General features: G+C 40.3%; 6 protein-coding genes across 6 annotated transcripts; all 6 read right to left on the bottom strand.

Moving 5' to 3' along the window:
* Positions 1-2,069: 2,069 nt before the first annotated feature.
* Positions 2,070-3,002, bottom strand: LOC105899832 (olfactory receptor 51I2-like). The gene has a single exon (XM_012827050.1). The coding sequence runs from the start codon at positions 3,000-3,002 to the stop codon at positions 2,070-2,072; it is 933 nt and encodes a 310-aa protein (XP_012682504.1).
* A 13,424-nt stretch (positions 3,003-16,426) lies between these two features.
* LOC116221812 (olfactory receptor 51I2-like) lies at positions 16,427-17,418 on the bottom strand. Its single transcript, XM_031573286.1, has one exon. It carries the CDS (start codon positions 17,416-17,418, stop codon positions 16,486-16,488), a length of 933 nt encoding a protein of 310 aa, XP_031429146.1. The 3' UTR covers positions 16,427-16,485.
* A 9,186-nt stretch (positions 17,419-26,604) lies between these two features.
* Positions 26,605-27,596, bottom strand: LOC105899830 (olfactory receptor 51I2-like). Its single transcript, XM_012827048.2, has one exon. It carries the CDS (start codon positions 27,594-27,596, stop codon positions 26,664-26,666), a length of 933 nt encoding a protein of 310 aa, XP_012682502.2. The 3' UTR covers positions 26,605-26,663.
* A 4,995-nt stretch (positions 27,597-32,591) lies between these two features.
* LOC105899829 (olfactory receptor 51I2-like) lies at positions 32,592-33,524 on the bottom strand. The gene has a single exon (XM_012827047.2). The coding sequence runs from the start codon at positions 33,522-33,524 to the stop codon at positions 32,592-32,594; it is 933 nt and encodes a 310-aa protein (XP_012682501.2).
* A 13,936-nt stretch (positions 33,525-47,460) lies between these two features.
* On the bottom strand, positions 47,461-48,441 carry LOC105899828 (olfactory receptor 52E8-like). Its single transcript, XM_012827046.2, has one exon. The coding sequence runs from the start codon at positions 48,391-48,393 to the stop codon at positions 47,461-47,463; it is 933 nt and encodes a 310-aa protein (XP_012682500.2). The 5' UTR covers positions 48,394-48,441.
* A 9,930-nt stretch (positions 48,442-58,371) lies between these two features.
* LOC105899827 (olfactory receptor 10J1-like) lies at positions 58,372-59,314 on the bottom strand. The gene has a single exon (XM_012827045.2). It carries the CDS (start codon positions 59,312-59,314, stop codon positions 58,397-58,399), a length of 918 nt encoding a protein of 305 aa, XP_012682499.1. The 3' UTR covers positions 58,372-58,396.
* Positions 59,315-72,089: the final 12,775 nt, after the last annotated feature.

The following is a 72,089-nucleotide window of genomic DNA, read 5'->3' as shown; positions in this document are numbered from 1 at the left end:
AGGCTCCTACTAGACACTGGTTACAGCCTGACCCTCCAACAATGGAGGAGTGGCAAGAGATAGTCAACAATATATATCTGATAGAAAAAAATCACATTCACACACAGGATACAGACATTTCTTAAGCTATGGTCTGAATGGATCATCCTTGACATAACCACTGGAGGGGTCACTACATTAGCCCAATAGGCTATATTCCATAAGGCAGAGTCTGTGCGTTTGGTCTATGCATTTCATTTTGCTTTTATTTATTTTTCTAACTGATTGGATCCCACATAAGAAACTGTCTGGTCTGGAGTTTGTTTGGTTTCTCACTTATTTATTTTTCCTTTTTCTTTTTTTCTTTCTTTTGAGTAATTGAGATGTGGTAAACATGTTTGGTCAATTGTAACCCTACATCCCTTATTCTTGTCAATAGTTTAGAAGTGTATGAATGATATAAAAAGGGAAAAAAGAGACAATGAGAGGAGAATCAAACATTCATGTAATGCTTTTACTTATGCAGATGTAATGTAATATTCCCATTGTCGAATAAAAAAATAATTATGAAAAAAAACACCAAGCAAAAGAACAAAAAATGTCTATGAATTACATTTGTTTGTTCGTAACAGTCATCTTTAATTAGTTGTGTGCAAGAGTACACTCACAGCCTGCAATTAAGCACCATCTCTTTGCTTCATCTAAAATATAAATAACAAAATGTGGTTTTGTAATGTCTATTTTATACCTTTCTTCATTAAAATTGTCACTGGTGTTACTGTTGCTGGTGTTACCTTCTTCATGGCAAGGGCCAGTGAAATAACTGTACAATTCAGGACCACAAACAATCAATTTGTAATAATAAAGTTAATTATTAAATGAATTATTATATTATTATTATTAATAGTATTATTATTATTATTATTATTAAAATAATAATAAGTAATACTGCTTACATGTTGAAAAAGAAATAACCCTATACCCTCCCATGGTACTTTGTTGCAATGAAAAAAGGAAATGTTTCCTAATAGTAGCCTGTAAAGGCATCAATGATGCCATGAAGTCTTTATCATAGGTGCAGAAATCTCTCTAATTAGTTGCCATGTTTGAAAATAGCCACTATTTATTAATTTGGCATTTGGTTGCTTTTATCCAAAATGACCAAGTGTGGTACAACAATCCAGCTTCACACCGCCCACCCGGACTCGAACCCGGGTTTACAGGGTGCCAAACATGCGCTCTGACCGCCACACCAAAGAGCCCGGCTCAATGGCATGGCAGCCAGAGAGCATATTCAACCGTAGGGACGATCACATCGTCACAGTAAGATACATTATTTTTCATTGTTAAAAAGTCCAACTGACTTCAAAATGTTGTCATTATTTTGTCAAGTCAATATGAAGGTTATATTTGCATCAATTCAATGGATAATATTGTTGTAACTACATGACCGGTACATTTCAAAACTATCTTTCCATGAAAATGACGAGCAAGGACAAATCCTGCAGAAACCCTGACGTGAACATAGCCTAAAAGTACCTTAGTGTAGTTTAGTTTAAAACTACCTCATATTTAGAATCACTTTAAGTGGCAAACGTATGAAACTAACACTAGGCCTGATATTGAATGCAATTTTGATTTTCATATAGTGCTCGAGGTTAAGCTCCTTGAGGCTTTTAAGAAAGTATACAGAACTGACTCTCAGTAAAATCAAATGACAATGGATCGAAACAAAATGATGCAGCATCTAGTCTTGACTCTTTTCCTAGCTATTGACGAGGACAAACCAGAATCTGTATAGGAAGACAAGGAGAGGACTGGCTAACAGTACGTGCCATAAGGGGAAATGCCATGGCATTTCATAGGTATACATAGTATAACAAATAAGATACGTGTGACAAATCCTGCATTTTGTCACCCTCTTCTTTCCCTTAAGAATGCCATTACATTTAATGAATCTATTTTAGTTTGTCTTAATATTTTTCTATGAACATGAAAAGATGCCAGCAGTTTCTATCTGTGGTAGTAAAGTACAGTATCTTAACCATATGAATCTAACACAAACATATACAAACAGAGCAGTTTTATCATTAAGGAGTCATTGATATTTTGGTGGATGTTAAGAGAAGAAAGATTCTTCTGTGTATTTCTGGAAAATTAAACCCATAAACAAGGGGATTTAAAACTGGCGGTATAATAAGAAATTCTAGAGATAGGATCACAGCCACCACATCTGGAAGTTCATAACGACTAAAAATAATTTCACAAAATACAGCTATTGAGTAATTGACAAAAGTCACAATGTGTGGAAGACATGTGTGCAAGGCTTTTCTTTTGAACTCCGAGGAGTTCCTTTGACAAATAACAAGAATTTTAATATAGGAATACAAAATAAAAAACAATGGAAGAAAAACTGTTACTACGGTGATGATAATGCCAACTATGTTGTTCAGTGTAGTTTCAACACAAGAAAGTTGAACAACAGACCAGTTACTACAATACAGTTTTCTTAACTCGTTACCACATAAAGGTAACTGAAAGGCTAGGCTAACATTGAAACCAATTGCACACATTGGATATAGAAAAGCAACAGCAACCATGATGGCAAGTGTCCTTGTCGTCATGATACTGTGATATTTCAGGGGTTCACAAATTGCTACATGCCGATCATAAGCCATTATTGTTAAAATAGTAAATTCATATGACCCATATGTCCAGATGACTAAAATCTGTATGAAACATGCAGGACGAGATACTGCATGAGTGTCTAAGAGAAGATCAGCTAACATCTTTGGAAGCAAACCATTGGCACCATAAAGAGAGTTGACTGACAGACAAGCAATTAAGATATACATAGGCTGATGCAATGCTCTTTCAAAAAATATGACCACTATAATCAGTGTATTCATAGAAAAAATAACAAAGTACAATATCAATACCAAGGTGAAATAAATATATCTGAAATTCTGCTGATCTTTGTACATAGTGAGATAAAAGTAGTATGGGTGAGATCCATTTCCCATGATCTTCTTGCCCTAGCTGATCACTGGTGTTGACGATACTAAAAGCTGAGATAAAATGCAGTATCAACAACTGATCAGTACACTCTATAAAAATATGTTGTTGTTTTCTTGTCCAAAAAGTATACATCCTAACTCTTTATGTGTTTCAAATACAAGAGAGAGCCATGTGTAATTGTTAATATTTTCTACTTTCAGAATGATTTAAACTATCACTATTTGTGTAAGACAGGAGCATTACATTTCTTCTGGCAGAATCCGTAACTAATCACTGTTACTTACATAGGATGTAGTAGTAGAATGTCCTCACCTGTCTGTGCTGACATGAAATGTGTGGCTGTGCCCTCTTGCACAGACTGAAGTGGTTTATGTAGTCTGAGTATAACATCAGAAGTCTCTCCTGCTGTTTCCTAACAGCAGCACAAATTGGGTCTTATGCATGATACGTTAGTTGAGTGAATGCATGGTGTAAACTGTGCAACCTGGTATTTCTGAAAGTTTTAGTAGCTCTGATTGTGTTTTATGTAGGAAGGAAACTTACAGTTTAAGACTATTTTTAACTAGAGATGCTTTTCCGCAAGAAACAGCAGATGAGGATCACTAACCCTTGCCCAGCAAATGATTATAAGGCCCTCACAGTGATTATAATAATTTTATAATCTGGAACACTTGAGCATACATGCAGACAGTAGACATTATGATTAATAAAACAGTATTCAAAATGAGTTAAACGTCTTTATTTATTTTTTGCAAACAGTGTTACAAAATTCTACCCATTCTCCAAGTGTGAAGAATGTCAATGTCTGCTGGTGCAACCCTAATTATAAAATCCTTTAAGATTTTCATTTTTTCCCAATAACATTCAATAGGATTTGGGAAATCACTTTCTTGATATTCCTAAGGGATTTAAATTTTTTTCCTGTTACAATCCTGTAGTATTCTAAAAATGTCATTGTTCAAAAGGCTGCCTCCACCAGCGGCATCCAGCTGTGCTGGAGTGAGATTTGCAAATGTGTACAGAAACCTGCAAACATGTATCAGATTTGTAAAAGTGTAAAACAATCTATAAATGTGTACTGAGATTAGACAAATCTGTAAATGCTTACATAGGTCTGTGAATGTGTAGACAAATCTTTACATGTGTACATAGATATTAATGGCTGAAAAGTTTTAATTGGACAATATTATTTGTAACCCACAGAAGACAGTCCACAAATGTGTACCATGATCCACATCACATGTATTTTTTATTCGTGTTGGAGTTCCCCAAGGTTCCGTACTTGGACCCTTGCTCTTCTCTTTGTATATGCTACCCTTAGGTGCTACTATGAAGAAGAATGACTTTAACTTCAATTGCTGTACTGATGGCATCCAACTCTACCTACCCATGAAACTTTGTGATGTTCACATAAAATTTGTGTCATAACATATCATAGGTGCTGAAAAAAAGAGTCAATTATAGGCTCTCAGGCACATTCTATATGAAAGATGGACATGAGACAATCTGGTTTATGATAGGAGTACATAATCCCACTGTATTAAATAATAATGGGATGAGTAGCGATCACCTAGGCCTAAACCTTGGGGTACGCTCCCGGTTTGTAGTGTGAGAGGTGAACGCACAAAAGGGAAGTTTTTCTTTTCTCGTTGTGGGGTGTTGTATGAAGAAGTGGCGGCAAGCTAGAGTTTGAAACGAAGTGCAACCTAGACAGCCAAACGCCTGTATTTATACGAACAAGCTTTTGTTTCTATGTATAACTATTGTTATCTGGTCCGATCAAATTCAAGTTTGAGGAATACTGAAATACGGAGGATTCCATTCAACTCGTGGAGTGGTGAAAAGTGCGGTATTCTTTTTGTTTCTATTTTTTGTTCACGTTGCAATTAATAGTTTTTTTTGCTTTTTGAGGATGAATGTTTTTGGGATTACGGCGCTAATACAGATCTCCTGATTTAAATTCTAAACAGCGAATGGGAAAGAGTTCTTTTTTTGATCAAAATTGAATTTGTTATATATAGTGGCTTGTACGGGGATCGGGTGTTAAACAACGCAAATTATTTAGGCTAAGAAACTGTGGTTATTTATCTCTTTTCTTATTCCAGGTTGGGTTTTTTTTTGGTTGTGGAATAACTCGTATTTTTCTTCCTGGTTCATGCCAGGTGATTTTGTGTTGAACCAGAGTGAGTTTTTTCCCCATATATTAGAGAGTAGACTCTCAAAATGATGTTATTTGTGTGACGGGTGGGAGTGGGATAAGTCAGTGAGTCACCTGGTTCTGTTTCACGTGACCAAGCCTAGCGAGTCACCTGACACTCACTTCATGTGACCAGAAGAAACGCAGGTAAATAGCACACCGCGAGGTCATTCTGTTGTTTGAAATCGGAGCGCGGCAAACGCAATGTTGAGAGCACTGTTTGTCACTACAGGCGCAGCCGCTTCAAAAACGCATTGGCAAAGCGCGCCAGGCAAAATTAAATACCGCTAATATCAACCTTTCGTCTGCATTTGCCATTGTCCCACAGTTCCCATAGACACATATACATGTATATATGTCTATGGTTCCTACCACATCTACCGGCATCGAAACAGGAAGGAAGTGGTAAAGTAGTAAAGCCTGCCTCTTGCTTGATCTGATTGGCTGTCTGGGCCGAGTATGACATTGATGAGCTGTGCGACTTTTATGTGCGCCTAAAAAACGCTAAAAAAACGCAAAGCGCAGCGCATAAAAGGCACGCACGAAAGGCATGACGTACCATAGAAAAACAATGGTTTTGCTAGCAACGCGTTTTTAGAAACGTTTCTCGGTGTGATCGGCCCCTTTGAATGGGGATTCTGCCGGTGGTGATTTAACGCGAAGTGGGTAAGGACGAGCTTTCTTTTAAACAGGTTATGCATAGCTTAATCAACACGTAGCCTATGCTCACCAGTGTTTTAGTTTTATCTGGAATTTTATTCCCTATCTTAAAGTTAGGTTTAATGTGAAACATTTGTTGTGCCAGTGATACTAATACTAAGCCAGCAGCTCAAAGCTGGCATTAGCTGCTATGTTCTACTACGCCATACTATACCCCTCCAGGCCAGAGTATACCCCAGGGGATAAACTGCCCTAGGCCAAACTATACCTGGGAGTGTAAAATAGCCTAGGCCATACTACACCCCTCCAGGCCAGAGTATACCCCAGGGGATAAACTGTCCTAGGCCAAACTATACCTGGGGGTGTAAAATAGCCTAGGTCAGACTATACCCCTCCAGGCAGGGCCAGTCCTTCCTATAGGCGACATCGGTTGATTATTCCTCCCCTTTAATATTACCAATTGGTATTGTATTTTATATCATTGGAAAGCCTGATTAGTCACCTTTACAACGAGGTACAACTTGTGAGGAACGTGCATTCGTGGAATGAGCAACACAGCTAACCGTGTGGGTAGCGGCCCAAAAAAATGTGCCAAAATCCCCTGCAATATTCTTCTGTTGGTATTCACTCTCGTTTTGAGCTTCAAGTGCTGGCAGGTGTACCAGTCACAGGTTTGTTATAAGGCTGCCAGGAAGCCTGCAATGACTGCCCTTCACCGTCAGGCCCGTTTGGGCTGGTTTCGACAGCACCGACAGTGGAACCTAAGAATGTGGGCCAATGTCATGTTTAGTGATTAATCAAGGTTCTGTCTGCGGAAGCTGGGGTACGTTCGTCGTAGGATTGAAGCTAAGTTAATCAATTGGCCTTTTAGCCCGTTAACCCTCCTATTATGTTCAAATTTTACCCACATCTATTATGCTTGGGGTCAATTTGACCCCAGCAATTTAAACCTCCAAAAAATTATTATAATTCTTTTTTTTTACCCAAGTTTTTGTGTCAGGTACTTTAGGTTTGTTTGTTGACTACCTAAATAGCCCTTAAAAATAAAACCATACCCCCACCCACCCCCTTTATACATCTAGAATACATGTTACGCGACTATGGAGAAATATGCAGATCCCCATAAAATCTCACTGATTGACCTAAAATTGGAAAGAAATATCCTTCTGGTGTTTTTATGGCTTCATATTATTTCTAAGTACATATTGTTGTTATCTATAACATTTGGAATAAAAAACTATTTCTTTTATCAAGAAAAGTAACAATGTGATGAAAAAAGTTCGACCCCAAACAACACCTATGCGTAAAGTATGTGTACAGGACATTGAAAACATATCATCATGTTAATTTTGTCTTTACCCAGTTGTCCCCATTAAATTAGGAAAAGTCATTAAATATGAAGCAAAAAAAATTATGTCAAACATTTATTTAGAGACGTTAAACATTGACCCCAAACATAATAGGAGGGTTAAGATTAGCGAGCTGATTGAGAACAGCTAATATCGGTTCGTTAACGGCTGATCCGCATCCTAATCATGTGGTTCATTTCAACCAGGCTAAAGTTATCATGGCATTTGCGCGTGCACGTCCTACTTCAAAAGGCAGGAAAGGTCGATCACCAAAACCATGATTTTCTAACGGTATAATGGTTCTAAACTCAAAGAAAAGGGCTCTTTTTTTCTCCGCTGGCGAGTAGGAGATGAGCATGAACGCTTATGAAGAATACAAGACCATAATCATGGCAAAATTCAACACCACCACCGCTGTGAGAGCAAGGTGTGTTGGGATGTTTATAGGGTGATATCTATGTATGAATACCTGACGGCAAGTGTCCACTGGCACAGAGGTTTCCTCTACCGGTTTGAATCTGCATGGTTGCTAGTTCAAATCCCCTCTCCTCCTTCCTCGATGTAGTTTTACATTTCCTTGGAAGTCGCTTTGAATAAAAGCGTCTGTTAAATGACTAAATGTATTAATAACAAATGCAATAAATTGAAGCAGTGAAAATAAATTGTCTGTATTTCTCTCTATTCTTATCATCAGTCCACCTTAATCATTTTCTACAATAATGATATGCTATGGTGTACTAATAACACTCATATAATTATGAGTGCTTTGTTCTCCGCATCACCGACATTACAAAAATGTACCACTCGCAAAAAAGCGCAAGACAGTCAATGTTCTACTGTGGTGTTTGCAATAAATGACTCGAGAAGGTCTTGTAAATTAATGATTCCTTGTCGGCTGAATCGGTAGCGCTCATACAAGAATAATGGATCTTGGCGATCGCAAAGAACTCTCTCCCTCCGCTAATCTAACTCTAATATCAGTCCTTGGTCAATGGGATCCCTCCTTTTTCCGGGGGTGTGGCAAGCTTATCCAGCTACACTTAAGTTAGCCTGCCCTGGACCAGGTTAGTGCTAATCGATATGTAACTATGGTGATTTATCAAAAGTTGCTTCCACGAACCAAAAAGAGGGGCGTTTTTTATCTTAGCCTGAAAATTAGCTCGCTAAACCGCTTAGCGAGCTACGACGAATACCCCCCTGGATGGCAGGATCAAAGTATGGAGACGGCGTGGAGAACGCTATGCAGATTGCTGCCTAGATCGCGTGACAGCTTTCAATGGGTGCAGTGTCATGGTGTGGGTCGGTATCTCTGTCACAGGCAAAACAGAACTTGTCATCATTGAAGGCAATGACAATGCAGTGAGATATCGGAATGAGATTCTGGAGCCAGTGGCGATCCCATATCTCCAGAATCTGAGACTGAATTCCTTCCTCCAGGATGACAACGCTCGCCCCCACAGAGGCAGGATCATCACAGATTACCTCCAAAATTTGGGAGTGGAGAGGATGGAATGGCCTGCCTCAACCCAATTGAATACTTGTGGGATCAGCTTGGGCGTGCTGTACGTGCCAGAGTGACCAACGCAACCATGTTGGCTGACTTGCGACAAATCCTGGTTGAGGAATGGGATGCCATCCCACAGCAGTGTGTGACCAGGCTGGAGACCAGCATGAGGAAGAGGTGCCAAGCTGTTGTGGCTGCTTATGGATCTTCCACACGTTACTGAGGTCCCTGACAGTTTAAAATGAATAAAGTGTAAAAATGGCCAATATGTGTTGTTTTTTCCTTATTACTGTGGGAGAGTGCAATCTTCCAATCCACCAAGCAACTCAAAACGAGAGTGAATACCAACAGAAGAATATTGCAAGGGATTTTGGCAAAAAAAATTGGGCCGCTACCCACAAGGTTAGCTGTGTTGCTCATTCCACAAATGCACGATCCTTACAAGTTGTACCTCGTTGTAAAGGTGACTAATCAGGCATTCCAACGATATAAAATACAATATCAATTGGTATTATTAAAGGGGAGGAATAATCGACCGAAATAACGTTTCCAAACTTTTTTTGAGGAGTTTATATATATATATATATTTTTTTTTTTGCTGGGCAAAATTTTTTGCGCCCCTTCTATTTCTCAAGCCTATATTTTGACATTAAAAAATATATGTAACATAAGGGGAACATTTGCCAAAAATCTAAAGAGGTAGGGGTCAGAACATGCTAGCGCATTGATGGGTATGGGTCGAGTGCGGATCGAACGGGCAATACAAAATGTAATTAAATATTTTTTCAAAACTTGCATGCACCTAGTGCAGTACATTCTTAATATCATTGGTTGAATGTTGCCCGGTTCTGAATCCCTCCTCGACTCCCTGAGATGCCTAGACATGCATGAGACGTCCTAACAAACGTTAGATGATGGCTGAAGTTCAAGCACTCTGGACTCAAGAAAAATAATAGATATCTGCACTCTCTTTTATTATAACTTGACAGAAAATAAAACACGACGCATTGCAATAACGGGAGAGAAACGGTGTGGCTTCAAAACAGGTTGGAAGAACACAAGAAACGTCAAGAGGCACCTGAACTGTCAATGATTATGTTATGCTGTTGTGGAGCGAGTGAGCAGCACCAAATTCCTGGGGGTGCACATCAGTGAGGACCTCTCCTGGGCAACCAACTCTGCATCACTGGCGAAGAAAGCCCAGCGGCGCCTCTACTTCCTCCACAAGCTCAAGAGAGAAATGGAGCCATACCCATCCTGAACACATTCTACCGAGGCACCATTGAAAGCATCCTGTCCAGCAGCATCACTGTGTGGGGCAGTTGCTGCACTGAACACAGCAAGAAAGCACTGCAACGCATAGTGAACACAGCTGGTAAGATCATTGGTGCCCCACTCCCTTCCTTGCAAGACATACACCACCCGCCTCACCCGGAAAAGCTACCTCGATTGTGAATGACACCAGCCACCCCGCACACAGTCTGTTCAGCCTCCTACCCTCTGGAAGAAGGTATAGAAGCCTCCGTTGCCACACCACCAGACTCAGAAATGGCTTCATACACCAAGCTATCAGGAAGCTAAATTCTCTCCCCTCACTCCCCCCAGCCATATCCTCCAGTCTGACAGGAAGCTGAAATCCAATAAAGCTACTTTGACTTTGATGTGATGTCGTTATGTGAAGTGTTGTAGTAATCTTTGATCTTTGTGAATGTTTTGATGTTGTTATCAGTGTTTAACTTTGAACATTTATATTGTAGCGAGGACTTGCTAGTCTTAGAAGTTGAAGTTTCAGGACGTAGTAATCTTTGATCTTTGTGGAAGTCTAATATTTTTTCTGGTTGAAGTAATAAATGTCTATGTTTTAGAGTTTTAAGATTTAAGTCAGTTAGCTTTCTCACTTAATTTACCTGACAAAGCTGAACCCCCAATAAAATATTGAAAAATTAAGTAATTCTTGTGTATATCACTCAACACTACTGATATCATGGGGGTATAATCTGGCCTGAGGGGGTATGAATTGGCCTAGGCCAGAGGTCGCCAACCCGTTGATCGCGATCGACGTGTCGATCTCGAAGACCTTCCCTGTCGATCTCCAAAATTATTATTTTTTTAAATACAGAAAAAAAAAAAAAATTGAACATTTTCTGAAGTGTCTTCTGAAATGTTTTCTTACGGACTTCGGAAGACCAAAGTCAGAAAAGATCTCCGCCTGATTCATGAACGCCAGCTATTTAAATCCGAGGATGTCCTTAGAGTTGGTGTGAACGTAATCACCAACGATTTCTCACAAATGTAGCCCTTCCCACTAAATGCCCCCATTAAAGCAGCTTGCACTCTGCCCAGACAAACGCCAACATTCTCCAAAAAACGCCAACAAACACCAACAGTTGGGTCAGCGTGCGGCAGCAATTGGTGTTTGTTGGTCATTGTCGGGTACTGTCGGATTGGGTAAAGTTGCAGAAGGTCTGCCCAATGTAGAGAGATTTCCAACATTCTGACAGCTCGTCTGACAGCTCGCAACTAGGCTCAACTCGCGTGCATAACATCCTCGAGCTCTCTTGGATGTCGTTGTTATGTTGGTTATCGGCCAGTTTGTTAAAAAAAAAACGATATCCTAAGTCTATTTATAGATTAACGTTATGTATTAGCTTACCCAAACGAACGGTTTTCCAGACAGATATTTGTCTATTTTAACTTCTACGACTCGTTTAACACTGCAACGTGTTTCTAAATATTAATGTTAAAGGTGACACGTTACATGAGTACGTTTGCGCTTATGTTAGTTATCGGCTACTCCCACTTCATTCCAATTACCGCGTTGGTTTTCGAAATATTAATATGCACGCATACTGTCTACTGTCGTCGTAAAATAGGCTGTGCAAATATTTAGGCACCCTAATCATTTTCATGATTTGAATACCTGTAACTACTCAATACTGAATAATTGCAACACATAATTAGTCTGATTAGCTTGTTAAGCCTTCAATTCCATAGAAAGGTGCATTCAATCATTAGAAAAACTATCTAAGGTAGCCAATTGCAAGATGTGCTTCTCCTTGATTCTCCTCTGAAGAGTGGCAACATGGGGGCCTCAAAACAACTGTAAAATGATCTGAAAACAAAGCTAGTCAGTGTTGTGTTGTAACTTCAGTTGATAAATAAAGCAGTTCATATCCAGCCTGCTCATTGCAAATGTGTTTTTTCTTGTTCATATTGTGTGCGGTTAACAAATATTTTCCCTTTTATGTTGCCCTGAAATTAAGTGATTTAGTGTGTTCTTGGCCACATCAATTTGAAAGCTGGACCAAAGTGTTTCATTTCATTCAATTACAATTAGGCTAAATAAAAAGTTAAGTTGTAAGTACAGTCTGGAGTCTGGACAGTCTTTTTTTCTCAACACCTCAATAGGTAGATCTTGCCTGTCACCAAGGCAGAGGTTGTGATCTTTGGCCAAAAAAGGTTGGTGACCACAGGCCAATTTAAACCCCGGAGTATAAATTCGCCTAGGCCATAATATACCCGGGGTATAATCTAGCCTAGGCTCCTTTAACCCCAGGTATAGTCCGGACCGGGGGTATACTATGGCCTGTTACACCGGGTCTATGACACCCCTTGTTCTAGCTACCTCTGATTCTTAGCCAAGCTTCAGTCAGGTCTAGGTTACATCTGTTTAACCCTGTATTTTGATGAAGTGTCATGTTTTGAATCAGCACAATGTATATTTCTCCTTTGAATCAATTGGATCTGGGTTTTTTGTATTGGGGAAATTCTTAAAAAACATAGCAAGCATTTATTTAGGTTATTGGGTTTATTATATTACTTTACTAAATATGAGTCAGGTGGTAGCGGAGAAACTTGAAGGGTATCACACTCCTACCCCTGCCCAGGGAGATTTTGTTACATTTAGAGATCCTGTAGCAGAGGTGGCCTCCTTGATAAGTGAGCTTCATGTGAGTGATCAGGAAGAGGAATTTGAAGAGGAAGAAGAGGAAGAGGTCGTTGCAGCAAAAATGCATCAAACCGTGCTAGAATGGTTGCAAGCTAACTTAAATGAAACTAATGAGAAGATCAGATCCTTGGAGGCAGATTTCAGAGACTCAATAGAGAGTGCCCTAACAAGAGAAAAAGGTTTCAGACAAGATGTAGACACCAAGTTGAGCGAGATGGAAAGCAATATGCAAGAGTCCATGGGTAGGCTTGAACGAGCAATTGTGAACGGCTTTCTCCGACAAGATGTAAAGTGGGGAAAGCTCAACAAAATGAAAAGCTGCTCCACTCGGCATAGCACTTCTAAACCTCGTTAAGCTTATGATCAGTCATCTCTCACCAATGTGGCACAGAGACCCCCTGATTTAAAGATTCAAGGGACACAGCTGACGTGTTAACCTTTATTAAGCAGTGTGAGAGCTTTCTGACATTAAGGCCCATGAACGATGGTGAACTGAAAGGCACACTAGGCACAGTCTTGGAGGTGTTACGTGCCGGCTCAATGCACAAAACATAAAGGGGAGGCCACGCAGAATTTATGATAATAATAATATATTTATTAATGATTTACAAGTTTATATATTTATCTAATAATTATAGCAAACGTGTGGTGAAGGTCAGTGTTGTGAAGAGAAACAAAAGATGTAATGTAAAGTCAGTTAAATGGTAATATAAACAAACGACGACGATAATCCAAAACCAACGACAATCCAAAACCAACGACAATCCAAAACCAACGACAATCCAAAACCAATCTCTATCGAAATGCAACGAACCAAACCCAACGCTCTCCCGACTGCCATCTGATCAGGGCTTTTGTAGCCCATCCAATCATTGGGTACACCTGTTGGACACCTGCTTCCCATTACCTGCTGAGGAGACAGAAACAGAACAGGCATGCAAATCTCATGGGGCGGGGCCTAGACCCGCCAGGGTCGTAACAGAGGGGCCTGCACATAGTCGGTGGATAGCTGAAAGGAAAAGTCACAAACTGGCCTGAATTCAGGAAAGCCTTTCTGGGTGCATTTTTTCCCACGGATTATGAGATTGAAATAGGAAAGAAATTCAGAACCATGGTCCAAAAACCAGAAAAGTGTTTAAGAGATTTTGCTTATGACTATTGAGCTTTATGTCTAAAGTGGAAACCAAACATTGACGAGAGTGACTTGGTAAGAAGAATTCTGAACAATTGCAATCCAAAGCTAGCCACTACTCTGAGAGGTACAGTTAACACGGTAGACCAATTGGTAAAAGTTGGAACTGGGCATCGACAAAGAGCTACTGGAAAAAGGTGCAGGAAAAGCCAGCCTCAAAGAAGACACAGAGAAAAGGTCCTACACCTAGAGTCAGCCTACAGGTGGCATTGGTGGACAATAAAGCCAGGCACAAGATAAATAAAGTACAGTACTGGTAGTTCCCATTGAGGTGCAGGGCTTACAGGGTAAAGCCATTTTTGACACTGTACTCCTGTACTGCACTGTACTCCTCTTCTGTACTCTACTGAGAGAATTAGTACAGGGTGCAGGTCTCCTTGTAATTCCAGAATATCATAAAAAAGCACAATAGGAGCACCATAAAAGCACCATAAAAGCCAACATAACTAAACATAATTCATCAAAACTACAACATGTTGCGCATGTTTGTCAGATTAATGTTTACTAACCAAACTTTTTCTCTCTTTAATTACATTTTATTTATATAGCTCCAAAACAATACAATTGTCTCAAGGTGCTTTACAGAGCCCAGGGCCTGAACCTCCTTAGAGCAAGCTCTCTTATAGGGCATGACCCCTGCCTGCAAATGCTGATGGCTGTGAAAGCATTGTTTCTCATCACCATAACCATTGAGTACATATATGCATATCAGGCAGCCAAGCTCTGCCCACTCACTGTATCTTTCTTCCCTTTCTAGTCTACACTGACTCCATCATGGGATGCTGCTCATGATATATCTACATAGTCTGTGTTATTTACCCATAATGGGGAGGGAGACTTAAAATGAGACATTGTTAAAAGATTTATGAAGTGTAAATATTTGTGCATGCAAACTAAAATACAGTTATAAATGTAATATTTTATAGTCTATATAATACATCTTTAAATGAATGAATTTGTAATTTCGTTACGTCTTTTTTTTCTTTGTAACTGTAATGGACTACAGATACCATTGTTTGGTCCTGAAGCCGTTTTGTGTCATGTGTTACTCCCCAAGCCTGTGTATTATAAATGTCCCTTCTAACTGGCTCTTTCTAACTATATTACATCTCCCTGACATCTGTGGGCTCTAAAGTGCACACTAAACTTTTTATACCTTAGTGTTCAGCAAATAACAAGCAGAGTCAGAGAGCAACCAATAAAAACTAATCTCAAAATTCATATTCATCACATGCAAGTTCATACTCACCATAAACTTTTCCTGCACACAACAGCAAGGCACTGTCTGTGCACTGTAATCCATAAAATGTGTATATTGGCAGCAGAGATGATTTCATCCTTTGTGTAAGTCTAGACTTCCTAGTACTTTGTTATCTTTCCCTTGCAGATAAGAATCCTGATGCATTTATATACTGTGCCCACCTGAAATGTGATCATTAGGCTAAATGATGAACATTTAACCTATCCCCAAGTAACTTTTAACATGAATGAAAGCACCAAGTCATCTTTAATAATTTGTGTGCAAGAGTACACCTAGAGCCTACAATTAAGCACCATCTCTTTGCTTCATCCAAGATATATTTAACAACATGTGGTTTTGTAATGTCTATTTTGTACCTTTCTTCATGAAAATGGTCACTGGCATGTCTTCACATGTCTTCATGGCATTACATTATACAAAGTAATACTGCTGACATGTTGAAAAAGAAATAACCCTATACCCTCCCAGAGTACTTGTACTGTTGGAATGAAAAAAGGAAAAGGGTGCAGAAAACTGCATTTGTTACCCATGTTTTAAAATAGCCTTCATTTAATAACATTTGGATGCTTTTATCCAAAATGACCAAGTGTGGTACAACAATCAAGCTTCAGTAAGATACATTATTATTCATTGTTAAAAAGTTTAACTGACTTCAGAATGTTGTCATTATTTTGTCAAGTCAAGATGTAGGTTATATTGGCATCAATTTAATGAATAATATTGTTGTAACTACATGACCGGTACATTTCAAAACTATCTTTCCATACAAATGACAAGCAAGGACAAATCCTGCAAAAAAACAATAGCTCAATAGAAACAGAAAGAGACAAAAAGTTCCTTAGTGTAGCTTCATTTGAGTCTAACCCATATTTAGAATCACTTTAAGTGGCAAACGTATGAAACTAACAATAGGCCTCACATTGAATGCAATTTTGATTTTCATATAGTGCTCGAGGTTAAGCTCCTTGAGGCTTTAAAGAAAGTGTACAGAGCTGACTCTCAGTAAAATCAAATGACAATGGATCGAAATAAAATGATGCAGCATCTAGTCTTGACTCTTTTCCTAGCTATTGACGAGGACAAAACAGAATCTGTATAGGAAGACAAGGAGAGAACTGGCTAACAGTACGTGAAATACCATAGCATTTCATAGGTATACATAGTATAACAAATAAGATACGTGTGACAAATCCTGCATCTTGTCACCCTCCTCTTTCCCTTAAGAATGCCATTACATTTAATGAATCTTATTATTTTAGTTTATCTTAATATTTTTCTATGAACATGAAAAGATGCCAGCAGTTTCTTTCTGTGGTTGTAAAGTACAGTACCATATGAATCCAACACAAACATATACAAACAGAGCAGTTTTATCATTAAGGAGTCATTGATATTTTGGTGGATGTTAAGAGAAGAAAGATTCTTCTGTGTATTTCTGGAAAATTAAACCCATAAACAAGAGGATTTAAAACTGGCGGTATAATAAGAAATTCCAGAGATAGGATCACAGCCACCACATCTGGAAGTTCATAACGACTAAAAATTATTTCACAAAATACAGCTATTGAGTAATTGACAAAAGTCACAATGTGTGGAAGACATGTGTGCAAGGCTTTTCTTTTGAACTCCGAGGAGTTCCTTTGGCAAATAACAAGAATTTGAACATAGGAATACAAAATAAAAAACAATGGAAGAAAAACCGTTACTACAGTGATAATAATTCCAACTATATTGTTCATTGTAGTTTGAATACAAGAAAGTTGAACAACAGACCAGTTACTACAATACAGTTTTCTTAACTCGTTACCACATAAAGGTAACCGAAAGGCTAGGCTAACATTGGAACCAATTGCACACAATGGATATAGAAAAGCAAAAGCAACCATGATGGCAAGTGTCCTTGTCGTCATGATACTGTGATATTTCAGGGGTTTGCAAATTGCTACATGCCGATCATAAGCCATTATTGTTAAAATAGTAAATTCATATGAACCATATGTGTAGATGACTAAAATCTGTATGAAACATGCAGGACGAGATACTGCATGAGTGTCTAAGAGAAGATCAGCTAACATCTTCGGAATTAAACCAGTGGAACCATAAAGAGAGTTGACTGACAGACAAGCAATTAAGATATACATAGGCTGATGTAACGCTCTTTCAAGAAATATGACCAGTATAATCAGTGTATTCATAGAAAGAATAACAAAGTACAATATCAATACCAAGGTGAAATAAATATATCTGAAATTCTTCTGATCTTTGTACATAGTGAGATAAAAGTAGAATGGGTGAGATCCATTTTCCATGATCCTCTTGCCCTAGCTGATCACTGGTGTTGACGATATTAAAAGCTGAGATAAAACAACTGATCAGTACACTCTGTAAAAATATGTTGTTGTTTTCTTTTCCAAAAAGTATTAATCTCTATATAACTCTTCATATTTTTCAAATCCAAATAAATACTTCATTCATCTCTAGGTAGAGTATGCCAAGAGAGAGCCATGTGTAATTGTTAATATTTTCTACTTTCAGAATGATTTAAACTATCACTATTTGTGTAAGAGAGGAGCATTCCATTTCTTCTGGCAGAATCTGTATCTAATCACTGTTACTTACATGGGATGTAGTAGTAGAATGTCCTCACCTGTCTGTGCTCACATGAAATGTGTGGCTGTGCCCTCTTGCACAGACTGAAATAGTTTGTCTCTCCTGCTGTTTCCTAACAGCAGCACAAATTGGGTCTTATGCATGATACGTTAGTTGAGTGAATGCATGGTGTAAACTGTGCAACCCGGTATTTCTGAAAGTTTTAGTAGCTCTGATTGTGTCTTATGTAGGAAGGAAACTTACAGTTTAAGACTATTTTTAACTAGAGATGCTTTTCCGCAAGAAACAGCAGATGAGGATCACTAACCCTTCCCCAGCAAATGATTATATGGCCCTCACAGTGATTATAATAATTTTATAATCTGGAACACGTGAGCATACATGCAGACAGTAGGCATTATGATTAATAAAACAGTATTCAAAATGAGTTAAACGTCTTTATTTATTTTGTGCAAACAGTGTTACAAAATTCTACCCATTCTCCAAGTGTGAAGAATGTCAATGTCTGCTGGTGCAACCCTAATTATAAAATCCTTTAAGATTTTCATTTTTTCCCAATAACATTCAATAGGATTTGGGAAATCACTTTCTTGATATTCCAAAGGGATTTTAATTTTTTTCCTGTTACAATCCTGTAGTATTCTAAAAATGTCATTGTTCAAAAGGCTGCCTCCACCAGCGGCATCCAGCTGTGCTGGAGTGAGATTTGCAAATGTGTACAGAAACCTGCAAATATGTATCAGATTTGTAAAAGTATAAAACAATCTCTTAATGTGTACTGAGATTAGACAAATCTGTAAATGCTTACATAGGTCTGTGAATGTGTACATAGATATTAATGGCTGAAAAGTTTTAATTGGACAATATTATTTGTAACCCACAGAAGACAGTCCACAAATGTGTACCATGATCCACATCACATGTATGTTTTTATTCGTGTTGGAGTTCCCCAAGGTTCCGTACTTGGACCCTTGCTCTTCTCTTTGTATATGCTACCCTTAGGTGCTACTATGAAGAAGAATGACTTTAACTTCAATTGCTGTACTGATTGCATCCAACTCTACCTACCCATGAAACCTTGTGATGTTCACATAAAATTTGTGTCATAACATATCTGATGGAGATAATTTCCAAACACTATTAATGACTTAAGAATATAATAATCAAGTGCCTTGTATTATTAATTACCTTATATGAATCATGTACTTATGTTAGCAGGAACATGGCTTTTCTGTGTTTCTGCGTGTGTGTAACTAAGATTATTAGGTGCCACTTAGTCTGCATATGTACAAGAGCATGTTTAGACCAGAAGTGATTAGAAGGTTCGAACTGTGTTTCTTCCGACCTTGCAAAACTTCCACCCTTGCCTCGGACATCAGAAATCCACCACGTGGTTTTCCCTGCTGAACGCTCAACTTCTGTCTATATAAACCTTGTGCGATGTGTTTATCATGCCTTCACTTTCAGCCTTGTGCTGGGAGTGAGCCCGATTGCAATTGTTGTTTGTCTAATAAATATACTTATATGCAGCTCTGGAGTCCTGAGGTAACTAGGGTGAATTTTCACCCATCATATTTGGGGGCTCGTGACCGGGATTCCAACAACCTCATCCTCTCCACGCTGGGCTAATCATCAGGACCTGAACCATAAAGAGGAGTACGAGACTCAGTTTTTCTAAAGACCTCCAACTTGAATTAGGAGGCCAGGGCCTGCCAGCGAGGAGAGCCGAGAGTGAAGGAATTGAATTAGACTATAGGGGTTGGACTCCGAGCTGTTTGTGAGTATATTGTTTGCTTGTTGTGCGTACACGCTAGTATAGTTTTTATTGGGGTTGAGACTAACTTTATGCTTTTACCAAAGCATTTTATTAATTTTAACTTGCACTATTTTTACTATTTCTCTGTAAAACTGTTTTAAGGGTACCATGGCACTGTCGGAAACCATATTGTGGCTTCAATATATCACATGTTATTCTCAGAGATACTTCCCTAACGAATGTTCTAGTCCCCTGGGCGCAGTCACCTTCCTTAAGCCTGTAAAGGAGAGCTAGTGTCTCTCCCGAAGCCCCGAAGCGCGTTCGGTGGAAGACGAGAAGGCCTCTGAAGGAAGGGTATAGAAGGAAGGGTGGCCTCTGGGTGGGGAAACATAGCTAGGGAAAATATTAAACAGGGTAAGACGGAATCTATGAAGCAGCACTATGGTTCCGACTGAGCTTAAGACCAGGCAGGAGGGTTTTATTACTTTTATTCCTTTTATCATGATTTTAGTAATCCAAGAAGCCTATCGGAACATCAAGTTCTGATACGATGTTGATTTTTTTTTTACTCCATGTATTGCTTTTGCTGCTTGCTTTTATGGATTTTATGTAAAGCACTTTAAAGAATTAGATCTCACAATACTAAAAGATATGCCAGATCGGTTTGCCATGGTGATGGCGTGGCTGTGTCCAGACGCCGTCAGGGTCTCTATGTTTAGACTGTGCCTTTTACCTATTTTTCTTTTATATTTAATTTGTTTTACTGATGAAACTTTTAGTCTGATCACATATGATCACCAAACGCTTTTAGAGTTTAGGGATCAGTTTGGCCTATTTTATGTTAGTACGTCTTTTGACAGCCAGTCGGCGTTTCCAGCTGAGATTCTCCGACAAACTGACGGTTATAACAGCAGTATCGATAAGCCCAGGAAACGGTCCAAACACCGAGGGAGAAGAGGGGGTATTCGGAACAGACTGAGGAGCAAGGCAAACCATCCACCTTTGCCCAGTATTCTGCTAGCTAATGTCCAGTCTTTAGAGAATAAGATGGATGATATAAGAGCAAGGATTGCCTTCCAGCGTGACGTCAGAGACTGTAGCATTTTATGTTTTACCGAATCCTGGCTGACCCCATCTATCCCGGATCACTCTGTCACACCCGCCGAGCATTTCTCCATCGCTCGCATGGATAGAACGGAAGAGTCCGGAAAGTCCAAGGGTGGAGGAGTTTGTTTCATGACAAACAAAAAGTGGTGTGATCCGAGGAACATTACCGTTCTCTCCCGTGCCTGCACTCCCCATCAGGAACATCTGTCCATTATGTGTCGTGCTCACTATCTACCCTGCGAATTTTCACCTATCAATATCATAGGTGCTGAAAAAAAGAGGCAATTATAGGTTCTCAGGCACATTCTATATGAAAGATGGACATGAGACAATCTGGTTTATGATAGGAGTACATAATCCCACTGTATTAAATAATAATGGGATGAGTAGCGATCACCTAGGCCTAAACCTTGGGATACGCTCCTGGTTTGTAGGGTGAGAGGTGAACGCACAAAAGGGGAGTTTTTCTTTTCTCGTTGTGGGGTGTTGTATGGAGAAGTGGTGGCAAGCTAGAGTTTGAAATGAAGTGCAACTTGGACAGCCAAACGCCTGTATTTGTACGAGCAAGCTTTTGTTTCTATGTATAACTATTGTTATCTGGTCCGATCGAATTCAAGTTTGAGGAATACTGAAATACGGAGGATTCCATTCAACTCGTGGAGTGGTGAAAAGTGCGGTATTCTTTTTGTTTCTATTTTTTGTTCACGTTGCATTTATTTGTTTTTGAGGATGAATGTTTTTTGGATTATGGCGCTAATACAGATCTCCTGATTTAAGTTTTAAACAGCGAATGGGAAAGAGTTCATTTTTGATAAAAATTGAATTTGTTATATATAGTGGCCAGTACGGGGATCGGGTGTTAAACAACGCAAATTATTTAGGCTAAGAAACTGTGGTTATTTATCTCTTTTCTTATTCCAGGTTGGGGTTTTCCTGGTTTATGCCAGGTGATTTTGTGTTAAAACCAGAGTGAGTTTTTTTCCCATATAATAGAGAGTAGACTCTCAAAATGATGTTATCTGTGTGACGGGTGGGAGTGGGATAAGTCAGTGAGTCACCTGGTTCTGTTTCATGTAACCAAGCCTAGCGAGTCACCTGACACTCACTTCATGTGACCAGAAGAAACGCAGGTAAAAAGCACAACGCAAGGTCATTCTTTTGTTTGAAATCGGAGCGCGGCAAACGCAGTAGTGAGAGCACTGTTTGGGGGCGATCACACCGACATGCGTCACTAAAGGCGCAGCCGCTTCAAAAACGCCTTGGCAAAGCGCACCAGGCAAAACAGCCTGGTGCGCCTGTGGAGTGGGGCTGCGTGCGCAACCAAGCGTTCGCCGATTAGTGTTTGAATAATGGGGTGACCTTGAATTATATAGTTCATCGTAATTGAATACCGCTAATATCAACCTTTCGTCTGCATTTGTCATTGTCCCACCGCTCCCATAGACACATATACATGTATATATGTCTATGGTTCCTACCACATCTACCGGGATCAAAACAGGAAAGAAGTGGTAAAGTAGTAAAGCCCGCCTGATGAGCTGTGCGACTCCGCGCCTTGCGCTGAAAAGTTAAGAATATTTTAACTTTTATGCGCGCCTAAAAAACGATAGAAAAACACGAATCGCTGTGCATAAAAGGTGCGCACGAAAGGCTCGCTGTACCATACCATTTTTTTTTGCATGACCTTCCCTCAGCCGGAGAATACAATTCCCCACCTTCTCATCAGGGCTTTGTCGACACTTGAAAAAGGCTGCTCGTGCTTGTGCCGAGTTGACAGTTTCCCCATAAAGGTGCTGCGTTGTGCTGCATCTAATATTGCCACTTCGCGTCGGGCTTCTCCTTCTAAGGCGCTGAAGATGAAGTCGGCTTGCTGTTCGGCAGAGAGTGGTTGTGCACGCAGCATAGCCTGCACCTGAGCACGCCATTCCCCGAATCGCCGCCGCTCCCAGATGAATTTTGGAAGCCAGGGGGAGCTGTAAAACCATGGCATAATTAAGGGTGAAGTTATATGTGCACGGCTCTGTGGGATATTTAATCTATCGGGCAAGCCTGAGTGATCTTCTATGTCACTGGGAATCCTGCCGACTACGCCAGAAAATGAGAGGAGTGTCAGCCGTATGGCCCTGGTAACCTCGCAACCACTCCCCTCAGTTGACAAATGCCCAGGACACAGAAGTACCACAAAAGAGATATGTATTAAAACAGTTTAAAGATAATATATGTTTTAAAAGCAGTCACAACAGGGGTCCATTTGCAACTCAAGGGTGTGCTCTTCTTGGTGTAGAGAGTAGGGATGCACGATATTGAATTTTAGCCGATATCCGATATGCCGATATTTACAAGCTCATTTTGGCCGATTGCCGATGCCGATACCGATATATACACCTCTGCTTTTTAATTATTGAAAAGTCTCTCCTGTACTAGAATTAATCTGTTATTATGATAGGGTATTGCTGTAGATACAGGACATTAAAAACTTTATTTGTATCATTTTAGAAATAGACATTCACTCATGAAAACTATTGAAATGATTTCAAATATGGCAGATTTATTTATATTTTCACGTCACAATGTTCATACTTGAACAGTACCTCCTTGAACTTGAACAACTACACTTTGGAAATGCAACTTGGCTAACTTGGCAAGCTAACGTTGGTTAACTGACTTCCAGTTTCATAACATCCCTTCTAGAATTTCTAGACTAATCTATGTAAGGTTATTGCCAAGTTAGCTATATGAATTCCATATATGCAAAAGTAAGCCATGTACAGATAGCGTGGGCTCGTGACATAACGTTTCACATCCCGTCAAATGAGATCATCAACTTCGCTGGTGTCACGTAGCATGCAAGCTAACTAGCTAGTGTTGTCTAGCTAACTAGCAACTTATTAACTTCTATTAGCGCGCGACAGGTAATGTTGCAAAGCTTTGCACGCGAGTGGTCTGCATCTATGCATGCAACCTACGTTACGGCCAAGCTGTCGTCTCCTCTTCCATCTCCTGAAAAGTTTCCTGACAAATAGCATGTCAACATCCTCTGATACTGTGAAGTACTGCCACACAGCCGACGTGTTGAATTACATTGTTGGTGCTCATAGTAACCAAAACATTTGCTTCCCGTGCGCATAATTTGAACGTCACCTTATCGGCCAGGTACATCGGCAGAAATTTTCATATCTGCAGATGCCGATAATTAAGTTTTGAAGCTTTTATCTGCAGATACCGATGTCGTGCCGATATTATCGTGCATCCCTAGTAGAGAGCTTGGTGCATGACGTTGTGGGCGACGCCTCCTCACCACGATGGGATTCCCTGGAATCCCCAGTTACGTCAGTCGCGGCTGGAACCGGCAGCCACATACACCACAGCAAAACAAAATAATCAAAACTCAGCCAGTCCAATACACAACGCAATAGGATTTAGGATGGAAAATGTACTTTACGCTGGATATCGTGAGTGTTGAGTCATTCACAACGTTGGATCCTCGTGGTTCCAATGGACCGTCAGTGGAGTTTCTTTCGACAAGGAAACGGCAACTCGGATCACAAGGCAAGGGATCAACACACCGCAGGCCAGGTACACAGCAACAATGGAACGTTCAAACATGATGGAAAGCTTACGTCCCTTAGCTCAGGAATTGTGAGCATTGATCACCCAACAAACGCAGTTCTCCGTGACGATGGCGTGCTCTTGACTCGTCTGCCTCTATCCGTTGCAGCCCCGTTCGGTTGGTCTGCCACCTTCTCGTTGTCCCCGCCGACTCAGTCGTAAGTCAGCAGCCTTCTTGTCTTATACCCCTCATCTTTGTCCCTCGATCCCGTGGATAGGTTAGGTGATAATTGTCCAGGTAGTTTGTCCAGGTTAAAGGAATGGAGTAATTTATGAGCCCCAATGGGAAGTCTGTGTGGGGAATAGTAGTCTATGCAATGCAATTCACACAGTACACGTTATGGGAATATCACAACAGTACAAACAGTGAACAGTAAACATAAGAGATCACAGCAATCAATACATTTTATGAGACAACAATCAAAAAGTCACAGCACACAATATTTGCACAAACACTAAACCTATATAGTCCCAAACGGCTGACACGTGTAATCTGTCATGTTTCTGACTCCCTACCCTCTCTTATTCCTCCCTTCCCTTCTGCCACCCCCCCCTCCTTTTTCTATCTCTAACCCTAACCCCCCCAGCATTGAATTTCAAACAGCCATAGAGATATATTACAAATACATATAAGTTGATTTCAATGACAAATAATACACCAAGTAGGCCTAATAATTAGGAGACATTGTTAAAAGATCTAGGAAGTGTAAATGTGTGTGCATGCAAATTAAAATACAGTTATACATGTAAAATGTTATAGTCCATTTAATTAATCTTTAAATTAATTAATTTGTTATTCCATTACGTCTTTTTTTTTCTTTGTAACTTTAATGGACTACAGATACCATTTTTTGGATCCTGAAGCTGTTTCCGTTTTACTCCCCAAGCCTGTGTATTATAAATATCCCTTCTGATTGGCTTTTTCCAACTATATTACATCTTCCTTACATCTTTGGGCTCTAAAGTGCACATTAAACTTTTTATACCTTGGTGTTCAGCAAATAACAGGCAGAGTCAGAAGGCAAACAACAAAAACTAATCTCAAAATTCATATTCATCACATGCAAGTTCATACTCACCATAAACTTTTCCTGTACACCACAGCAGGGCACTGCCTGTGCACTGTAATCCAATGACATGTGTATATTGGCAGCAGAGATGATTTCATCCTTTGTGTAAGTCTAGACTTCCTAGTACTTTGTTATCTTTCCCTTGCAGATAAGAATCCTGATGCATTTATATGTGCACTGTGCCCACCTGAAATGTGATCTTTAGGCTAAATGATGAACATTTAACCTATCCCCAAGTAACTTTTAACATGAATGAAAGCACCAAGTCATCTTTAATAATTTGTGTGCAAGAGTACACCTAGAGCCTACAATTAAGCACCATCTCTTTGCTTCATCCAAGATATATATAACAACATGTGGTTTTGTAATGTCTATTTTGTACCTTTCTTCATGAAAATGGTCACTGGCATGTCTTCACATGTCTTCATGGCATTACATTATACAAAGTAATACTGCTGACATGTTGAAAAAGAAATAACCCTATGCCCTCCCAGAGTAATTGTACTGTTGGAATGAAAAAGGGAAAAGGGTGCAGGAAACTGCATTTGTTACCCATGTTTTAAAATAGCCTTCATTTAATAACATTTGGATGCTTTTATCCAAAATGTCCAAGTGTGGTACAACAATCAAGCTTCAGTAAGATACATTATTATTCATTGTTAAAAAGTTTAACTGACTTCAGAATGTTGTCATTATTTTGTCAAGTCAAGATGTAGGTTATATTGGCATCAATTTAATGAATAATATTGTTGTAACTACATGACCGGTACATTTCAAAACTATCTTTCCATACAAATGACAAGCAAGGACAAATCCTGCAAAAAAACAATAGCTCAATAGAAACAGAAAGAGACAAAAAGTTCCTTAGTGTAGCTTCATTTGAGTCTAACCCATATTTAGAATCACTTTAAGTGGCAAACGTATGAAACTAACAATAGGCCTCACATTGAATGCAATTTTGATTTTCATATAGTGCTCGAGGTTAAGCTCCTTGAGGCTTTAAAGAAAGTGTACAGAGCTGACTCTCAGTAAAATCAAATGACAATGGATCGAAATAAAATGATGCAGCATCTAGTCTTGACTCTTTTCCTAGCTATTGACGAGGACAAAACAGAATCTGTATAGGAAGACAAGGAGAGAACTGGCTAACAGTACGTGAAATACCATAGCATTTCATAGGTATACATAGTATAACAAATAAGATACGTGTGACAAATCCTGCATTTTGTCACCCTCCTCTTTCCCTTAAGAATGCCATTACATTTAATGAATCTTATTATTTTAGTTTATCTTAATATTTTTCTATGAACATGAAAAGATGCCAGCAGTTCCTTTCTGTGGTTGTAAAGTACAGTACCATATGAATCCAACACAAACATATACAAACAGAGCAGTTTTATCATTAAGGAGTCATTGATATTTTGGTGGATGTTAAGAGAAGCAAGATTCTTCTGTGTATTTCTGGAAAATTAAACCCATAAACAAGGGGATTTAAAACTGGTGGTATAATAAGGAATTCCAGAGATAGGATCACAGCCACCACATCTGGAAGTTCATAACGACTAAAAATTATATCACAAAATGCAGCAATTGAGTAATTGACAAAAGTCACAATGTGTGGAAGACATGTGTGCAAGGCTTTTCTTTTGAACTCTGAGGAGTTCCTTTGACAAATAACAAGAATTTGAATATAGGAATACAAAATAAAAAACAATGGAAGAAAAACTGTTACTACGGTGGTGATAATTCCAACTATGTTGTTCAGTGTAGTTTGAACACAAGAAAGCTGAACAACAGACCAGTTACTACAATACAGTTTTCTTAACTCGTTACCACATAAAGGTAACTGAAAGGTTAAGCTGATATTGGAAACTACTGCACACAATGGACATAGCAAAGCAACGGCAACCATGATGGCAAGTGTCCTTGTCGTCATGATACTGTGATATTTCAGGGGTTCACAAATTGCTACATGCCGATCATAAGCCATTAGTGTTAAAATAGTAAATTCATATGACGCATATGTGTAGAGTACTAAAATCTGTATGAAACATGCAGGACGAGAAACAGCATGAGTGTCTAAGAGAAGATCAGCTAACATCTTTGGAAGCAAACCAGTGGAACCATAAAGAGAGTTGACTGACAGACAAGCAATTAATATATACATAGGCTGATGTAACGCTCTTTCAAGAAATATGACCAGTATAATCAGTGTATTCATAGAAAGAATAACAAGGTATAATATCAATACCAAGGTGAAATAAATATATCTGAAATTCTGCTGATCTTTGTACATAGTTAGATAAAAGTAGAATGGGTGAGATCCATTTTCCATGATCCTCTTGGATCAGCTAGGGCTGGTGTTGACGATACTTGATAGAAAAGCTGAGATAAAATGCAGTATCAAAAACTGATCAGTACACTCTGTAAATATGTGTTGTTGTTGTTTTCTTTTCCAAAAAGTATACATCTAACTCTTCATATGTTTCAAATCCAAATAAATACTTCATTCATCTCTAGGTAGAGTATGCCAAGAGAGAGCCATGTGTAATTGTTAATATTTTACTTTCAGAATGATTTAAACTATCACTATTTGTGTAAGAGAGGAGTATTCCATTTCTTCTGGCAGAATCTGTATCTTATCACTGTTACTTACATGGGATGTAGTAGTAGAATGTCCTCACCTGTCTGTGCTCACATGAAATGTGTGGCTGTGCCCTCTTGCACAGACTGAAATGGTTTATGTAGTCAGAGTATAACATCAGAAGTCTCGAAAATTGGGTCTCATGCATGATATATATAACATTAATATCCTATAGGATTTTTCGATATTCCAATTGGATTTTTTTTTCCCTGTTGCAATCCTGTAGTATTCTAAACATTTCATGGTATTCTAAAATACCAGTAGGATTTTCATCAAGAACATAATTTACGTTTTATCTCTGTAATAAATTCTTTACTTGAATTTGAATGGCCTAGACCCACTGCTCTGATTTCAAATTCATATAGTATTATGGGTGGATTAGGTCTACTATTATATAATAGTATTTATATGTCATGACTTGGGACTTCTGTTTGCGCCACTTGGGTCAATGCGGACCTCTGATGGCCTAAAGACATTATTTCAGACCCATTGTAATGTTTGCCTTTGTTTTCCTCCTGTGTCAGACCTGTTTTGTATTTATTACTATCATGCAATTCAATTACCCTCATTGACCAGGGTATATATAACTCGTAGCTTGCTAGACAAGTCATCGCGATGTTTGTTTAGACGAACTAGAACCTAGACACTCTCACGTGCTCCTTGTTACTCTCTAAGTAACATTTGTGTTTGTTAACGTGGATCTCGGCCGCCGTTCGCTGCTTCTCTAAGCAGCGATAGCTTTTGATAGCTTCCTTAGTTAAGCCTTTTGCCATAGTGACTGTTCTTCTGTGCTTTGGAATTACTTCTTGATTTGGATTATTACCCTGTTTTGGATTTTACGATTTCGTTTGGATTATTTCCTTTTTGGAGTTCTTCTGTGCTTTTGGGATCAACCTCTTGTGTTTGAATTATTGCTGCTTCAAGACACCCTTTGCATTTTTGTAACTCTGTTTGACGGGGAAAAAATAAAACTAAGTTTTTACAGTATTTCTGCATCTGGGTCCTCAATAGCCCACTGTGTAAATCGTGGGTTTTCCAATCCAGCGACCCAGGTTCGCTTCCGGACTCCGGTGCCCTGCCAGAACGTAGCTTTCATTATAGACCTCGCAGAGCAATGGGAGAGACTGGAGCAGATGTTGCAGGCTTTAACTCTTAGCCTACAGTCAAGCCACACGCATCTTGACCAGCACGAACAAGCACTAGTTCACCACAAGGAAGCAGAAGCTCGCCAGCAGGAGGAGGCTACTCGCCAGCAGGCAGTGCAGGTTGCGCAGTGGGAGAGTGTGGCCCACCAGCAGGCGCTGCTTACTTTCCAGCACGACAGCATGACTCTCCAGCAGGAGAATCTTGCCCGCCAACCTGAAAACAATGCTACCACGGCAGCACTCTCCACCAACTATGCCTTCTCCCACACTGGAGGTGGGACGGGGCTGCTGATTTCAGACAACTGGAAATTCACTCCACTGCTGCCTTCAAACAGGTATGCCTCCTTTGAATATCATGCAATTATGGTAACTGCTCCTGTCAAAACTTATGTGATTGTTATCTACCGTCCACCAGGACAACTGGGTGATTTCGTCCATGAGCTGGACACCCTGCTGTCATCCATCCCTGACCACCTCCCTGCCGATGATCTGTATTTCCCTCCTGAGGACACCACGGTCTCGGCGCGGATCTCGGACTGTCTTGCTGATATATCCACATGGATGAAAAATCACCACCTTCAGCTGAACCTGGTGAGCTAATGGTCTTCCCAGCCAAACAGGTCATCCACCATAACATCAATATCAATATTGACTCTTTATCTCTTGTTCCATCCAAAACAGCAAGAAACCTGGGGGTCATTATTGATGACCAACTGACCTTCACGGCCCACATCGCCTCTGTCTCCAGGTCGTGCCGCTTTGCGCTATACAACATCCGCAAAATCAGGCCGTACCTAACCCAGTATGCCACCCAGCTGCTGGTGCAAACCTTGGTGAGTTCCCGCCTTGACTACTGCAACGCCCTCCTAACGGGCCTGCCGACTTGCGTGGTGAAACCATTACAGATGATCCAGAACGCGGCGGCGCGCCTGGTGTTCAACCAACCGAAAAGGGCACACGTCACCCCGCAACTCATTGAGCTCCACTGGCTGCCGGTAGCTGCTCGCATTAAGTTCAAGTCACTTATGCTTGCCTACAGAGTGCTTGCTGGTTCTGCTCCCACCTACCTAAATGCTCTTGTAAGGGCAAATGTCACACCCAGGACGCTGCGCTCGTCTAGTGAGTGTCGTTTGGCACTGCCATCCGTGCAAGCACGGCAATCCAAACTATTCTCATTTGTAGTCCCACGTTGGTGGAACGAACTGCCTAGTACTACCAGAGCAGGGGCATCCCTCTCTACCTTCAAGAAGCTTTTGAAGACCCAACTCTTCAGAGAGCACCTCCCTTCCTAACTGGCACCTTGACTAGCGCTTGACTTGCACTTCAGCAGTTACATTCCTGCACTTCTTTTTCCTTTCTAGGTCGTTTTTCTAATTCTTATGTAAAGTAGTATTTATTGTTACACCATGTTCTTTATTGCTCTTAGCTTGACTGTTCTCTCCATTGTACGTCGCTTCGGACAAAAGCGTCTGCTAAATGACTAAATGTAAATGTAAATGTAAATCTTGACCAGCACGAACAAGCACTAGTTCACCACAAGGAAGCAGAAGCTCGCCAGCAGGAGGAGGCTACTCGACAGCAGGCAGAGCTGGTTGCGCAGCGGGTGAGTATGGCCCGCCAGCAGGCGCTGCTTACTTCCCAGCACGACAGCATGACTCTCCAGCAGGAGAATCTTGCCCGCCAACAGGCAGATATTGCTTGCCAGCGGGAGGACTTACTTCGCCACAACCAGCACCTGCAACAACTGGATCAGAGAGGTGCTGCACAGCAACTCCCTGAGGCACCGGTCCCACATTCCTCTGCGGACCCCCGGGTTTCCCAGCCGCATCGCTATGATGGCAGCAAGGGGGGTTGCCGAGCCGTTTCTTACACAGTGCGACCTGATCTTTGAGCTCCAACCCCCTGCCTTTTCCTCTGACCGGTTCCGCATAGCGTACATCATTACCCTTCTCACAGACAAGGCCTTGAAATGGGCCACCGCAATCTGGGCGAAGCAGGGCTCAGTATGCTCTTCCTTCAGGGATTTCCAGGAAGAGATGTTACTGGTCTTCGACCAATTCACGACCGGGCCAGACGCTGCCAAGCTGCTAATGACCATTCGGCAGGACAAGCGTTTCGTTACGGACTATAGTGTTCCGCACTCTCGCAGAAGAAAGTGAATGGAACGACAAGTCTCTGGTAACAGCCTTCCACCACGGGCTGTCAGACGCCCTGAAGGATGGGTTGAGTTTACCAATCCAGCGACCCGGGTTCGCCCTGACAATATATTATTACCCAAACTATAGAAGATGTGTAGAGATTAAGGTACGGATATAATAATCTCACTGTTAAAAATTCAGAACATTTCATTGGATGTGGCAGATTTATCCAAAAATACAGGACCTAAAGAAACCCACGTCTTTGAGAATGAGTCTGATGGTGATGAGTATACCTGGTTCTTTTGTATTTGACTGGCATTCATTTCCCCCCGAAAAGGTACTTGTCAAAAGCAAAGTTTGATTGTTTAGACAATAAAGTCTTTCTAATATCAGAAATACTGTTCAATTGTAAACTCTTTCAAATAAAATATTTTAACAATTTAAATTTCAATGGAAGAGAAAAGACGGTGTATGAAATCCTGTGTTACAGATCTACTGGGGTTCATTTGAACTGGGGATGAGCAGGTGACCACAATAATTGTGCTTTTACCTTATTTGACAACACAATGTGACACTGATTTGTCAAATAGGAAAACGTACAAGTTCGTTATTATGTGTGAACTTTCTTCATGATAATTAAAAAGACAGAACTTAATCCCTTTACATACCAATGTTAACTTGGGAGAATGGGATGATTAATGTTGAGGCTAGTTAATACAGGCTTGGGTAAAACCCTTCCTTACAATAATAATAAAAAAATATATAATAATAATACAAATTTTGTTTTGTGTATAATTAGTAAACCTATACCTAGAATACTGCAGTTGTTGAAGATTAGATATTGATGTTATATATGCTTTATGCTGTATATATTAATGTTATTGTTATCCTTTGGGCTACACTATAATTGTGGGATTGTAGGGTGTGGGACAGGTGAATGTGATTGACTCAGCGGAGGCAGCGGTTATATATATATATACGGACAAAGTTTTGGGAATAAAACATACAAATTTTCAAAATATTTCCAACCTGACTTTGCACCAATTCGGTAGAATGGCCCGTATAGGAAGACAAGGAGAGAACTGGCTAACAGTACGTGCCATGAGTGAAATACCATGGCAGAAGAAGAAAGGTGGGTATACATAGTATAGCAAATTGGATAGGTGTGACAAATCCTGCATTTTGTCACCCTCCTCTTTCACTTTATAATGCGATTATATTCAATAAATATTGTTGTTTTAGTTTATCTTCTTAACATTTTTCTATGAACATGAAAAGAGTTTGTAGCTGTGGTAGTAAAGTACAGAATCTTAATCAGAATCAGAATTGTATTTATTTATACTAAAGTACAGTATCTTAATCATATCAATCTAACACAAACATATACAAACAGAACAGTTGTATTAAGGAGTCATTGATATTTTGGTGGATGTTAAGAGAAGCAAGATTCTTCTGTGTATTTCTGGAAAATTAAACCCATAAACAAGGGGATTTAAAACCGGCGGTATAATAAGGAATTCCAGAGATAGGATCACAGCCACCACATCTGGAAGTTCATAACGACTAAAAATGATTTCACAAAATAAAGCTATTGAGTAATTGACAAAAGTCACAATGTGTGGAAGACATGTGTGCAAGGCTTTTCTTTTGAACTCTGAGGAGTTCCTTTGACAAATAACAAGAATTTGAATATAGGAATACAAAATAAAAAACAATGGAAGAAAAACTGTTACTACGAGGGTGATAATTCCAACTATGTTGTTCAGTGTAGTTTGAACACAAGAAAGCTGAACAACAGACCAGTTACTACAATACAGTTTTCTTAACTCGTTACCACATAAAGGTAACTGAAAGGTTAAACTGATATTGGAACCAATTGCACACAATGGACATAGTAAAGCAACGGTAACCATGATGGCAAGTGTCCTTGTCGTCATGATACTGTGATATTTCAGGGGTTCACAAATTGCTACATGCCGATCATAAGCCATTAGTGTAAGAATAGTAAATTCATATGACCCATATGTGTAGATGACTAAAATCTGTATTAAACATGCAGGACGAGAAACTGCATGAGTGTCTAAGAGAAGATCAGCTAACATCTTTGGAAGCAAACCATTGGCACCATAAAGAGAGTTGACTGACAGACAAGCAATTAAGATATACATAGGCTGATGTAACGCTCTTTCAAGAAATATGACCAGTATAATCAGCGTATTCATAGAAAGAATAACAAGGTATAATATCAATACCAAGGTGAAATAAATATATCTGAAATTCTTCTGATCTTTGTACATAGTGAGATAAAAGTAGAATGGGTGAGATCCATTTTCCATGATCCTCTTGCCCTAGCTGATCACTGGTGTTGACGAAAAGCTGAGATAAAATGCAGTATCAACAACTGATCAGTACACTCTGTAAATATGTGTTGTTGTTGTTTTCTTTTCCAAAAAGTATACATCCTAACTCTTCATATTTTTCAAATCCAAATAAATACTTCATTCATCTCTAGGCAGAGTATGCCAAGAGAGAGCCATATGTAATTGTTAATATTTTCTACTTTCAGAATTATTTCAACTATCACTAGCATTCCATTTATCTTGGCAGATCCGTAACTAATCACCGTTACTTACATGGGATGTAGTAGTAGAATGTCCCCTGTCTGTGCTCACATGAAATGTGTGGCTGAGCCCTCCTGCACAGACTGAAATGGTTTATGTAGTCTGAGTATAACATCAGAAGTCTCTCGTGCTGTTTCCTAACAAGCAGCACAAATTGGGTCTCATGCATGATATATATAACATTTATATCCTATAGGATTTCTCGATATTCCAATGGGATTTTTATTTTCCCTGCTGCAATCCTGTAGTATTCTAAACATTTCATGGTATTCTAAAATTCCAGTAAGATTTTCATCAAGAACACGATTTTTGTTTTATCTCTGTAAAAAATGATTTACTTGAATTTGATGGGCCTAGACCCACTGCTATGATTTGAAATCCATATAATATTATGGATGGAGTAGGTCTACTATTATATAATAGTATTTATAAAGTATTACCCAAACTATAGAAGCAGTGAAGTAGGCCTACTTTATTTCACAGACAGTAGTTGCCTAATAATGGTAAATTAAGGTACGGATATAATAGTCTCACTGTTAAAAATTCAGAAAATTTCATTGGATGTGGCAGATTTATCCAAAAATACAGGACCTAAAGAAACCCTCGTCTTTGAGAATGAGTCTGATGGTTTAAGAGTATACCTGGTTCTTTTGTATTTGACTGGCATTCATTTCCCTCCGAAAAGGTACTTGTCAATAGCAAAGTTTGATTGTTTAGACAATAAAGTCTTTCTAATTTCAGAAATATGGTTAAATTGTTAACTCTTTCAAATCAACTATTTAACCATTTCAATTTTAATGGAAGAGAAAAGACGGTGTATGAAAATCCAGTGTTACGGATCTACTGGGGTTCATTTGAACTGGGGATGAGCGTGGGCAGGTGAATAATTGTGCTTTTACCTTATTTGACAGATGTGACACTGATTTGTCAAATAGGAAAACTTACAAGTTCTTTATTAGGTGTGAACTTTCTTCATGTCCATGATAATTAAAAAGACATTATATTATATTAATGTTATTGTTATCCTATGGGTTACACTATAATTATGAAGAGTTTACTGTATGTAGGGTGTGGGACAAGTGAAAGTGATTGACTCAGCGGAGGCAGCGGCTGCTGCGGGTTCAGCGGAGGTAGCGGTTGCGAGCTCGGCGGAGGCAGGAGTGACTTTGGTGGCAGTAGGAGCTGCAGCAGTAGCAGGAGGAGCTGCGGGAGCAACAGCGGTCCTGGGCGGAATAGGAGTGGGAGCTGCCACCCCATACAGTACTCTCCTCGTACTCCTTAATGACTCACCCGCTCTGGAAGCAGATTCGGTGGGAAAGAGAGATGCTTGAGCCATGTCCGGATCAGTCCTTTGTGCTTGGGGATGGACAGGTGCCTGCTCCACTGGGGAAGGCTACATTTACATATGTCTGGCATGACACTTACTGGTGGCTCAAGACCTTTGTCATGGATGACAAGCACCTAGCTTTTCCTTTGATTTTGGGGCTTGACTTTCTTTCAAAAACCCAGACACGCATTCATTTGGGAGAGAATGAGTATGGAGTGCGGGACACAGCTCACAACAGATATCAATACCATCCTTCCTACCCAACACTAAAGAAACCCTCACCTGGAAAAATGCCCATCTTGAGTTATACATGGTTGTGTCACACCAAAAACCTGTAACACAGGAGTCTCAAAGATCTTCCTATGAGCTTGACCAGAGTAATCGAAAAGCTGAGATGCTTCCTCTTGTCAGGAAGTGGTCAACGGTGTGTTGACCGGCTGGGAAGATGTCAGGGAATTATTTCACCCTTTGTATAAGGACTGTATTTAAACCTCAGTTATTAAGACACACACAACCAAGAATAAAATCAAGTAACAGACATTTACTCTGGCCCAGAGGAGAGTAGTGGTTTCAGAACGCTGTCCCCACATACACTGCCCCTTGAGTAACTTGCCTGACCATTTATTAAGAAAATCTCACAGAACAAAGACAATGACACACCCATGGCTGTGTCTTCCCATGCCTGGTTCCGAAACACAAGAATGTTTACCTAAGACCCCCAAAAACCCTGACTATTGGTTTTAGAACAATAAATCAGTCTTAACCTAAACATTTCATGACAGTCTGAATTCCAAGCTTCTCTTCCCACAGTTTCAAACTTCCTTTCACAGAACAATGGAAAGAGCTTAGTCCTCTATTTAACTAACTAACTAATATCAACTAAAACACATCATGATAATAATTAAAAAGAAACATTTCTTTCACATTTCCCTCCTGTTTATCATGAAAACAATACTAGTATAGACATCAACCTTATACATTTCCTTCGGTTTTCTGCATAGGCATCATTACACTAAAGAATCATTTTCCTGATGAGACAGCAGAGCATCAAATTCCTGTGACAACATTACATTCTGCACAGACTTACGTACTACACTAGAAATGAGAACTTTAATACATGTAGAAATACACATCATAAAAATACAAAAAAGTATAAAGATTGCAACAATTGGTAACAGTCCTTTCAGCACAATTTGCCACCACGCACCCGAAGTAAACCAAGCAAAAGGATTCCACCACGGAACATCCACCACTTTATCACTTGATATAGCATCACGAACAGCCTTCATTTGCTGTAAGGCTTCAGAAACAGAAATGCTCTGTACCAGGTCTGGAATCCACGTACAACAAGAATCATTCAACAACACACAAACCCCCCCACTAGATGCAGTAAGCAGGTCTAAGACTAATCTATTCTGAAGTACCATTAACCTAATTTGCGAAACTTCATCATTAAGGCCTTCCATGCTGACTAAAGTTGCATTAACGAACAATCCTAACCTATAGTTAAGCGTTTCCATTCTTAACATTAGTTTACCTACTCCCAACCACGGAAACAGAGACAAAGTTACCTTGGTTCCTTTAGTCCAAATTTTTTTTTGTCATCAGGTACGTCAGTCCCCCACACACTGTCGTGCTCCTTAACAGCAAATCTCCTCTTACGAGATAACTCTGGCTGTGCACTAACAACATAAGTATGGTCCGTGACCTGTGCGGGGGCGCATACGCCACCCCAGTGTGGAGGGAGATGACTGTACAACCGACTACCACATACCCACAGCACCTCTCTCAATGTAGGAGTACCCTTGCCAGAGGGGCAGTACTTGCCATTCCAACTCCAACATAAGGAACGGTCTCCCCATGGACATGGCACAGTAGGGACCCAGTAAGTGACGTGACCTGAGGAAGAGGTCACTGTAGTAGTAGGGATGACAGTTGTATTACACTGTTTCTTTCTCAGAGAGCCTACTTTCATTGTTCCATTACTAGCAAAACATATTGGAAATATGGAGTCGACTGTCACATAAGGTGACAGCAAGGGTGTAGCATTTTGTATTTCTTCTAGGGGGTGTGTATCGCTGCATGAATCCTGCGACCGGGTACCATTTCGATATTGAAATTGAGCCTTGTATATCCAGCTTTCTGGGGAAGACTTCCAACTAACACAGATAGTGGCTTGTTTAGAAAGTGGTCTAGCTTCAAGTCTAGGGTGAGAGGAGGAAGTTGGCATTAAGGAACATATATAGCAATTGGTCTTATTAAGTCTCTTCGCTTGCAAAGATGCATATCTATACCATGAATTAGTAGAATACAGATGAGTAACGTTCCCCATGGCTTCATGTTCCCCATATGAAATCCACCTCTTATGGATTCTCTCAATTAAATTTGTAGGGGACCATAGACCCAACATTACTCCTGTAGCAATCATTAATAGTAACAGCTTAAACATTGTTTTAAATGTATACAGAAAAAACAATAAACACAAATAAACAACAAAAAAACAAACACAGATACAAAAAACAGGAACAAAAAACAGATACACCTCTACTATGTTGAGCAGAATCTCTAACCCTCACGGCACTCCCTGGAGGTTAGGTGACGTTCAGACGACCAAGATTTATACACTTAGCCCCCCGCTAGCGCCACAAAACGCTACTCAACGCTAGTGGTGGATCCTGGTAATGCTCTGAGTTTGCAGTGTGACAGATGAATCCAGGTGGAGCGTTCAGCGATCTTAACGGCAGTGGGGGTAGACAGTAGCACCTGGTACGGTCCTTCCCATCTATCATCAGACCAAGTCTTTCTTTTGATGACTTTGATGAACACCCAGTCTCCCACCTTCACCTGTCCTTGTACCTGTGGAGACACAGAAAAAACTGGAACAGTATTTGGTTCTTTGCATTCTCTAGTCAGTAAAGTTTTTTTCATATAATCTGCTAGTGTGGGAATGTCATCTGGGTTGGCTCTTACAGTTGGAGTGAGATCTGGTATTCTGTATGGCCTGCCATAAAGTATTTCAAAAGGTGATAAGAGTTGACCCTGAGCAGGGGTAATGTGCATGCTTAAAGATACTAAATCTAAACAATCAGGCCATTGTCTACCTGTTTCTGCCATTGCCTTTCGAAGTTTAGATTTTACCGTACCATTCGTTCTTTCCACAAGACCAGCACTCTGGGGGTGGTATGCACAATGCCTTTTCAAATCAATTTTTAATTGTTGTCCAACTCTGTCCAACACATCATTCACAAAATGTGAACCATTGTCTGACCTTATGATTTGTGGTACACCAAAAGTTGGTATTATTCTTTTACATAATGCCTTTGCCACTGTGAGTGCGTCTGGTGTTGAACTAGGGAATACCTCTACCCATCTGGAAAACACATCAATTATAACCAAACAATACTCCAGCCCTCTGGCTTTGCTCAATTGGATATAATCCATGTGTATTACCTGAAAAGGATAGTCAGGCTTGGGGAAAACTCCCCTCTTAGGCCTGAGGTTCCCTTGTGAATTATGCCGAATACATATCTCACATTGCAAACAAAAATTTTTTGAATAGGTTATGAATCCATATGTGGTATAGTGCTTATGTACTAAGCTAACCATTCCCCCAGTTGATACGTGAGTATCACCATGACTCAAAATCGCTGCCCATTTATACAAAGATCGCGGCAAGATGGGTTTTTTATCTGGACTGATATATACCTCATCTTTCAAAGTCGCCCCGTGTTTTATCCAATTCTCCTGTTCCCCTTTGGGTGCTTGTTGTTGCATGTTAATCAAAAAGTCATCCTCTGTGTCTTGTGTCAGATACAGACCAGCTGCCTGCTTGGCAGCCTTGTCTGCTAAAGCATTTCCTTTTGAAATGTCATCAGTTTTATTTGTGTGTGCTTCGCATTTGCATATCGCTAATTTACTAGGCAATTGTATTGCTTCAAGTAGCTCTTGCAACAACTTCTTGTGTTTAACTTCCTTTCCTGTAGAAGTTAAATAACCTCTCCTTTTCCAATGCGCACAGAAAATGTGTGAAGCAGCAAAAGCATATTGGCTGTCTGTGTATACAGTCATTTCCTGACCTTTGTATAACTGACATGCCCTGGTTAATGCAATTATTTCTGCTGCTTGTGCAGATAAGTTAGAAGGTAATTTCTTTGCTTCCACTATGTCAGTAAGGCTAGTGACTGCATAAGCTACTAAATTCCTCCCCCTCACATCCTTGCCTGCAGAGCCGTCAACGTAAATCACACATCCCCCCAGTAGGGGGGTGTCCTGCAGATCCGTTCTCGGTTTCAAATTCTTTTGAGTCTCTTCCTGACATATGTGTGGTATGCCGTCAATAGGTATTGGCAATAATGTGGATGGATTCAGTGTATTACACCTTTCCAATGTTATGTGTGGTTGTGAGAGAAGAAGAGTCATGCATGATAAGTGGCGTGCAGGAGAAAGGAAAGTCATGTTAGTCTGTAGTAAAAGCATTGACACTGCATGCGGTACTTTTACGACGAGTTCATGAAACAACACAATTTCTGCTGACGCCTGTACGGCTAATGCCGCTGCGAGCACTGCTTGGACACATGTTGGTGTCGCACGAGCTACCGGATCGAGCTGGGTTGAATAAAAAGCAATCGGTCTCATTTTACATCCCCAGACCTGAAGCAAAACAGATGTCATGAACCCATGTCTGGAATCAACCATGAGAACGAAAGGTTTCGCATAATTAGGAAGAGCCAGTACTGTCGAGCTGGCTATTTTTTCTTTTGTTAATTGAAACGCTTCTGAACCCTCTTTAGTCCACGTAACCTTATCGTGGGGCGCCATTGGTTCAGAGAAAATCATATTATGCAAAGGCCTTACTAATACTGCATAATTGGGTACCCATTGTCGACAATAATTACACAATCCTAAAAATGACATCATCTGTTTTTTAGTCATAGGTTTCAGAGCTTCCAATATAGCTTTCTTCCTTTCAGTATTTACCGTTCTTCCATCTCCGGAAAGAGTGTGACCAAGATATCTTACGTTTGTTGTCCAAAGTTGCAATTTATTTTTGCTGACTTTATTTCCTGTTTTTGCCAAATAATGTAACAGAGATAAAGTATCTATTTTGCACTGTTCTTGTGTTTTAGAAGATACTAATATATCGTCCACATAAGACAAGACTTGACTACCTTGTGGTGGTTGAAAATCAGCTAAACAATTTCTTATGGCATCCGCAAATATTGTAGGTGACTCGCAATGTCCCTGAGCTAACCGGTTAAACGTGTATCTTTTGCCCTTAAAAGTGAACGCAAACCAAAACTGACTTGCTTCGTCTACTGGTATTGACCAAAATGCATTACTTAGATCGATTACAGTAAAATATTTTGCTTCGGGGTCCAATTGGTTTAATAGTGTGTGTGGATCTGGCACATTAGGTGCTCGTGCCACTACGGCTTCGTTGACTTGTCTTAAATCCTGCACCACTCTCCAACCAGTGGATGGCGATGCTTTCTTCACTGGGAAAATAGGCGTATTACAAGGTGAATCAACACATGCTCGAATAATCTTGGCTTTTAACAACTCTTGTATGACTGGCTCGATGCCTGCCTGGGCATCTGGTTTCAGCGGGTATTGTTTTACGCGAGGATAGTATTCCGTTTTTCCTTTAATTTTTACGGGCTCCACACCAATCATTTTACCCACGTCCGCTGGATGCTTTGACCAAAGTTTATCAGTAATTTCACTTAATGCCGCCTCTTCCTCAGAAGTTAACAACATCTCTCATTTAGTTTCATTCGGATCACTCATTCTTGTCTCTGGAGTCGTTATTACCACGAAATTTTACATTTTCTTCCACCAGCCGGTGCTTGGACTATATTGAGAATAACCCATGTCTTTCCAGTCGCACGCTCTGTTAATTTCCCATATATGCTCTTTGTTATCTTGCCATTTCTCGTCGGGAGCTTTAGACAACAGTATGTTTGGGGTCAATGCGCGCACCAGACTCTCAGCCTGCGGTGATAGAGTTACAGTGCACAGACACGCATTTTCCCTCCAACAGAGTGCAGTGATTACAATTTTTTGTGGGCCTAGTTTATGGACTGCTTCGTCATATTGAGGGTCTGGGCCAGGTCTCCCGTCATTTGAGCAACGTAAAGTGACCTGTATGTCATTTTTGTGTGTAAAATCTGACTCAGGAGACACTACCTTTTTCGCTTCATTTAACAAGGCGCTCGCTGTTTTACACGGAGACTTATCTGGCACATTTAGCCCCCAATAGTAGAAAGGCACGCCCCTCCCTTCCACAATTAAAATATCAGTATTGTTGCATCGTCGAGCTTGCATTCCGCCCTGTTTTGTGGGGTAAATTGCTAAGCCTAATTTAGTCATAACGTCACGTCCGAGTAAATTAAATGGACACGAGGGTGAAACTATCACGGGTGCTTTCACGGATTCTCCTGTTATTGGATTCTTTATCCAAATAGGTTTAGTGAGAGCTTGCCTCTGCGTGTGTCCATTTGCGGAACGTACCAGAACGAAATCACCTGATTTGTCAATAAATTCTCCATTCATTATCGCAGTCTTCTACTACTAGTTTCCCACTGAAACTATGTTTTTTAATCCAACGATCTACATACTTCGTGTGACTATTAGTATGTTTCTTCTCTATGTACCTCCTGTCTCCAGTACTGCCTTGCGATTTTGACGCATTTTTACCCATAATTATGGTGAGTTTTTTGAATTAAGCAAAATACTTCTCTTGAGTCTATGAAAAATATCCGGAGGCCGAGCTTCTAGATTGATAAATCAATCCGGACCTCCCCGGGAGTTTGTGCTCTCAGATAGTTTCCAAAGTTTTAATTTTGCTTAATTTCTTACTCCAGCCACGCTCTCATTCACACAGGTGTACACCTATTCACACTCCCCAATCCCAGATTAGGGTAGAAATATTTCTGTGAGGTCCCAGACCTCAAGAGATCCCAGATCTCTGTATAGCTATTTGTCTGAATATTAAGTAACCCCCGGCTACTCACTTATTATTCTTGTTGTGCGTCTCATCTGGATCTGGATCTCGAGAAGGCAGATGTTCCCGGGGGCAGAAGTCCTTCAGCCGGCCCAACGGCGAATTCAACGCAAAGGGACTTTTCCTATCCACTATTGGGCAGGGCGATGCATCGACGTACGGCTTCCGTGTTTCTGCTCCCGGTCGATCTTGTCCTTTCTTGAGATTCCGATCGATGGACCAAACTGTCAGGGAATTATTTCACCCTTTGTATAAGGACTGTATTTAAACCTCAGTTATTAAGACACACACAACCAAGAATAAAATCAAGTAACAGACATTTACTCTGGCCCAGAGGAGAGTAGTGGTTTCAGAACGCTGTCCCCACATACACTGCCCCTTGAGTAACTTGCCTGACCATTTATTAAGAAAATCTCACAGAACAAAGACAATGACACACCCATGGCTGTGTCTTCCCATGCCTGGTTCCGAAACACAAGAATGTTTACCTAAGACCCCCAAAAACCCTGACTATTGGTTTTAGAACAATAAATCAGTCTTAACCTAAACATTTCATGACAGTCTGAATTCCAAGCTTCTCTTCCCACAGTTTCAAACTTCCTTTCACAGAACAATGGAAAGAGCTTAGTCCTCTATTTAACTAACTAACTAATATCAACTAAAACACATCATGATAATAATTAAAAAGAAACATTTCTTTCACAGAAGAGCTACCCTGGAAGAGTACCAGATTCCTACCACAGACCAAATGCCGGTGCGGAGTCAAGTTTACAGGGTTTCTCCTTTCAGAAAGCCATAATCCAAGAGCATGTTAAAAAATTGTAAGAATACAACATTATTGACCCATCTTCATCAGCCTGGGCATCACCTGTTGTTTTAGTGGCTAAACCATCAGGGGAAGATAGGTTCTGTGTGGATTATCATCGACTGAATGCCAAGACTACAATCCCACTACTTTCCCATGCCACTTATTCACGAGATCATTGAGTCCTTTCATGGTGCCACCTGCTTTAGAACACTGAATTTACAATCAGGATACTGGCAAGTTGCAATGGCAGAGGACAACAAAGCTAAAACTGCTGTCATCACCCCTTTTGAGCTGTTCCAGTTCTGCTCCATGCCTTTCGTGTTGCGGAATGCTGGTGCCACTTTCCAGCATCTGATGGAGCGTGTATTAGGCAACAGGTGATCGTTGCGACTAGACTGCAATCCTCTTCTGTCCGGATGTAGCAACAACTCAATGCTGCTGCTCTGACACTTACTAGAACTTAAACAATATGAATATCTCACTTGTACTTGCCTTTCTGCACTGGCTCCCTGTCAAAAGTAGAATTTATTCCAGAGTACTCCTTCTTACATACAAAGCTCTAAACGGCTTAGCTCCAAATTACCTCAGGGAATTAGTTGTCCCCTAGCCTGACGTTGTCATACTCATAATTCTAGTCAGAATATGAGTCTGATACTGCTCCATTGGGCTGTGATTATGGGGCGTGTTTCAACCGAACCAGGAAGAAATGCCTCTTCGCTCAATTGGATAGTCCTACAACCAATCAGAGCAACGTCCCATCTTCTTTGCGACCATCGGAGCCAGCTGATAAATTAAACTTTTACCGAATCCCGTAGGAAGGATGGCAAAAACATCTTTTCGCTCAACAAATGCCTTGATCGCGTTTCTCTGTTCCTCTTTCAAAATGAATGCGCTGTCGATGTCTTCTAAAACAGACTCGATGGCAGAATCTACACATCTCAGCTCTCCAGCGGCAGCCATGTTTGTTGAAAACAAATTCAACCAAAGCGCTCTTTGGTTACGTGGTTGATTACGTTACTGTTGATCATCTGTCCATCATCGTATAAAGCCCGCCCTGACAATTTGATTGGTACGAACAGCTCTGGTGCGGGCATAATTCCGCCTCAACGGAGCAATGCCAGACCGAACTTCTCCCAAATGTTGTGGGCGGGGCTAAGTTCGGCTGGCACCCAGGCTAGTTGTCCCCTACTGCCCACCAAGACCACTTTGTTTCCAGAGTGCAGGTCTCATAATATCATAAAAAGCACAATAGGAGGCAGAGCCTCCTGCTATCAAGTCCCCTGATAGATATAATTGTTAAAATCTAGTGTGTATGTGTTTTAATCATAAGCTTTTGGGCCTCATTTATAAAATGTTGCGTAGAAACCATCCTACATTTGATCTCAGACGTTTTCTGAAATGGTCGTAAGTGTTATTCACAGAAAACGAACGTACGCCCAAAAAAACATGTGTACGCCATTCCTGCGTTTATAAATCACAAATGATCGTGGAATTGTGCGCAGCTGAATCTCCGCCCTCAAAACGCCCCAACTTAATCGAATTAGCATATTCCCAATGCACAAACGGAGCGCATCCTCAATGCACAAACTCTCTGTGACAATGGCAAGCAAGAAAGAAATCGACGTTCTGCTGATGGAAGAGCAGATGCGGGCCAAAACATTGTTCAAAAGCCTGTCGGGTGGCGTAATGGCAAAAGCAAAGTATGTGGCATGGTAGAAGACACGTCTCCGAAGCACCAGCGGCCGCACCTGCGGCACGAGCAGCACCAGAAGCCGCATCTGCGGCAGCAGCACCTGCTGCACCAGCATCGGGGCCGTCTAGTCGGCCATCACCAGCTTCCTCTTCTGTTAAAGAAAGTATTAGTATATTTTATCATGAATGTTTTAGCTAAAAGGCTTGTTCAAAATGATGTGTGTAAAGTGTGTAGGTTGATTTTGGAAAAACACTGAGTGAGCCAAGAATGTGAAACCACGTGATGTTTTTCTGACAGAAGGAGAAAGCGGGTTGTAAAATGACTCGTTGCTAAGCAGAAGTAGAATTCAACTGAGATGCAGTAACCCTAAGTGCATCCCAGCGTCCTGACTGTCATACTGTGTAAACATTGTGTTTGAATAAAAGGACTTGTTTTTAGCATGGCACGTCAGACAGACTTAGGGTGTCTGTCTCCGTCGGGGCCCTGTTCGAAAACAGTCCAGTTCACTTACATGCTGATTTGTGTTTTTAATCTGCTAACTAACTGTTGAGGGTCTTTTCCCTGACATCTTCTCATTCACAAAGGGACTCGAATGAGTCTGTTAGTGAGGTTGTTGCCGAACTCTCCTGTCCGCTATTGAGGGTTATTTGAACAAACGTGCCTAAATAAAACATTCTGAAGAAAATGAACATGTGTGCATTCATTCTTATACTGTTGGTATAGTTGGTGAATCAGCTCCAGTCTTCTCAGCGCAGTGATGTGTGTGTTCCAGCCAGCTGGGATGGGAGGGTGGTCATCTTGGTCCATGCGCATTTCATCTTCTCCTAGCTCTATGCCATGGCTTAGACAGATGTTGTGTAGCACACAACAGGCTAGGATGATCTGGCAAACCTTTTCAGGGTCATATAGCAGTCTCCCTCCCGATGCATCCAAACATCGCCACCTTCCCTTCAGCATGCCTCCATTACCGACCGCCCACGGGCATGTGCTGTATTGAAGTGGGCTTCCTAGGCTGTCTGAGTGTGCGCAATCGGGGTGAGAAGCCATTGGGAACCCTGTTTTACGCAGAAAATCCTCTTTCACATTTTGCTGTTCCTGGGCACTGTATGGACATTTAATACATATAATACATTTCAGACATAGAGGGATAATATCCTCTAACAACGCCAATGCAGCCATATCTCTTACTGAAAACTGTCACTATCAGACTTTTTATAGGCTATAAATTGAGCGTTTTACACGTGTGGAATTAAAATGAATACCTATTAGACGTGAATTTCATTCATGTATGAATTATTCAAATTGTTTAATTGATTTTATTGAGCGCAACATTAATTTAGCCTTTTACCATTAGCCCTAATGGTGACGGTGGTGGTGACGATGATGATGATGAAACTGCGTGTCGGCGCTCGGAGAGTTCCGAATTCCTGCAGTACTCCAGTATTGCCACAAGGAAATGTACTTATACGAACTAGAACCAGACGTAGAGATACGTCCTTTTCTACGTCTAAGACGGTTTTTATAAATCTGTACTTAGACGTGGATTTGACGCCCAGCAAAAGAACAAAACATTTCTATGAATTGCATTTGTTTGTTCATGACAGTTGTTTTTAATTATATTGTGCAATAATACACCTACAGCCTACAATTAAGCACCATCTCTTTGCTTCATCCACGATATTAATAACAAAATGTGGTTTTGTAATGTCTATTTTGTACCTTTCTTCATATAAATTGTCACTGGTGTTACTGTTGCTGGTGTTACCTTCTTCATGGCAAAGACCAGTGAAATTACTGTACAATTCAGGACCACAAACAATCAGTCTAATATATGTGTAATAATAAAGTTAATTATTAAAGTAATACTGCTGACATGTTGAAAAAGAAATAACCCTATACCCTCCCAGGTGAGTACTTTGTTGCAATGAAAAAAGGAAACATTAAATGTTTCCTAATAGTAGCCTGTAAAAGCTTTTACAATGCAATGAAGTCTTTATCATAGGTGAAGAAAACTGTCTAATTTGTTACACATGTTTGAAAATAGCCTCCATTTATTAATTTGGCATTTTATCCAAAATGACTGAGTGTGGTACAACAATCAAACTTCAGTCATTATTTTGTCAAGTCAAGATGTAGGTTATATTGGCATCAATTCAATGGATAATATTGTTGTAACTACATGACCGGTACATTTCAAACCTATCTTTCCATAAAAATGACAAGCAAGGACAAATCCTGCAAAAACCCAATTGCTATTGATAATAATAATAATTAAGACCTTTGTCAGGTTTTTAATGGCACACACGACACACTGGAACACACACGTGCATATATGGAGGCGACACAGGACACACACACACACACACATGCAGGTAGGCCTGAGGTCGCGGTGAATTTATTTTCTGCTTTTTCCCATCCTGGACCGTCCTTCCTCACCAAGTGAAGTTAACTGTCCATCTTTGGTCAGGGATGGACATGTGTTTTCCTAGTTATTGATGAGGACAAACCAGAATCTGTATAGGAAGACAAGGAGAGAACTGGCTAACAGTACGTGCCATAAGTGAAATACAATGGCAGAAGAAGAAAGGTGGGTATACATAGTATAGCAAATTAGATAGGTATGACAAATCCTGCATTTTGTCACCCTCCTCTTTTCCTTAAGAATGCCATTACATTAAAATAATCTTATTATTTTAGTTTATCTTAATGTTTTTCTATGAACATGAAAAGATGCCAGCAGTTTCTAGCTGTGGTAGTAAAGTACAGAATCTTAATCATATCAATCTAACACAAACATATACAAGCAGAGCAGTTTTATCATTAAGGAGTCATTGATATTTTGGTGGATGTTAAGAGAAGCAAGATTCTTCTGTGTATTTCAGGAAAATTAAACCCATAAACAAGGGGATTTAAAACCGGCGGTATAATAAGGAATTCCAGGGATAGGATCACAGCCACCACATTTGGAAGTTCATAACGACTAAAAATTATTTCACAAAATGCAGCTATTGAGTAATTGACAAAAGTCACAATGTGTGGAAGACATGTGTGCAAGGCTTTTCTTTTGAACTCTGAGGAGTTCCTTTGACAAATAGCAAGAATTTTAATATAGGAATACAAAATAAAAAACAATGGAAGAAAAATTGTTACTACGCTGTTGATAATTCCAACTATGTTGTTCAGTGTAGTTTGAACACAAGAAAGTTGAACAACAGACCAGTTACTACAATACAGTTTTCTTAACTTGTTACCACATAAAGGTAACCGAAAGGCTAGGCTAACATTGGAACCAACTACACACAATGGATATAGAAAAGCAACCCCAACCATGATGGCAAGTGTCCTTGTCGTCATGATACTGTGATATTTCAGGGGTTTACAAATGGCTACATGCCGATCATAAGCCATAAGTGCAAGAATAGTAAATTCATATGACCCGTATGTGTAGATGACTAAAATCTGTATGAAACATGCAGGACGAGATACTGCATGAGTGTCTAAGAGAAGATCAGCTAACATCTTTGGAAGCAAACCAGTGGAACCATAAAGAGAGTTGACTGACAGACAAGCAATTAAGATATACATAGGCTGATGTAACGCTCTTTCAAGAAATATGACCAGTATAATCAGTGTATTCATAGAAAGAATAACAAGGTATAATATCAATACCAAGGTGAAATAAATGTATCTGAAATTCTTCTGATCTTTGTACATAGTGAGATAAAAGTAGAATGGGTGAGATCCATTTTCCATGATCCTCTTGCCCTAGCTGATCACTGGTGTTGATGATACTTGATAGAAAGGCTGAGATAAAATGCAGTATCAACAACTGATCAGTACACAGTAAATATGTGTTGTTGTTTTCTTTTCCAAAAAGTATACATCCTAACTCTTCATATGTTTCAAATCCAAATAAATACTTCATTCATCTCTAGGTAGAGTATGCCAAGAGAGAGCCATATGTAATTGTTATTATTTTCTACTTTCAGAATGTTACTTACATGGGATGTAGTAGTAGAATGTCCTCATCTGTCTGTGCTCACATGAAATGTGTGGCTGTGCCCTCTTGCACAGACTGAAATGGTTTATGTAGTCTGAGTATAACATCAGAAGTCTCTCGTGCTGTTTCCTAACAGCAGCACAAATTGGGTCTCATGCATGATATATATAACATTTATATCCTATAGGATTTCTCGATATTCCAATGGGATTTTTATTTTCCCTGCTGCAATCCTGTAGTATTTTAAACATTTCATGGTATTCTAAAATTCCAGTAAGATTTTCATCAAGAACACGATTTTTGTTTTATCTCTGTAATAAATTATTTACTTGAATTTGATGGGCCTAGACCCACTGCTATGATTTCAAATCCATATAGTTTTATGGATGGAGTAGGTCTACTATTATATAATAGTATTTATATTACCCAAACTATAGAAGATGTGTAGTAGAACTACTTAATTTCACAGACAGTAGTAGCCTAACAAGGGTAAATTAAGGTACGGATATAATAGTCTCACTGTTGAAAATTCAGAACATTTTATTGGATTTGGCAGATTTATCCAAAAATACAGGACCTAAAGAAACCCAAGTCTTTGAGAATGAGTCTGATGGTTTATGAGTATGCCTGGTTCTTTTGTATTTGACTGGCATTCATTTCCCCCCAAGAGGTACTTTTCAAAAGCAAAGTTTGATTGTTTAGACAATAAAGGCTTTCTAATATCAGAAAAATGGTTCAATTGTTAACCCCTTCAAATAAACTATTTAAAAATTTCAAATTTCAATGGAAGAGAAAAAACAGAATGATGTATGAAATTCTACTGGGAATAATTTGAACTGGGGATGAGCGTTGGCATGTGACCACAATAATTGTGGACATTGTGTATTGGACAACAGATGTGACACTGATTTGACAAATGGGGAAACGTACAAGTTCGTTATTATATGTGAACTTTCTTCATGTCCATGATAATTAAAAAGTAATCCCTACATACCCATGTTAACTTGGGAGATCCATCCCGCAGTTGTAATAGCACTGATTACTGAGTGGGCTTCTATTTTGATATATAGCCCAGCATAGGTCATGGGGAGATACTTCCTTCTGACCGTGTTTTGCTTCCGGGTTGCCCCTCGCTTAGTATGGTGGTGTGGGATTGTAAGGTGCACTGCTAAGGTAATGCTGCTAAGGTAAGCAACATTGGCGTTTAGCCACGTTGTCCAGTGCTGCACCTTTTTATGGTTTTATATCGTTTCACTCTATATTTTAGCATGATTGTTTCATTGTGGCTGACAAAGCCAGTGTAGCGATTGCGCTGACGCCGGGTGCTCGGTGGGAATCAGCTGGAAGTAGGCTGATTCATTTACTAGTACCGCTCCGTATTTTAATGGGCATTTAGTCATGACTCACAATGCTACTTTTCCATTTGTTTTGTTGGTAGCCGAGCTAACAAAGAGCCGTCCGTGACTAGCTGTTCCTGAGCAGGCATTGCCCCTCGGTGTGTGACAGATAATCCCCAAGCGCCTCCACGCCTCAGCAGGGGCTGCTGTTCTGTTGTGCTGTCAAGATGCCTGTTTAGTATGGACTAGTATGTTCGTCTGTGTTATTATCTCTCCTTGATGTCGTGCATGCATGGTGTAGGCTGGGGTACGCCGCCTTTTTATCTCCACTTGACCCGCAGGATATTGTTTGTTTCTTTGTTTCTTTGATATCGTGCATGTATGAGGCTAGCCTGGGGTAAGCTGCCTTCCCTCTCCGCTTGACCCGCATGGTATCGTTTTGTTTGTTTCTTTGATTTAATGCTTGGGGCTTAGCAGTGCTGTGCTCTCTCTCTCTGCTTAGCCTGCATGTTTGGTGGATTTATTCATTGTGTTAATTGTGGTGGTGAGAATCCTGAAGTAACCGTCCTAGCATAACAGGGCGGTCAGTTGAAGTGCTTGCGTGTGTAAATGTGTCTGGATGTGTGCGTGCGGCTAACATACCCAGATTAAGGTGACCAGGACTGCTAGCGGGGGGGCTGACCGTTCTTGGGGTTATAGTGGACAGCCGAAGGTCCTCTCAGTGGGGGGCTCCTCCAAGTAATCTGCGAACGCAAGCTGTCATGAATATTTTTTTCAAGCTTGTTCGTTTGGCCAACCCATGTCACCATGACAGGCACGCTTTTTATTTCGAGTCTTCGGGTCTGTTCGAAATGGAAGGTAGCTGCCTCGATGCCGTAATAGTAGGGGTGGGAAAGAAAACCGATTCTTCGATTTCTCTTGATTCTCTCTAGAACGATTCTGTCTCGATTCAGAAAAGTTCATAATCACTTTTTTTTTTTTTTTAAATGCAAGCTGCATCGATGATTGCATTGTTCATAGAAAGTCATAATTGTGACGAGGAAAAGCTTTTTCTCTAATGAAAAAATAGAGTAGGTAATTCATCTCAAAGTAGGAAGTGATTTGAGACTCTGAGTAGCAAACTCAAATGTTTTAAAAATCTAGATGCATCGATAATCGTTTTATCGGTTTAGAATTGATAATCGATAATCGGTTTAGAATCGAATCGTTGACCTGTGAATCGGAATCGAATCGAATCGTGAGGTGCCAAGAGATTCCCACCCCTACGTAATAGACAGGTGTATTACAAGACATGTCTTTCGGGTGAAAGCATTGGTTTCGAGCGGCCTTTTTAAGATGGAATTTACGATAACGTGTGACGTTGGTACGCTGCATGAACGTTATGCTATCTAACGTAGGCTAACGTTAGACAGTTGGCTGACAGACGCCTCGCAAATCACATCAACCATTTTTGTTGGTTACAATAACGGTGTTATCGGATAGTACAGTGTCTTTTTCTTGGTAACTTTTGAAAAATCTAAGCGTGAAAACGCCGAAAAATGTACATTTACTTAAAAGACATGGCCGTCAGCCGAGTTTGGTCTAGAGTTTAGCTGCTAAAGTTATCTTCTCCTTCTCCTGTCGTTTGAAGCAAACCTTTTAGCTTTAGCATTAGTGTCCCATTATGTATTTATCACTTCACTGGATTGGAAGTCCATTTTCCAGGCTCTCGCACGTCCCCTTCATTGAGGCAGAGGTTAGGTTTGCCTCCCCTATGTGCTTTTTCACTGGTTTTATGACAGATCAGCAAGACTAAATAGCTTCTTCACATACGTGAAATATATTACATTACATTACCTATTCTATGGATACAAACGACATATAATAAAAGTGTCTACAAATATTTCAGTGATGACAAACAATGAGAAAGCAAAAGGCATGCGCTCAACCCAGTGTGTGAGGGATTGCACAATCTGAGATGAGGCGCAGCTCGTCGCTGCCTCACCTCGCGAGTCGCCTCTCTGTTTGAACAGGACATGGTCAAATTCAGCGATTTTGATTATAAAAATGATCGGAATCATACAAAAATTCAATTTAAAGCACATATCAGTAGATACATATTAATATTTATTTTATTTTATCATTATTTGTTTTTTACTTTTCATGAGGCTCTGCCTCCCCTGACCGCACGTCTCTATGTGTATGTAATCTGAAGCACTGACCCGTTTTCTACTGCCGGGCTGGTTGGGTTGGCCTGTGCCCGTGCAACATTCTACAAAGGAATGTTTATGATAAAACTTACCAGAGCACAAAATTGTTTACAACAGCACAAAGTTCTTCATAGATCTAGCCTCATAATTTAGTTGTCAAAGTGCACCAGATTGATGCATTGAACTTGAAAATGCATTGAAAATGTTCTTATATATATTCCCCCGGGGAGCATGCGCCGGAGCCTCCTCGGAGGTTCGCATCGTTGTCACCTTTTTGATCCCTGATGAGTTTGCACCCCTGAATCTCAGTAAGGCTCTGGCCATCCTACCTGTTTCATATTGGGGTCATAGCCCACTGGCCAACATTGTATGTATCTACAGTGTGTGTTTAGTGTATGTACGTATATATGTACTGAAAATAACGGTTTGGTTGTTTGTGAGAGGCAACAGCCGGTGCTGGCATTTCCCTGTACTCTTTTTCCTGTTTGTATTCCCGTGAATAAATTATATTTTTCTGGAACCCATGTCTCTGGCCTAAGAGTGTGACGAACTTGTGTTTGCCTTGTTAGAACGAAAGCAAAGCTCAGTCTATTTTAGTCCTAGGGTGACTACCTAGGTGGCGTAGTCGACATTTAAATTTATCCTAACAAATTACCTCTCCACTGTCACACAATCTTAAAAATGTGTCAATAAATCGTCCCCATGAATGCCTGAAAATCTCACTGATTCCCAGAAGTTAACAACCTGTGAAGTTTGCATTTGCAATTGGAAGCCAGGGGAAGTGTGTGTGGAGGGCAGTGCAGATCTGGCAGAGATGTGAATGACTCTAATTATCACATGAACAGTGAAACCACCTGGCCGGAATTTGCCTCACTGCAGTATTGGATGAAACCACCACAAAAGAAAAATCAACTGTGATCACTTGGTTGGTAGAGCTGTCACAACTGGTTATCCTGGGCCATTATAATACAGGCTTGGGTAAAACCCTCCCTTACCATAATAATAATTATTTAAAAAAATAATAATAGCCAAGCAAGTAACTTTCAAAGTGTTCAGCCACTAGAACAAACGTTGTCCTACAGCTGGACATTGGGGCATCAGAAGCACCATGAAATGTATTTGTTGTATTTTGGTGGCATTCAGACTGAACGTGGTCCAGTGTGCAGACATCTGTGATTTGTAGCTGTGTACTTTGGATTAACATCCAGTCAAATGCAGTGGGCTGGGCCAGCTAATATAAGAAGATGACAAATATCTGTGAGGTGTTTGTCAGGAGCGCTTTCCCAAGGAATAAACCATATTGTTTCTTCTGTTGTTCAAAAACAATTAAATTCATTTACACATAATTCCAGCCTGTTAGACATGTTGCCCAAGCCACATCCATTTGAACTGGCTGTTATATAGTTATTTAGGGTATGTGATTTTGAGCTTGTAAAAAAGAAAGCATCATAGTTTTACTATTTATGTCTGTATCAGTATATCCCATAAACGCACCCATTTTAGAGAATTTATTTAGGCCTAGCATGTAAAATGTCCAAACATGCGTAACATGCCATGCCACATTCAATTTCATAATCTAAATTTGTCTAATGTAATACATTTGCACATTCACGGGCTAGGTACTGAAACGAAAATGTAAAGCCTACATATTTGCTTAAATGTTAAATGTTTCAGCAGCCATTCTGGCACTCGCTGCGGTGTGACCTGTGGGAGTAGATGTCAGCTCTATTTTTTTCATGAAAATAAAAGTTTTGAGATGGAGATGCATTTACTGCACCAGAAAATTAGGTTTGTCTCTGGTAACTATGGTGTTCCACTTGAATAACATTGAAAGTTTATCCTTTACATAGCTTTTTAACATTTTAGTTATTTTAAGAAGTAACTATGTTTTTATTTGGTACAGTCGAATTGAACCAAACCCTGAGTCTCAGGGGGCACTCGAAAGATGACATCAGACATTTAAGTCAGTGTTGTGCAAGTGTAATGGGTAGCCTTTGTAAACTTAACAGTGTGCAGTAATCACGAGTGTTGTGCATGTAAACAGTGTTGTAGTGGCATAATATAAGGGTGCTGTGCTTGTGTGTACAAAACGTAACCAATGAGCTGTAGTGTCAGACATTGTGTTTAGCTGCTATTTAGAACACCTGCTGTTATTTATACTATTTATTGCCTGTACCTATTTATTGGGGACTAGTGGACTGCCCACTGTCCCTTGTTGGTATTTTTGTGTCTGTTTTTACTATTGTGACATTAAATTGCAATATTGTACTTTTGCCTATTGTGTGTGTGTGTGTGTGTTTTAACCAGCCACAAGCTTGAACGAACCTGTGCTAAACCTAATTCAGTTTAATAACTGCCCTTTTGGGCTGGCGTAGTTGGCTACTTCACTATTCCCTAGTGGTAATTCTTAGTATTTGCCTTTCCGGCCCCTTACACAAGTACGTAATGGAGAGTGGTAGGGATGGGATGAAGGCGTTCCCTTGGCTCTATTTGCAGTAAGATAAATAGTGCAAGAGTCACTGGGTTTTAGGCCAGCAGAGCTGGTATTTGGTCACACCGTGAGAGGCCCTTTGAGAGTGTTAAAGGATCAGCTAACAGGCGAGAGTTTGCCCACCCAGCGAAACGTGCTGTCCTATGTGAGTTGCTTTCGAGAACGATTGCACGAGGCTTGCGGTATCGCCAGGGAGAGTCTCTCTGTTGCATAACAATGAATATTGAAGGCACTTCCACAATGTTCTCTACAACCAGGTGACCTGGTTTTAGTGTTATTGCCAATTCCTGGTACTTCTATGAGTGCTTGTTTCTCAGGACCTTACACCATTGACAGGAAGTTCAGTGCTACCGACTATGTTTGTCAGGACCCCTGATAGAAGACGGAAAACCAGAGTGTATCATATTAATATGTTAAAAACATTACTATCCTAGAGGCAACATCAAGCCTGAGACACACAATGCGCCCCTTGTGGCCACTGTTGCAGCTGCGGTGCCAGTAGCTTTGAGCTCTAGTACTTCTCTCACAGTGAGTGATGAGAATTGGCCTGAGTTTGCAAAAAGCCCAGCAACAGACCCCTCGGTTATCCAATTTGGAAATGTTGGTGAACCTTCCATATTTAATGCCTCATTTAAGCAAGGAGCAGGAAGCTAACCTACTCCACCTTATCTCTGAGTTCCCCTGTCTGTTTAAGGAGCTGCCTACCCGCACTACTGTGCTAGAACATGACATAGAGGTGGGTGAGTCCAGGCCTATTAAGCAGCATCCATACGGAGTCAATGCAGCTAAAAGTACCATAATGAAACAGGAAGTCGATTATTTACTGGAACATAATTTAGCACAGCACAGCTCCTGTCCATGTAGTTCTCCTTGCTTATTGGTTCCGAAGCCTGACGCTATTGTTAGATTTTGCTCAGATTATCGTAAGGTAAACCATGTACCTGACTCGTTTTCTATGCCCCGGGTAGATGATTGCGTGGATACAATAGGATCAGCTCTCTATGTCACTAAATTAGACTTATTGAAAGGATATTGGCTAGTTCCCCTTTCACTTCGTGCTTCTGCTATAAGTGCTTTTGTGACTCCTGACAATTTTCTGCAATATTCAGTGATGGATTTTGGAATGAGAAACTCTCCGGCCCCTTCCAAAGGCTAGTGAATATTGTTTTTAGTGGTGTGCCAAACTGCACTGCGTACTTGGATGATGTAGTAATACACTCGTCAGAGTGGCCTGCCCATGTGGACATGTTTGACCAGCTTGGGTAAACAATTGGGCGGAGGCCAAGTGCGTCGCCTGGAGGCCAAGGTCACAGCCATCACATCTTTCCCAGTGCCGACCACTCGGCGGGAGTTACGCCGATTCCTCAGGATAACAGGTTACTACCGAGGATTCTGTAGGAACTTTTCTTCAGTTGCGGCCCCACTGACTGACTTGATCAGTCCCTTGGTACAGTTTGTGTGGTCGAATAGATGTCAAACTGCCTTTGAAAGCTGTAAAGCACTCCTGTGTATTGCCCCAGTACTTAGTGCTCCTGATGTTAGTAAACCCTTTTCTGTTGAAGTCAATACAAGTTGTATTGGCGCTGGTGCGGTTCGGACTCAGATGGATTCCGAGGGTTTGGTCCATCCTGAAGGCTACTTCTTGAAGAAGTTTAATAGTAGCCAAATGCGCTATTCTACGATCGACCAGGAGACATTGGCTTTGCTGTTAGCGCTCCAATTTTTCGAGGTCTATGTTGGGTCTAGTGTGGAGCTGTTGGTTATCTACACGGACCACAATCCGCTGGTGTTTCTGCACCGCATGTATAACCACAACCAGCGACTAATGCGTTGGTCTCTGATCATTCAGAGTTATAACCTGGTGATCCGCCACAAAAAGGGCACAGAGAATGTATTTGCGGAAGCTCTTTCTTACCAAATTCTCCAGAGTGTTTCCCCATTAATTTCAATGGGGAAAAGGAATGAAAAACAAGTCCTACTGAGGGCATTGTGAAGGTTTTTACAAGAGCACTGCATGGCATCAGGACGTGTGAAATTTGCGGTGGTGTCGTTATCTCAAAAGCGCTAGGAGCAGAAGCAAAGAAAACTGGTGGAATAAAGAAAAGAAAAAGAAGACCTTAGAAGAACAGTACCGTGCTTGCATCAGCATGACACAATGACACGAATAAAACTTATAAAAACGTTTTAACGCAGTTAACGCAACTTTGTTTACTTCCGGTGTGCGTTGACCCCTGTAACGAAACCGCCACGTGCCTGCAGTCAGTTAGATAGGAGAGACAGAGACGGTAGTGGAAGATGGAGAGAGCTGAGGGATTGTTGGGCAGAAAGTTTCTGTTTAAGAGGCAAAATGATGGAACAATCAACAAAACTAAAGTTGTATGTAGCATTTGTCAAAATGAATTAAGCTATCACCTTAATGCAAAGCACCCGACAGAAAGCAGTCCCAGGTTAGATGGTCGCCAACCCACACTCCACGACTTCTCTAGGAAAACAACTAGACCAGTCTGTGAAAAGGTTACCAACGCTGTAGCAGTTTGGGTTCCCGGTAACTGTCGGCCCATCAACATAGTTGACTTAGACTGAGGTGTTCCGAATTGCATCAGGGGACAATTCTTACGATTTACCGTCAAGGGGCACCATTGTGTTGAAATATGTTGCAAGAATTGTTTATTTTGAAAAAAAAACAATACAATTAATGAGGTAAAACATCAAATAATGTTCTGTTGTATTGTTTTCAATGTAATACAGGACAAATAAAATTTACAAATAACTGTTTTCAGTTTTTTTTTTAATTGAACATACAGTCCCAACTCCTTCTGATTTGGGGTTGTATGAAATTCTGCAGGAAACTATACAACATAGTGGAAAGGTTTTGAGAATGATATAATAATAGTTTATATTCAAGACATTTCACCTGGAGACCTCAAAAAAATACTTTTATTTGTACAGAATAAGGTTCAAGCACTTCTGTGTATAATTGATATGTGGAATTTCTGGCCCCATATACAAAGGTTCAATGCAAAATAACATTGAGATGTGTTTTGTAACAGACCTGACATTTCTAATATTTGCATCACAAATCGTAATTGTGTAGTAGCACATAATATGACAAAAAATATATATTTTTTTACATTCATTTTATCACCATACTGAGTAATGAACATACAGACCTAATATGCCCATACATCTTTACAATGATGGAAATGTGTTCCTGCTGATCACCAAGGTTAAGGGTTCGATTCCCAAGGAGCACACACAATGATAAAACATTTATCTATAGTCACTTTTGATATAATTCCTTTTGAAGGAATTTTATACATATTGTACACATGTACTATAAAAGGCACAGAATAAAAAAAACACATGTTTACTACATTTGCTGTACATGTATCTCATTCATTTTTTTCTGTGTCATTGTGTGTCATTCAGGCTCTGGGCTCTAACGCGCCTAGAGACAATTGTATTGTTATGGCGCTATATAAATAAAATTGAATTGAAATTGTATATGAAAGGGGGCATACTTAAGTGTGTTAACACACTGTGAGCAATTTCTATGTTTCATTATAGAGCTGATATTGGCTTTGACATTAATAATCTAGACATGGTATTCTGGAATATCACTGTTATGGTACAGTAATATATTATATATAATGTTTTTATTTTTTTTCTAAAGGGAAAGTTTGCTCTCTGGATACATATTTTCCTACTATCTGTTTTTTAAGATTTGAAAGATTTTTGATTAAATAATCAGACTGAGAATTTTCTTTCGTATATCTGGTAAATTTAGGCCATATATCAGTGGATTTAGTAATGGAGGAATCAGAATAAATTCCAGGGAAATTATCAAAACTATAGCATTTCCAATTTGACCAGGTTCATAACGACTGAGTGCAATATCAGAAAATGTCGCCAATGAGTAGGTTACAAAATTTACAATATGAGGCAAGCAGGTTTGCAGTGCTTTACCTCTAAATTCTGAGGTGCTTTTATGGCAGACAATAAGAATCCTAATGTATGTGAACAATATGAAACCTGCAGGCAGAAAGATTGTAGTTACGGTAACAAAAAGCCCCAAAACATTATTAGCTGCTGTTGTCACACAAGAAAGTCTTACTACAGACCAATTTGAACAGTATACTCTTGGTATCTGACTGCCACAGAGTGGTAGCCTGATAGAAAAATAAATGACAAGAGTCATCCAAAAGATTGACCAGGAAAAGGCACACAAAATAAGCTGATATGTTCTCCTTTGTGTCATTATGTTATGATATTGCAGTGGTTGACATATGGCTACATATCTGTCATATGCCATCATGGTTAATACAGTGTATTCAGATATTGCATAGGTGTAAATAACAAATATCTGTGTGAAACATGCAGGACGGGATATGGCATGAGTCTTTGACAGAAGATCAACAGAGAGTCTTGGAAAAAGTGCAGAACTGCCATACAGAGAGTTTAGTAAGAGACAAGAAATTAAAAGGTACATGGGTTCATGAAGGGACTTGTCCTTGAATACAACCAGTATGATGCTTAGATTGAAAAGGATGATGAGAAGATACACTATCACTGTTAACAGAAAATAAATTATTCTTACATTTTCATAACCCTTAAATAAGGTGAAGAAAAAGTATGACGGTGTTGTTTCATTTTCCATTTGACTATCCTTTTCAGGGGTTTCTGAAAAAAGGAAGATAAATTATTACAAAATATGTGTTTCAGGCAAGGTCACAAATGTATCAGAAAACACACACACACACACACACACACACACACACACACACACACACACACACACACACACAGTATCTTGTAAGCCTGCTAGCCATTGTTTTAATATGAAAAATTAATGCATGCATAAACAGCACTGTATTTTGTTGTATGCAAATACAAAGGCAATAAAGGCTTTTAATGTATAAATCCATACTTTATAAAAAATATGCTAGTTACATTTCAAGGTTTATGACATGCAATAATGATATAAACAAGCTACTCCATATTTTAGGGGGCATACTGATTTTCTTACATATGCCATACCATTAAGATTACATTCAACAAGCTCTGCATACCAACTGATAGAACAGTTTAATAGCAGTTGCTCCAATACCACTGTTAGTGAACAAAGTGTTACTCATGTAAGTCTTAAGAAATTAAAACACATATAGGTCATATATAAGGTTCGTGGTATGATAGAATAAAAGTGTACTCACCTACAACAAAACTGCAATTCTGTATATTTGTATAAACGTGTATAAAAATAATAGGTTAGAAATACCATCAAGAAATTACCCAGTGTTTGGGAATGTTGGCATGAAATAATTGTAAGTACGTTTCTGCACCTCATCAGTTTAAAAGCCCAGCTAAACAGCCAAATATTCAAGTCAGTATTAAGTCCCTTTCGTCAAAAACCTGGCCAATGTAAGCTGCATACTGCAGTACTCTTGAGAGTTAAAGCATATGTTGGAGTTTTGCATAACAGAGGCCTCCTACAGGATAATGCTATCAACAGGGGCGTTTCTAGGATTCAAAGAAAGGGGGGGCTTAGCCCCAAGGGGAGTGGCATGTTTGCGCGCTGCAATTTTTTTTTTAAGGCCCATTTGGGGCCGCGGATATCCATTGTTTCAGACAGTTCATAGATTGGTTTAATCAGAAAGAGTGTGATTTTGCTCTGTAGTTTTGCTTGCATTCAGTATAACACAAGAGACAGAATGACAGGGTCATAGTGAAATTTGACAACACAAATATACCAGCTGTGGTGAAATGACCTGTTCTGAGCACCAAAGCTGTCCTGTGGGTAGCTCTTCAGCTTAACCTGTCTGGGCCCTGTGTCTTTTTCACCTAAATCATTAGTTGCTGCAGCTGCTTGGTCTGTCTCTTCCTCTCTCTGACTCTCTGCCTCAGCCTCTCCTTCTGCATGACCCTTTAAGATAAGTTCAAACATTGAAACATTAACTGATCGAAATCCAGAAGCCAATTTTATGACTTGGCATAAAAATATCATGTAATAATCTAGTTTAGGCTAACCCTTGGAGTAGCCTAGGCCTGACAACAAATGCCTATACATTTCTACCACAGTAGAAGAAAATAAAAAAAACTCCACTCATTTCCTTCTAGACCTGTAGACCACTAACCTCCATCACACCGGCTCCTTCAGCCCTGTCAATCTCCTGCTTCTCTCTCTCATCTGACTGGGCGGAGCTACCACCTCTCCTAAAGAATGTTCTTATATCCATCTGGTCAATGAATTGGATGATATACCGGTACAATAGCGTTATGAGGGACACTATGACATTTAGTTTCCACTAGCATTAACTGATTATAAATAACAACATTCTATAGGGACTGATAATATTGTTTTGAAATACTAGAGAGATATATCAATGCAAAGAATAGAGAGATGTCGATAGTTATTTATTGTATTTCGAATTCGCTCGTTCACACTCTTGCTAACTGGTGACAGTTTCTAACAAAGTAGCTTAGTTTTAACATAGCCCACTACAATATTCGCTTTCATTTGCCTCATATCAAGTAAACCTAAAGCAGGTAACACTCGTTAACAACTACAGATAGCCACATTCTATAACTTCTTGTACTTACAATTTCACTCCGTGCATAATTTACTTTGAACTCCTTGTCTATAATACTGGCTGTCGTTGACGAGAGACGGTACTAGTGCCCGGGGTTTATATCGTAAAGTATGATGAAAGGCTATTGGAGTATAATTTGAAGGGGGAGTAAACATACAAACCAGAACGCACGCATATAAGTAGCATGTTAGAGTTATAATTAACTTGTCCGTGTGAGAAACAATAGTTTAATTTTTTTATTTAAATTTTTTTTAAGCCAATAATGCCAAATGATTTGGGGGGGCTGAAGAACATTTTAGGGGGGCTTCAGCCCCCCTAAAATAGGCCTAACGACGCCCCTGGCTATCAATATGATACTTATATGGTCATGTAAAACCACACTAGAGTTAAGATTAGACTGTTTTCTAACACAAATGATTAAAAATGACTATAGCACATATGGCTACCTGGCCATTTGAGGGACAGATAAGAGAATTCAGATATTTTATTTATACAATTGTATTTAATTGAAAAACAATGAACACTGCCTCAAGTTGGTTTATTTTCATCTTCATCAGCCAAACGGAGCATGCATATCCATCCAGAGCACAGCCCGTCTGTTCACGCACTGCCATATAAAGTGCCAACGCCGGACCACATGGTGCCATTCACTTCTCCTCGCACATCATCTGCTCATCCTCACAACCCATCATACCCGGTTGCTGGACTGAGGCCACTGAGGCAGGGTCCCTACGATGGACCACCTACTCCTCCCCGACGAGAGAGCACCTACCGAGGACAAAGGCCTCACATCCCGTGCTTCACAGCTGAAGACCCCGGCCAGTTTGCCCGCCTGAAGCTGGCATTGGAGAACATCCTGCCTGCGGATGCGACTGAGCGGATCACGTACCAGATCTTGGTCGACCACCTGAAGCTGGAGGATACTCTGCTGATAGCAGACTCCTACAGCAACAGCCGGTACCCATACACCAACACCATGGCATCACTCACAGAGCTGTATGGCCAGCCACACAGGCTGGCTCTGCAGCACATCAACGAAGTCCTGGCTGAACCTCCAGTCAAGAGTGGTGACAGCAGGGGGTTCCGCCTGTTCGCATTAAAAGTGCGGGCCCTTGTGGGGATGTTGGACCAGCTGGGGAAAGAAGGGCGAACAGAACTGGAGTGTGGGCTCATGTGTAGGGATGGGTATCGTTTGGTTTTTATCCGATACCGGTACATAACCGATACTTTTAAAACGATACCGGTGCCTAAACGGTGCCGGAACCGATACTTTTATAAAAAATTAAAATAAATAAATAAATAAAATTACGATTGACGACATTTAAGAAAGGCTTTTTTTATTGCCAAATATATGAACTGTTTAAAGTAGATTATATATATAAATAAATACAAAACACTTTTTAACTTAAATAATATATGAACTGTTAACAAAAGTTTAGACTATACTTAAATAAATACAAATAAATACAAAACACACACACACACTCTGTACACACACTACAGCTTCAATACTTCAGAAATTATTTTGTAGAAATATCAGCATATTTGCCTTCTCCGGCAAAATGCGACACCTTTCCTGACTAATCGCATGACCTGCACAGGAGAAAACCTTCTCCCATGCTGTCGATGAGGCCTGTACACACAGATATGTATCTGAAAGTACACAATTAGGGATGGGTATCGTTTGGGTTTTTTCCGATACTGGTGCTAAACCGATACTTTTAAAACGATACCGGTGCCTAAACGGTGCCTGAACCGCTACTTTTTTTTTTTTAAAGCACAAAGCGACGATTGACGACATTAAAGAAAGGCTTTTTTTATTGCCAAGGCAATTTTTTTTCTTCAAATTGAACAATATATTAACTGTTTAAAGTATATTATAAATATAAATACATACAAAACACTTGGCTTCCAACTACAGCTTCAAACTTTTTAACTTCAAACTATGAACATAATATTTTAACTGTAAACAACAGTTTATAGTATACTTAAATAAATATAAATAAATAAATACAAAAACAGCTTCAAACTTCTTTTGCAAAAATATGAGCATATTGGCCTTTGGAGTCAAAAATGTATTATTTTGTTTGCATTTATTTCATGAAATTTCACCATTTTATGATTTGTTTATACTTATCTTTTCTATCTTGTTTATAGTTACTCTTGTTACTTGAACACACTGAGTACTAGAAAATGTGTACTGCCCCTTTAAGAGACTACCGTTGGTAGTTTAGCTGTCATCTCCGTATATTTTTCAGTCTTCGGTTGCTGATCTGCCGTTGACTCTTGCCTTCTCTCCCCCTCTTTTCACGCAATTATTTTGTTGCATTTGCTGCACGTCGCGATGTTTGAATCTTTTTGTGCGAAATACAGCCACCTTTCTGTATTTTCTCTGTTAAAAGGTTGATGGCTAGTTTTGTTTGTGCTTGCCTGCTCTTCACTGTCATATCAGAACCGGTTCCAGGGCTCTCAAGTGTCACGCATTGAGCGTGACAGTCACTCATTTCGGTCTTTAATCACGCACTCCCGCCACACATCGTATTTCTCACGCTGAAAAAAAACTCTAGGCTATTTAATGTGCCGCAGCGCGCAAACATGACCTGGCCGCGCTGCCCTCACCATGGAGGAATCAAGCACGTCTCCCCGAATCCCCTGGAGTTCTGCCGTGAGGTGCCAATTATCAGCCAATCAAAAAAAAAATGGGCTACACAATAGCCAATCCGAAAAATACATCTGTTGTATCTGGGTACGATTTAATCCAGCAACCAATGAAAATAAAGCATCCTGGAATTGCGCGGGACTGATCTCCCGAAAGTTTCGTTAACCTGAGGAAACCACTGGAGCTCCGAGCATCAGTCTTCTACAAAGAGCAAGTCGTCTCCTGTTTTAATGTTACAACAAATTCACAATGGTTTGACACAAGCAATGACAACTTGACTGCAGTTAGAGAATATTTCCCAGATAATTAGCATCAGTTTTTAATGAGTGTTTGTAGCCAACACAGTTTGCCTTTTCACTATAGCTTTGACTCCGAACTTCGTTAATAGGCTATAATAAATTCGAGTAGGCCTATTAAAAATATATAAAAGCCTATAATTCGAACGAATATTAGGCAGCCCTTAATATTCTTTGATGTTATGGCATTATTTTTTGTAAATGTGTTTGCTTGAACATTCTATTCAGATTCCGAGGCTTCTTCACGTGAAGTTGTGAATCGCGAGCTCATTAGGCATACTAGCATTTTATAAATATCCTGGCCATGGATGCATTAATCATTGCATCCAGGGCCGGCGATTGCTATAGGCGAACTAGGCGACTGCCTAGGGCGACAAATGGGTTGGGGGCGCTCTCTAGTGTCGCCCTTAGACCTACTTCCCATTAGTCATAGTTAGAATAACAAGCAAATTAAAACATGTTTATTAATCATGATCATCCTAGGGCGCCCCTTCAGCTACACGTTTACTTGTCAACCTAATTTTTAGATTGAATTGATGGTTATTGTCGATAATTTCCAAAGGGGGGGGCGGTTGCGTTAAGTTACGTTACGTTAGTTACGTTACGTTAGTTACGTGAGGGCTCCTGCACACTGCCAAGGTGGGGTGAGCGTGTCAGCTACGTGACATTCGCAAAAAAGAAGCGGTCTAAACCATCTGGAGCACAGGGATGAAAACGAAGAAAGGAAGAAGAGGAAAAGAAAGCCAAGTATAGAGGTAAGTCTTCTCATCTCAGCCATTAAGGTGTCAAACGAAATAAATGTAGTATTTTGCATCATCTAATATTGGACGTTTCATTGCTGTCACTTAGGCTAGCTATAGCTAGCTAGCGACTGTTACTTTGCTAATTTGCTACGTAGGCTATTACTAGCAAACGTAACTTCACTGATAACCTACATGGATGTAAATGTCAAAAGACCCGTATCTGGATAACGTATGCTAGTTATGAAAAGTACAGTTGCTGTCTACATTCACTATAAATGGCATAAGTTCTGTTTAGTGAATTCACAACTAGCAGGTGCATACACACACAGTAACCATTTTGGGGATAGTGGTGGTGTTCACCCTTCTGTACAGTTCCTCCCCAGGAATATACTAAAATGTATATGTGTTTTTTGTTTTGTTTTGTTTTTATTTTTGTTTTAAATTGGCCAGATGCACTCAGGCACTTTTTGCAGAGGCCGGCACCTGCTGGAGAAAGGACGCCTGATTCGCCTCCCTCTGAACTTTGTAAGTAGCCTACACAGCTAGTACTATTGTTGCTGTTTTTGGTATTGTTATTATTATTAGCAATTATTACTTTCATAATCACATCACATTAATACTACTAATTGTAATCAGTAGCCTAATATTATTTAGCCTTGTAGCAGTGGTGGCAGTAATTGTAATTTATCTACTACAAGTTACATGGTCAGATAAAATGTATTTGTACAATGCAGCTATGTGGTAGGATGATAGAAATGACCAAATGCAATTGTGTAACGAACAGCATGGATTAACTCTGTGTTTAAATACAGCTGCAGGAGAAGGGACATCCAGTAGTACTAAAGTACAATAGAAACATGTTAGCATGTATTAAATACAATAGCTTGTTTTCTTAAAGAAGTTCAACCACATTCATGATCATTTCACTTATTATATTAAACACCGCTTGTTCGGCTATACAATATGCTTGAATACAGGTGAAGGTGAAGGGACATCCAGTGTGTAATACATTATTTAAAATAATAAAAAAGAAAATGTTCTGAAACTATTCTGGTGTTTGTTGTCCATGCAACATTTATTGTTGAACTGCAATGTAGAATAGTAGAATTATAAGTGGGTGAAAAAACTGCTATGCAAAGTAAAGCAGTTGAGTTAATATATGTCTCTGCAGTGATGTTAAGTATTGTGTGTGGGGGGGGCGCAAAGCTCAATCTCGCCTAGGGCAACCAAAGGGCTAGAGCCGGCCCTGATTGCATCTGTCTTTCAAAGATGTCAGGTAAAAAACAAATAAGCATCCTGTCCTTCGCCCAAAGAGGAAAGCCCCCTAAAAAGGCCAGATTAGGCCCAGAGAACGTAAACACATTAGAGGAGGAGATGGTGGAAGAGGAAGAGACAGTACAGGTGGAAGAAGAAGAGACAGTACAGGTGGAAGAGGAAGAGACAGTACAGGTGGAGGAAGAGACAGTACAGGTGGAGGAGGAGGAGGAGATGGTGCAGGTGGAAGAGGAGGAGACAGTGGAAGAGATGGTGGAAGAAACAGTGGAGGAGATGGCTAGAACAAAAGGGAGAATAGTCCCAGGAGCAGCCACCTACAAGACCTCTTTTAATAGTGAATGGACCTCTAAATGGCCATTTATTACTGTAGGAAGCACCAGCTCATATTACTGGTGCTCTATCTGCCACCAAGAGAACTCCTGTGCCCATCAAGTTGTGTGGGATGTGACAAGGCACATAGGCAGTAAGGGGCATCAGGCCAAACAGCAGGCACTGAAGTCAACCAGCGCAGTCAAAAACTTTGACTTGCCAGTGACTGCAGAGATGAGTGTGCAAGAGGTCAAGGTACATTTAAATGCATAAGGTTGACTACAATGTTCATGAATACAATTTTTCCTAATTAATACACCCAATTCTATGACTCTGGCATATATAATGGGAACCAACACCGAAAATGATAAGAGTCCAAAAAGGCAACAAACACCTACAATAAACAACACAAGTCATAATTCTCTCTCTCTCTCTCTCTCTCTCTCCCAAATTGAATAAATACTTAGTAATTGGTTGAATTGTCAGTGCCATGTGTCAAATCTTTTCTGCAAGTCTGATCAATTATTAACAACAACAAAACACTAATAATAATATGGGGGGAGGGGGGGGCAGGGCTGGTCTGTAGGCATACGGCAGGGGAGGGGCGGGCGGAATGGGGGCGTGGCCGGGAGGGGGGGGGGGGGGGGTATGTCACTCTTGCCTCACTTCAAAACTTGAGAGCCCTGCGGTTCCAATACAACCGGTACCTACCCGGACCGAAATGCAACGCAGATTTCGGTGCTTCATTTCGGCATTTATCAGATAAGACTGTTGCTATGAAAACACCAATGAGCGTGAGCGACACAGGACAAAGTTTACATTGGGAGCTGGGGCAGTTTTACATGTGCCCCACAGAATCTGCCTAGCGACCGTGTTTAATTGGCTCAGGCACCGAAATGAAGCACCGAAATCTGCGTTGCATTTCGGTCCGGGTAGGTACCGGTTGTATTGGAACCGGTTCCATATTGGTACCGGTTCTCGGTACCCAACCCTACTCATGTGTCACGGCTCCTGTCAAAGCTGCCACTGTGATGATATCCAGCACTACTTCAATCAGTGTACAGCCTTCAAGCAGCTGACCAAGGAGCAGAAGGTGAGCTAGATAAAGGATGGGAAACAGTGCTGGAGGTGTGGAAGGGACCACCAAGCAGTGCAGTGCTATCTGAAGGCCAGATGCCCGAAATGCAACGGGAGCCATCTGGGAGTGCTACACGAGGTGAATGCCAGACCGGAGAAGCAAGCCCCCGCCTTAAGTCAGCCAGCAACGTACTACCTCGATCCTGCCAGGAGGGGTAGCTGTGTGCTACTGAAAATGGTGAAGGTGTTGATAGAATTTAAATGAGCACGCCAAAGTTGAAGAAGGGACCGGAGGACGAAGTCAGGTTTCTGTAGTTTATTTCGGCGTGGAGACCCCCGCTCAGCTGGTGCTCAGAGAAAGGCCTACCTCAGTGGTCACCAAACTTTTTTGGCCAAAGATCACAAACTCTGCCTTGGTGACAGGCAAGATCTACCTATTGAGGCGTTGAGAGAAAAAGACTGTCCAGACTGTACTTACAACTTAACTTTTTATTTAGCCTAATTGTAATTGAGTGAAATTAAACACTTTGGTCCAGCTTTCAAATTGATGTGACCAAGAACACACTAAATCACTTAATTTCAGTGCAACATCAAAAGGAAAATATGTGTTAACCGCACACAATATGAACAAGAAAAAACACATTTGCAATGAGCAGGCTGGATATGAACTGCTTTATTTATCAACTCAAGTTACAACACAACACTGACAATCTTTGTTTTCAGATCATTTGACAGTTGTTTTGAGGCCCCCATGTTGCCACTCTTCAGAGGAGAATCAAGGAGAAGCACATCTTGCAATTGGCTACCTTAGATAGTTTTTCTAATGATTGAATGGACCTTTCTATGGAATTGAAGGCTTAACAAGCTAATCAGACTAATTATGTGTTGCAATTATTCAGTATTGAGTAGTTACAGGTATTCAAATCATGAAAATGATTAGGGTGCCTAAATATTTGCACAGCCTATTTTTCACATTTGATTTAATTTCAAATACTGCTACACTAAATATCTTTGTCTGGAAAACACCCCAGTACTCAGTGTTAAATAGAAAATGAATAATATACCACTGTGATCTTTTTTTGGTGAAGACAGAGTAAATTATCATGCAGCCTCGGAGGGTGCCAAAACTTTTAATACGACAGTATGTGTGCATATTAATATTTCGAAAACCAACACGGTAATTGGAATGAAGTGGGAGTGGCAGATAACTAACATAAGCGCAAACGTACTCATGTAACGTCACCTTTAACATTAATATTAATATTTAGAAACACGTTGCAGTGTTAAACGAGTCGTCGACAAATATCTGTCTCGAAAACCGTTCATTTGGGTAAGCTAATACATAACGTTAATCTATAAAAAGACTTAGGATATCGGTTTATTTAACAAACTGGCCGATAATCAAGATAACAACGACATCCAAGAGAGCTCGAGGATGTTATGCACGCGAGTTGAGCCTAGTTGCGAGCTGTCAGACTGTTGGAAATCTCTCTACATTGGTCAGACATTCTGCAACTTTACCCAATCCGACTGAACATGTTGAACTCTTCGACAGTACCTGACAATGACCAACAAACACCAACTGCTGGGGCACACTGACCCAACTGTCGGTGTTTGTTGGCGTTTGTTGAAGAATGTTGGCGTTTGTCGGGGCAGTGTGCAAGCTGCTTTAGAAGGGGCATTAGTGGGAAGGCCTGAAATGGTGAGAAATCGTTGGTGATTACGTTCATATCAACTCTACGGACATCCTCAGATTTAAATAGCTGGCGTTCATGAATTAGGCGGAGATCTTTTCTGACGTTGGTCTTCCGAAGTCCGTTAGAAAACATTTCAGAAGACACTTCAGAAAATGTAAAAAAAAAAAATTCTGTATTTGAAAAAATAAATAATTTGGAGATCGACAGGGAAGGTCTTCGAGATCGACACGTCGATCGCGATCGACAGGTTGGCGACCTCTGGCCTACCTGATAGCAGAATATGTAGGCATTTATGCAATTCAGTCAGGTAGAATACAATAGGAGAGGGGATGACCACACCCTTTAGGTGAGACAGTGGGGTGATACCAGGGTACAAAGGGTTTTAGCAGGAAGGAGGCTATCTGGGGGGGGGGGGGGGGGTCACATGCCATTTGTTCAGGTCTCAGTGAGACAGACAGAGTACACATCCAAAATGAGTTGCAGATACAAAATAATGCTACACTAAGTTCATGTCTTTTACAACAACAGAATATTCATATTTCTTGTTCCATCAGTCCCCTATACGAGCATTCATATGCTCACACAATAACCACCATGCAACAGCCAATCAGAGCAGGAAACATCAATATATGTTACAGATACAAATGATACAGAATAACAGTAGAATAGCTATTTTGCAGTTCCATCAGTGTGTTTGTACAACGGCAACACCAAGATGGAAACGTGCGCCATCCTGGATGACGGATCAGCACGCACCATCCTACTACACAGTGCTGCTCAGAAGCTGGGCCTTCAAGGATGGAAGGAAGATCTGGTATTCAGGACTATCCATCAAGATATCAGGTCTGTGCCGGGGAGGTCAGTCAACTTCTCTGTTGCATCAGCCAGTCAACCACATAAGCGGTTCAGGATAGAGCAGGCTTTCACCGCAACAGAGCTTGGCCTCTCTACCCATTCACACCCAGTCAAAGCCCTGCAAAGGAAGTATCAACACCTCAGAGGTCTGCCCCTTCATACATTTAATCAGGCCCAACCACTGCTCCTCATTGGATCTGACTACCCCCATCTCATCACCCCGGTTGGCCATCCTGCCTTTCAAGGCTTGAGTGTGTGTGTGCAATAAATACTCTGTCATCATTGGAACTTTGACATTCTTGTTCTTACCGGACAATCTGTGGCGATTGTCACCTAGTCATTCAACCTAGCATACAGATCCTTTTGGGGATTCATCAAGTCAAATATCACCCTATGTTATAGGCAATAAAGCATTTTTTGGCCATGGCTTGGTGTGTCAGTCAGTCAGAATAGATGCAACCTGTCTTTGTCTGTTCTACATGTCCACTATCTGTGGTATTAATATTTAGACTTTTTGAGTAAAAAAAAAAAGATTTTCTGAATGTTTATAGATGAGGCCTCATATTATTTGCATCTATAAAGAGACCATCTTCTTTAAATCCCCTTTTATCTGTCAAACTGTTCAAATGAGCAGTATAGCACTTAATGTCATCGAAATATTTTAATTTGGTGCACACTCAAACTTTTGATTATTTGTTGATCTAATCAACTTTTGATCATTTTTGACATTATAGGTGTAAGATGGTGCCTTAATTAATGGGCAGTTTTGTTGTGGGATGTTTCATGGGGAAGGTCCTTGCCTCTCATTCTGCCAATGTGGCCGAGTCTTGTGTGCTAATGAGATAATAGATAAATGTGGGCTTTCTATGTTGATCAAGAGAGAGGGACAGAGAGAAAATAAATGTCTGAGTCATGGGCTGCTGTGCGATATGTGGGTTATAATTTAGTTTTCCGCCACTAGTCAGCAGATGTAAATTTCACGGATGGGCGGCTATAGCCTTGTGAAGCTTTTGAGGCTTCTTCCTATTGTGCCAAAAAAAGATCCCAAAGCTTTTGAAGCATCAAAGACAGACAGCACAGTGACATCTAGTGGTTTGCAGCCATGAACTTGAGACTACAGAGAAAGAATGCATTCAACGCCTTGTTGATATCAGTTTCAATACAGTTTAGGGAATGTCCCACACTCGCAATTGCCTCTTTCCACTTTTAAATGTCAGTAATACATGCCCGGTTCTTTCACATCCCCAGTTTATGGTGGTATGGATGGTACCAAAACTCTGAATATGTATAATTAATATAATTATAATGGATGCTGAGAAGGTGAAAAGACAATCAGGAGCAAGCACATGGATTCAAACATGGAGGATGAAACATTATACCACGGCTTGGTTAGATTTCCTATTTTGACGTATTCTTTAAAAGGTCTATTACATTTTTTTATTTGCACAACTATGACATAGTTCGAGGGCATATCTACATGATACATACATGATTTCATGAAATGTAAAAGAAAGTATATAACTGAAATGCACAAAATCATTAGTGGATAAAAATGGAGAAAGACAGCATTCAAAGCACTGGTTGTAGAACATCTTCGTGGAGAGATGGTGTGTGTGTGTGTGTGTGTGTGTGTGTGTGTGTGTGTGTGTGTGTGTGTGTGTGTGTGTGTGTGCGCGCATACATCAGTGAATACAAGTGTGTGCTCTTGACTTTAAATATGTGTGCGTGTGTGTGTGTGAATGTACAGTAATAGATTTTTTATTTGCCACCTTATCTGCAACCGCGTTACCATTTGGGATGTCCTCATGTCCTCTCTATAAGGCTTTGCACTTGCAAATACCAATGTGTTTTGGTTTCATGAGGGCTGCTAGTAACAATTTAATCTGATCAAGATGTTGAATCGTAGTGCCATCAGTTTCAGTAAACCCTCTTTG

This window comes from Clupea harengus, chromosome 9 (assembly GCF_900700415.2).
Source record: "Clupea harengus chromosome 9, Ch_v2.0.2, whole genome shotgun sequence".
Taxonomy (NCBI): Eukaryota; Metazoa; Chordata; class Actinopteri; order Clupeiformes; family Clupeidae; genus Clupea; species Clupea harengus.
Note: the sequence above shows the minus strand (reverse complement) of the source record. Positions and strands in the feature narration are given on the sequence as shown.

Bases quoted from the DNA above. Each gene is read 5' to 3' on its own strand.
- LOC105899828 (XM_012827046.2), bottom strand. From the start codon at position 48,393: ATGGAAAATGGATCTCACCCATTCTACTTTTATCTCACTATGTACAAA.
- LOC105899832 (XM_012827050.1), bottom strand. From the start codon at position 3,002: ATGGGAAATGGATCTCACCCATACTACTTTTATCTCACTATGTACAAA.
- LOC116221812 (XM_031573286.1), bottom strand. From the start codon at position 17,418: ATGGAAAATGGATCTCACCCATTCTACTTTTATCTCACTATGTACAAA.
- LOC105899830 (XM_012827048.2), bottom strand. From the start codon at position 27,596: ATGGAAAATGGATCTCACCCATTCTACTTTTATCTAACTATGTACAAA.
- LOC105899827 (XM_012827045.2), bottom strand. From the start codon at position 59,314: ATGGAAAATGAAACAACACCGTCATACTTTTTCTTCACCTTATTTAAG.
- LOC105899829 (XM_012827047.2), bottom strand. From the start codon at position 33,524: ATGGAAAATGGATCTCACCCATTCTACTTTTATCTCACTATGTACAAA.